This window comes from Apis laboriosa, unplaced genomic scaffold, assembly GCF_014066325.1.
Source record: "Apis laboriosa isolate Shangri-la unplaced genomic scaffold, ASM1406632v1 scaffold49_cov149, whole genome shotgun sequence".
In the NCBI taxonomy this organism is placed as follows: domain Eukaryota; kingdom Metazoa; phylum Arthropoda; class Insecta; order Hymenoptera; family Apidae; genus Apis; species Apis laboriosa.
In genome coordinates this window covers 682,473-754,561 of record NW_025223500.1, presented here as the reverse complement: position 1 = coordinate 754,561, position 72,089 = coordinate 682,473, and the positions used below count along the sequence as shown (strand labels likewise).

Below are 72,089 nucleotides of genomic sequence, written 5' to 3'. Positions count from 1 at the left end.
CATATTATAGGTATTTTATCCTACTATTTGTTTATATCACTGAATTTTATTATAACATCTTTTTTTTATAACATATCTTAATATTAAATTATATATCTTAATAGTTTTCATTCTTATAAATATTATATTAAAATAATCAAAATTATTATCATTCATTCATAAATTTCATTAATAAAAAACAAAAATAACAATAATATCAAAAATGTGCACAATACATATTTTCACTATTACAATACTATGGTTTCCAATGTACACATGTATAAAACATAAATAAACTTTTAATACCATTTCAAAGAATCGTCCTTGATTTCATCGGTGAAAGCCATTGTCACCACTATTCACGTTCAGCATAACAAATTACCAAACAATCTAATTGCATGCTCAATTCACAATATCCCGATTAACTATTTCACGAATAGCGCACTAAAATAGCCCAATGAATTATCACCCCTTGACACTTTTCGCAACAGCTAATCGTCGCTACTTTTCACAATCCAATCGAATATCCAATCGAATTGTTAAAATATATCGAATAATCGTTGCACGTGATATACATGATATACGTGACTACTTTCGCGACCTGAAATCGATCAATCGAGAGTGTAATTAGAGAAAGTACCACCATATTGACGCAACTAATTTATTCTAACAGTTTAACGAGACAGTTGCGTCGGTTTTTCGCAATTGATTAGTTTTATATGCTTCGAATGCAGTCGAAACAAGCACGTGCTCGAGTTCTTTGTGAAATTAGAAGGAAGTGTTGAAAACGCGTGTTGCAATTCACCAACGTCGTACGTTTCATCAACGAAGGATTACGTAGTTTCCAATCGCCATATTGCTTTGTAGATTTGAGAATCGGATAAATTAAAGGCAACAAGAAATGTACTTTACTTTCTTTTATACGAGGAGAATACAACGAGAGAAGAGTGCAATGGAAAATTGTAAAGTATACAGTCGGATGAACGGTTTTCGTGAATAATGTAGAACGAGTCTGTATACCTTTCTGTTCGTTTCTTTCTATTTTATCTTTCTTTTTCCCTCTTCGTTTTAAGTTCTCAAGAAATTGAATAAACGATAAAGTGGAAAGGTGTTGAAAAGTCGGTGATTTTCTTGATACATTATCCTCGCTGCTTGGTCGAATCAATGTTAAATGAAATATGAACAGAAATGAACAGAAATAAAATATTTATCAAAAATTTCGAAATCAATTTGATGAAAAATTTTGATATTCATGTTAATTTGAAAATAGTTTTCATGTGTGAATTATTTAATTTTTAGATTTATATTTAAAAAATACCTACTCTTTTACTTAAAATCGATATCGATTTATCATTGAATTAAAATATTAAATTTAATTTTTCTCCGTATTTTCTCAATATATATTTTTTATCCTTTCACTTTAATCTATTTGAAATGCATAAAAAAAATTATTTACTTTAAATTTCATAGCATTGATTATGAACTATAAAATTTAGAGATTTTTAATATTAGAACTATCGAATTGATTTAGTCTCCAAATTATTTATCGTGTAAGAATATCGTTTAAAATTAATATTAATTTTCATTCCGATAGAAACATCATTATGTAGATATCGATAAAAAATAATAAACCGAAAGTATAAATAAATTAATTGTTTATAAATTTATTTACATTTTTCTTTGAATTAAAATTAAAAATAACATAAAGAAATAATCCATGTATAAACGATAAATTTTTTTCCAATATATTTACAAGAAAAGATAAATATGAAGCTAAAAATGATTAATTTGTTTCTAAACTTTTATCAATATCTATAAATATTTGATATCTTAAAAAAGAAATATTAAAAAGCAATTAAAATTTCTATAATATATTACAATTAATATTTCTATAATAATTAAAAGAAGAAAAAAGAAATGACACCAAAAAAAGTGATAAGAGTATTATAAATATATTTATAAAATTTTCAAATTTTTAATAAATAAAAAACAATCTATTTCTAAACATGAAAAGAAATTATAAAATATTATTCTCACATTCCTTAATCCTTTTCACGATTCTCTTCTTAAGAAAACATTTTCACCAGAATCTCTCGATTTTTCCGTGTCTCGCACACAGTCGAGAACATAAATGAATGGCAATCTTGATTCGTTTGCAAATTTTATTCGAACACATTATTTTTGCTTTCCATTCTATTTTTGTCGTTCAACTTCTTCTTTCCTCCAGCTTATTTTTCCCTTTTTATGATATTCTTATTATACATGTAAAGCGGAGAACAATGGCAGGGTTATGCAAACGAAACGTCCAGAATGAGAGGCGGGATTAGAATCGAGCCGATTTGAAATAGTTTGGCAAAGGTCGCTTAATTGAAACGAATGCAAATCGAGCGGGATATCACGGAAAATCGAGATCCTACATAAGTATCGTTATCCAAGTTTCTAGTACTCGTATTCGTACCTCGAAAGCCCGTTTTGATTCTAATCCCGATTATCATTGAGCTTATAGCGTTCTTAATTCAAATGCAAATAGGATCAAGCATCAGTTCCTTTAAGATATTGCATATTATAAATTAAATTCGATGTTGATATTTTTGAAAAAAATATACAATATATATTTATAATCAAGATATTATATTTACCAAAAATCATTTTTTCAATTACATTTGTCGAAACTTTTGTTAATTTCATTAATGAAAAATTAATATCAGAAAATTCAAATGATAATTTAATTTATACTAATAAATTTTTCAAAGAAGAATATTTTAAAGTTGTGAAATTCTAATTTTAGATCTGATTGGATTATATTTTTGAATTTTTTGAACATGTTAATAATTTCAACCATACTCGATACATAATTCGAAATTTAATATATTTATTGATATATTTTTTTTATGGTATACAATATTAATGGAAATATAGATTTCTTGTGTGGATTTATATATTTTTCAAGAACATAATTACAAAAAGTTAATATTTCCTACGTAATCCATTTTAATAATACAAGTCATGTAATAATATATACAAATAATACTTCGATATCACTGCTATTACTTCGTCATTCATAAGAGTTTTTTACACAAAGAGATTAATTAATATTTTTCATTTTTTTTCTATTAACATTTTTCTATTATTCTCCTTCTTCGTTTTATATTTATTAATGAAAAGTAAATAAATAATTAAAAGTCAATCAAATATTCAAAATTATTTATCATTATTAGCATTTTCTATATTCGAATTTTTTGTTATAAAGATTTTGATGCAGAAATATTCGTAATATCGTTATTAAATTACCTTACTTGTTAAACCATTATTCTCTCGATAAAAGCGCCACATAAAATTGCTTGCACAATTATTCCAAAATTCTCTAACATTCATTCAAAACTTTTCAACGTAACGTAACAATTTTCAGTATACTCTCTTTACTCGGTGCCAAGCACCAACTCGAAAATTCCGAATCCGAGTTCACTAGCTAGCCCAGTTCGTTGACGAGTTCCCCGAAATTCCTCTACCTCTTTCCAGAAATTATATTCATATGTTTCCTCCTCGCGAGACTGAGAAAAATAATCCAACAAATCCGACAGACAGCAATAAATAACAAGTTCTTGAAAAAAGCCACAAAGAGTCCACCCTCATTTTTCTATCCTCGTGTCAGACCTTGATAAAATTCTGCAACAAGAAAGTTTGCAGAGCTTCACAGCGGAAATGCGTTTCTTTAGCGAAAGCAGGTCGTTTCCGGATTGCGTTGTCGTCTCGCAAAAGTCATCGTGATTCTCTTGTGTTCTCGATTTTAAGCAGTCCTTCCATATTATCGCGTTATCATGTCACAAGCTTCGACGTTTCCTTCCCAAGGCCACTTCAAGGAACTTTTTCTTCGTGGAGGAAAGAATAAACAGTGGCAAGGTATCGATCGAGAAATGGCTCCTTCGGTGTTGTCACGACGTTGTATCGTTGAAAAAGAAGATGAAAGTGAGAGAGAAAGAGAGAGAAGAGCTAAAAGAAAAGAGAAATAGCAAGAGAAGAAAATGGAAACGCGAGGAAAAAAAAAAAGAAAAAAGAAAAGTATCTTATAGCGTATCGAAACGATTGTTTGACTATAAAAAAAATAAAAATTTTTTTATTTATTATTTAATTTTGATTATTTAATTTTTGATATCATTGAATTTTAAATCTTTTGAAATTTTATTCAAAATTAAGAAAATATAAAAGTTTATTTAAATAAACTAATTTTTATGAGATATCTATATTTTAATGAGATATCTATAATCTGTAATCTATATTCTTTTCAAAAATATTATTTTAAAGATATTTTATCTTTTTATTTCTAAATTATTTATATTAATATTGAATTATTTTGTTTTATAGATTTTGTAGAAAAAGATTCATATTTTATTTTCATAGTAAATATATAATTTTCATAGTAAGATTTATTTTATTATTTTCATAAAATCAACAATTTCAAATAAATATATTCAAAAATAACCAATTTTTAGTACAATTTTCTTCATTTTAAAATTCATTAATTTAAAACTTGACTAAAATTTCATTATCAATTTTTCTTCTTAGTATTTTTTGTTATGTATGCATTTTATAATTTAATTTGAAATTAGCTTATAATCTGTGAACCGCTTATAAACATTTATATATAATATATATAATAATAGTAATATTATAATATGTATAATATATTATATATATAGTAATATACTCAACGTATTTGTTTCTTAAAAAAAATTGAAATGAATTACAAATATTATAAAAATTGTATTAAAAATTATTATCATATACCTATACTATCGATTATATAACGGGTCCTTTTAATGAAAATACAACATATTTTTTTGTACAGATTTCTAGGAAAGCCTATCCTTTCCTTATTGCCATGATCTTACATCGACTTTCATCCAATCCCGTTCAGCTTCCTTGTACCAAGTTGTTATGGCGGTATATAAGTTTCATGGTTTACGTTGGTCCACATTGGATTAAGCCTTCCTCGAATGTATCGACATGGCCACTCTTTGTTACCCGATCGACTACGACCTCGAGATGTAATTTTCGAAGCCGTAGGTGGCATATATGGGGGTGTCCAACGATTTTCTGGATAATTCTTGATACTATATCAGACGTAAAATACGAGTAAATTGCCAAAATAATGTCAAGCATTGTTAAGCTTTATAACGGGGGATTGGTTATGACACAAATGTTATGTGCACATATTCTCGAAATTGAATAAAATGTTTATACCATGATGTCAAAAATAAAAAGAAAAAAAAATGAATTTCGTTATGGATTTAATAATAACACCGTCTAATAGAACTGGATAATATAAAAGATTATATTAAATATTTTATAAAAGATTATAAAAAAATACGATCACAGAATACACAATTTATGAATAATCAAAAGAAATTTGATATAAATTATATTTTTAAATTATAATCTTAAAATCTTTTACTATTGACTTTAGAGAGCTGCAAAATCATTTTAATGGTTTCAAAGAAATATTTTTTGCTTGACAATTTCACTATCTTTTTTTTTTATATGTTTTCCTTAAGCTAGAATAATGATCTAATTATTGAAAATTTTCAAAATTTGATTTCATAATTATAATTAATTATGTTGTTTATAAACAATTATTTATAAACTTATTATATTTTTTGAAATTAGGATTTTTTTCTATTTCATTTTATCTGTGAGATTTCTTTCAATTAAAAATTTCAAAAAAAAAATTATTTGTTGTTTGATTAAAAATTTAAAATACAATCAAATATAAAAATTTAAAATTAAATCATAAACAAACATAAAAACAATTACAAATTACATAGATATAATTAAATTATAATAAATCACGTATAATATATTCGCATGTTCTATTTTTAAATAATTTTCATCAGCAAATTCTCAAAAATAAAACTCTCAAAAAAACATTATTACAGGATCATATTTACAGGATCATTTAATAAACAAAAAAAAAAGAAAACAATGAGTTTTAAAGACAAGGGGGAAATTCTTTTTATTGAAATTTCTATATATATATTATCCAGGATATATATCTGTAATATATCGATCTAAAATAATATAAGTTAATCAAATCTGATATCGATTTTAATCAAGTCAAAATCAAATTAAATATTTGTTTCACTTTATTGTTATTTCCTTTCATGCAATTATATCTAATCTGATTTTACAATCTCATAAAATTCTCATAGAATTCTTGATTAAAATTTTATTCTAATTAGGTTCTTTCTTGGCGTTCGAATACATTTCAAATCCATTCTAGAATTTGGATTTGGTTTTGCTTTTCTATGTAATAAAACAGTCGAGATTGCAAAGGAATCGCAAGTTGATCGCAAGAAACATTAACGCCGAGTTAAACGAAGAAAATGGAATAAAATTACAGTTGGAATTTGGTTTGGCAGAGGTGAATATTAAATCTTGGTTTCAGCCAGGATATGTTCGACTAATAAATTTCGCTTCTTTCCTACAGCTGGTATCCTTAGCACCCGTGATAGCGTCAAATCTATTGTTCTTACAATGGTGCAAGTAAAACTATCATTAATCGTGGTCTCGCCTCCTCTTTCGCATTTGTCCTCCATCCACGTTCCTCGGTCACCGTCGACGAACATTAATTATCGGAAAAAGAAGCGACAAAAACGTTGGTTCATCGACTACATCGTGCTGTGTGAGAGTGATACGCAGAGTAAACTCCGATTTAGAAAGTGTAAAAGCGATTTTTTTCTTAAAAGATACAAAAAAATGGTTTTTTTGTATTTTTATTCATTTACTTTCATTTCTTCCGTTTGATTTCAACTCAAACTTGTTATATTGTAAATTAAGTTGAATGCATTTTTATATGATTTTTATGATTAATTCTCGTTTGTATTTGATTTCCAATTAACTAATCAAATATGTCTAATCAAATATATAACTAATCAAATATATAAAATATATTTATGAATATACAAAATACGATCGTCGTAAAATTTGTTATGACTTATGATTATTATTTATTTTATTATGATAGATATAATATATCTACATGACAAGGAGATTCAAAAATCATAATCAAAATATTAATGAAATATTAATGTTGATTTTGTGAAAAAATAATGTAGAAATAAATTAATTTAATATATACAGATATTAATTAAATTATAATAAATCACTTATAATATATTCGCATGTTCTCTTTTTAAATAATTTTTAAATAACTTAGATTTTATGTAAATATTGTTGTGTTTTATTATTTATTTCTTATATTTTTTGAGACACTTTGATATTTGAAATTTTATATATATTATAATATATATTGCAATTATATATATTTTTATATTTATTTAAATAATTTATATTTTATTTTAGCAAATTTATATTCATAAAAATAATTAGATTTATATTTTCTTTAAATTTCATATAACATAAAAATATAAAATAACATTTTCATAAAATAAATTTATCATATTTATAAATTTAAAAATTAAAATTATATATTTTATTATAATCAAAAATCGACTTTTTAATCAGTTTTTCTTTTGCATTTATTATTTAATTTATTTTTAAAAGCCATTTAAAAAATAGTGTTTTAAATTAATTTTGTTTTGTTTTTTTATCATTACATATTAGAATAAAAATATATTCCATTTATTAAAAAAATTTTTTAATTATCTTAAATAATTTGGGAACTTTGATCAAAAGATATTTCCTTTAAATTATTATAGATAATAATAAAAAAAAGACTTCTATTTTTTTAATATCTAATAATTTAAGTACCAATTTATGTCTACAATTTCAAAATCTCTAAATCAATTCTTTGATCATCTCATGACGATCATCAAATGACGATCGTCTCCGTAAAATTTGTTATGGCCTATGATTATTATTTATTTTATTATGATAGATATAATATATCTGCATGACGAAGAGATTCAAAAATCATAATCGAAATATAAAAGTTTCGAGGAGAAAAGAGAACTTGAATTGGCGAGGACAGAATCTATGAAGAAAGGATCCACTTTTCCCCGAGCAACTCTGTTTTCCTTACATTCTCTGTCCCACGTCGAACACGGTTACACGGAAATACATCGCGAACCGGCATTCACCGACGTTTTTCACCGACCGTCTGCTTCCAGAGAGAGCAGACACGAGTATCTCAGTCTCGATAATAGAAAACCTCGTTACACCGAACGTCCGACCTGATATCTATTCTCGATCTCTCAGGCGCACAATTCAACCGTGTTACCGACGGACTAACGACAATTCCAGTATTCTTCCAACGTTCGACAATACGTCGTCCGCGCTTATTCAACCGTTCGTTCTCGCGGATCGATTTTCGCCACGTCCTAGAAAACTTACGAGCAAACTCTTTCCAAGCAGTGGAAAAAAGAACAAAAAGATACCAGTAACTTTCGATTCTTCCGCATCGAACGCTGTAGCGAACAACGATAAATCATTTTTTTCGAAAGTTTGCGGTACATGGGATAATTTGACTGATGGGAAAGTTTGAGGTTAACCGAAGACAAAAGTCGATTCTGCATCACTCCATCTTGTGCAATTGTATTAATCTGTTAAAAGATTATGAGATAATGAGATCAAGTTACGTCAATATTTTGCTAAATTTAACAATATAATTATTATGTAATATTAAATCATTAGCTATTGTGATTTTCATTTGAAATCGTAAAAAAAATTTAAATAAATATCATTAAGCCTGATCTTTTATTTTTACGTATTTATCTATTTCCTGATTTTATACTATATTTTGAATAAATGTATATTTGTATAAATTTTATTATTAGTTCTGATCCTCTCTTTTCTCTTTAAATACATATATATTTGTTAATAATATATTTTGATTAAATTTAATAAAATTCAATGGAAATAATATCTAAATCTATAATATATAATTATGTATTCTTGAGAAATAATAAATAAATATTTTTAATATATATCCACTTATGTTTTTTAAATTTTGAATGTTTTAAAAATTAAAAGATGTAAAAATAAAGGATATCGATAAAAAAATCTTAAACAGAATTTATTCTAGAATAATATTAATATAAATTCATTTGCTATTCTTTAATTAAGATAATTAAGATAATTAAGAACTTTAATTATTGAACAGTGTGAAATATTATATTGTTGACAAAAAAAATCAATACATACAGTTTTCTTTCATTCTTCTAATAGTTTTTAAATTTCACTTTTTCAATTATAAATTACTTCATTCCATATCAAAACTTTGGTACAACAAAATCTTCATTTTTCCTTATGATATAATTCAATTCTTTTGCAATTTTATTAAACCTTTCTCTATTCTTAATATCGTTGCATAAGTTCAGCACGTCGGAACGATCACTTACTCGCATTCGATGTCCAAGTTCAAGCGTCGTTTGATTTTAAATCGTTTCATGGAAGCTCGTAAAAAGTCTCTGGAGCTCGCGTTACACAAAGCGAAAAGATTCACAGGCTCGTTTATTGGCAACGCGTCTAGCGACGCCAAAGGTGCTTCGATTCGATGGCATTCAACTCTTAAATTATTACTCAGTTACGGGGGTTTTATTGCTCCAATAATAAAAGCAAGCGATATCGTCATCCACCTTACTCCCTTCTCTGGATCCTGTGTGTATATGACATTGCGTTATTGCGACGAAATATGATCGTTACAGTACTTACTCCAGCGCTCCCATCGGGCGTTTTTAGCACTTTTGTAGACCACGTGACTTTCTGTTTCATGCGGGTTAAGTTAGTTACCAGCATCGAAAATGGCTGACAAGTATTATCCTATCTTTTATTTCTTATCTTTTCGTGTGCAATCTTGAAACATAATGATGGATATAATAATAATATATAAATTAAATAATATATAACTTATTTAATTAATGTTTTTTAAATCATTTTAAGAATAACAATAAAATTGTGGTAAATAGTTTAACAATTTTTTAATTTTTTTTTCTTATCTATTAATAAAATAATAATCTATTATTTAATAAAAAATAATATACATACAATTTAATGTACAATGGTTTTATTTCATGATTTATCGAAATCAGTTTTAATCAAAGGAGAGTTTGAAAAATACATATCATGCTGTAATTTTATATATTTTAAAAAATTTAATCAAAATATTCTTAAAATATTAAATATATAAATATATTCTACTTTAATAAAAATTAATAAAAATACCTTCATTTGAAAAAAATTTATTTCTTAAATGAAGATAAAAGGAAAAATATAAATTTATTTGTATGATCCTCAAATAAATAACAAATAATAAATTCATTAAAGGACTTAAATTTTCATAAATTCAATATACAAATTCAATATATTACAATGATATGATTAAAGATATAAAATATAAATCTCTAAAAATAAATCAATAATCAAGATTAAAACTCCGCGAATTATACAGTGAATTGGATTCGATATATTTGTACGCTCAAAATAATGGTTCATGGAAATCGTTCTTTTATCGAATTCAATTCGTTACAAGTGACGATAAAATATACCTATACCAATATTTCTCAACATCAATCATTCGAAAGTCGCTTAATCGTTTTATCGTAAGATTGTTGTGTTTTTTAACGAACCATGATATTTCGAAAAGCAATTTAAACAATGGTTTAAACGATTAGTTGGTTTTCGACAATCGATATTCCGATTACATATATCAAAAACCACTTTTGATCGTATTGCATCAATCATCGTATTGGATATCTCGATTGCAAGATTTTCAACTGCGATATGCGAAATATCTCGTTGAAAATATTGCCTAACCAAATTGTTTGGTGTTAACTATTTCATTGCATTCATTAATTCATTAATTAGTTTGTTTTACGATTGTGGCAAAGGACATAAATTCACGAACGATGGATCGAATTTGTAATTTATGCATTATAAAGCTGCATACAGATTGCGTATATAATTACAGAAAACAGTAATAGTTTCAAAATAAAATAAGTAGTCGAAATAATGTTTCTAATGTATTCTCTATAATTTTATGTAATTATTCAGTTTATTTTTTTTCAGATAGAGACAATACTAAGGAGTAAGAAGATAATGAAATTAATGGACTTGAAACTTTATTAAATCAAAATTATTGGGGAATTTTCTGCGTTGATCTGTGATGACATCACTAAGATACTGACGTAATGGAGAATAGTAGAGAGGAAACTATTAATATGGTGGGGGACACATTGCTTGGCAACACGATACAATAATTCATCGCAGTATCCGCAGTATCCAATAATTTTTTTTCTACTACTTTCTATTACGTTAATACCGCGATGACATGACGTCACGCATAGAAAATTTTCAAGCAATTTCATTGAATCTATTACATTGTCTATTACTTGTGATTATCTGTCGCTCTATCCATTCGAATAATTGAGAATTGCTATATGAAACATATGGTTGAAAAAGAGAGTCGCTTATCACTAATTTTGGTATATTTTTTGGCAAATAGCGCATCCATATAAAATGAGAAAAATCTTTTTTGCATAAACGAATATGACAATCCAATAGATATTAATAGATAATAGACTCGAAAGAAAAATTTTTATGACATATTATTCTTATGATTAATTTCTTCGTAAGTTAATGAAATGATGATAAAAATTTGAGATAATTTGATTTTCTGATGATTACGATTATCTGTTAGAAATATATAAAACTTCGATACAAATGCAACATTGGTCTTGTATTATATTATATTGACATTCCATAACTGTAGGCAAATAATTTTTTCTCTTGAAAAATCTGATAATTTAAGATGTTATAATTCACGATATACATATATTATCATTTATTTAACGTAACCGTTATTAAATCCCTGAGATATAGAGTTTTCATGAATCGTACTTCACTTTGTACATAGCTTAATGCAAAATGACAGTCGAGTTCCGCATGAATAGATCTTTCGATTTAAATACATTAATTGCTTCCGCTTTTTTTCGCACGACGAGCATAGTATTGATGCGATAATTGATAAATGTAATTAAAAATTAAATGATAATTAAAAATTATATGAAATTTAAAAAAATAATTTGAAAATTTTCAATTTAAATGTTCTACATGAAATATCTAATAATATCCTAATTTAGTAGAAAATTTATATTAATCTAGAGATTTTTCTAATTCATTATATAAATTTCCCAGTTTTTATGAATATGTATAATAATGTTTTTATATACAAAAGATTTTTTCACAAATTATGAATTTTATTTTTTTATTTATTTATTTTTTATTAATTAATTATTTATTTATTTATTTATTAATTATTTATTTTTTATTTTTCCTTCGTATTTATACATGATTAAAGATTTTTGAACGTGAATTAAATTACATAAATTAAATTTTTTTTTTTTGGACAATTATAATTGGAAAATTATTTATCTTTATACAAAGTTTTTATTTTTTAAGTTTCTCTATGAATGAAAATTTTGATAAATTGAAACTTCTGTAACAAAAAAAAACTAACTTCATTGTTATATACATATATTATATATATATATATATAACAATGAATATATAAATGTATATATGTATATATATTATAATTTTCACCCAAGGATTGCTTTATATTTTTATATTTTGAATATGAAGAAATATTCAAATTACAATATATGGATACTGAATTTACTGGAAATCATTTCAAACTAAAACTAACTACTTATATATAAAAAGGAAAGTTACTGAAAATGATATGAGTCTTTATTTCAAGTCATCGTATCAAGTAACGAATTAATTGTATAATGGATAACATACACAATTCATGTGATCACGTTAATCAATTGAAACCGAATCTCCCTGAGCGCAATATAAATTTCGATTTCGGACTTCGTTATCGAATAAATTACATAAACGCTTCGTATTTTCCATAATATTATATTACCGCATTTATATGTCGTATTTTCATTTTGTTGCTGTCCCGCATCCATATCTAAGGAAAATTTTTCTTGTTTTTAAATTTTCAAATTCGATATTCATATATGATAAGTTTTCATTTAAATCGATTGATTTAAAAAATTAATGATATTGAAAATTTAATATTTTATACAAAAACTAAATGATTTGAATGATATATTAAGATTTTGAAGATATCAGATATTTTTTTTCTAGATAGAGAACATTTGGAAATTAATTAATCTTTTTTTCAAATTGAAGAATTATCATATTTTTGTATACTTACTATATCAATTTATATATTTAAATGTTATATTTTATTTAAAAAATCAAAATTGCAAAAATCTTTAAATATTCTTTATAATTCAATAAAAAAAATTTTCAAATATATAATTTTTAAATCATTTCTTATCTAAAATATTTTTCGACATATTCGATATATTCGAGTGGGTCGATTTAAATGAAACATTTTATATATTCACGAATAATTATTATTTAACGAAATAAATAATACGGGAAAAAACAATGCATATTGTTACTAATAGCTTTTATTCGAAAATATTTCTTATAGATGTAATAAATTTCAATTCGATCGTTGTCCCATAAACACAATATACAACCTATGCGATAATGTACGAAATAACATCGGAAACGATCTTATCGATTTACCACGATTTAAGCCTTTATCAGCTCAGGTACGCGATCTCACGAATCGATGACAAATTTCAACAAATCTGGTAAATCAAATATGTATAACTCGATCATATGTCCGTTCAAATCGAAACAATACGAATATTCCAAACGATTTCATTTCTATGGCGCTGTGTTTTATCTATTTTACAATCTTGTGGTTCGAAATGTATCAAATCAAGTTAACATTCATGCAGAATTTCATCAACAGAAAAGTTCTTTAAAGTTGGAGGAAAATGTTTACTCGAGATTATTAAAGGGAAAAGTGGATGGAAAGAGAATTGTGGATGTTTAAATTGCAAAGAAAAAAAAAGGAATAACACGTGTATTTTCAGAAACAGCAATTTCAATAGACTGTTTATCAAGCATCCCATACATCACCGTGCAATGCATCTTCGGCTCAATGGTGCTTGTTAAATGTAGCGGTACAAATTCGGAATCGATACCATTCTGAAAATGTATCGTCCTATTGTGCCTTATTCTTGTTCCAATATTTCACGTTAAAACGGTATTAAACGAAACTACGATTTATTTCAAGATATTTATAAAAAAAATAAAACAAAAAAATACTTTTGCTTCTTAAAAATTATATGAATTAAGAAATCCTATCGTTCTATTTAACATTTTTTTATTTTTTTATATTTTCCAATATTTTATAAGTTCCATATATATTTTGCTTTATACAAAATAAGAAAATTTAAAAAATAATTTAAAAAATTTAAGAACATTTTTATTTATTTATTCTGAGAAGACAAAATTTCAGATTCATTTTGACGTACTAGATAAAATATATTAATTAAAAAGAATACTATAAATATTTATAATATAATATTATTAACTACAATATATTTTCAAATAATTATATTCTATTTGATATATTCATTTGATAACCAAATGTTAAGTTTGTTGATATAGTTAATCAATTTTTTAATAATATCTGGATTAGATATTGTTTGCGTCAAGATCTCTCTTAATTTTCCTGCAAATTGTTAGTCTTATTTGCTAAGTTACATAAAATTTGCGCAATTTTTGGATTTTTTGTGACAAAATATAAAAGAAAGACCAATATGATGATAATTGCAATAACGAAGAAGATACAACACGTTATGCAATTACCTGAAAAATACGAAATTAAATGTCATTTTAATATATATTAATTAAATTCTGTATGAATTTTAGAAAATTAAATAATTCTTAATGATATGAAATTAAATGTCATTTTAATATATATTAATTAAATTTTCTATGAATTTTAGAAAATTAAGCAATTCCTAATGCTATATATTAAGATTTTGAAAATATCAGAAATTTGGTAAAATTAAATTTCATCTGAATATAAATAAAAATTTAAATAAATAAAATATTTTAGAAGATTACAAAATTTCTGATGGCAACAGAGATAAAGAAAAGATTCGAAAAATTCTATAAATTTTACAGATTTCATAATCTGAATCATCATTTTACAATTTCAAGGTCTTTAAATATAAAGGTCTACTGTCAAGATCTTAAGATTTTGAAAGATCATAAGAACATAAAAATCATATTTCTCAAAAACCTCGAGAATTCCTCGAATTTTTTAAATAATATGAAGAAATTCAAAGGACATCAAGCATTCAAGAAATTTTTAAAATTAAAAAAATTTCGAATACCATGAATAGGAAATTTAATTCACTGATTTCCATTGCATACCTAGTGTGCACTTTGTATTTCGTTTAATTCTTTTTGTAACATCTTCCTCAATAAGTTTTATTTCGTCAATGACTTTCTCGTTTGATTTGTAAAATGGATTATACGGTGGTTGTTGCATATAAGGATTATTGGTAAATTGTATCGTGGCATTAGAATCCTCCAAAGATGATCTAATTTCAGATGTTATTCCATCCTCTTGTTTTTTATCATTTTGCGAAGTAGACTGTTGATATCCTCTTAATAGATAGATATCTGTAAATTATAATTTTAATTTTTATTAATTACAATTAAATATATAATTGAATCGAATTAGTCGTCGATTATATTTCTAATTTCACAAAAAGATTTTCACAAAAAGAAGAATGAAACCATATCGCAAAAAAAAATCTTCATATTATTAAATTAAAGTAAAAATATAAAAAAGAATAAAGTTTAATTTATTAAAAAAATATTTTTTTTATAATTTTATATTCTTTTTCGCGTTCAATCTCTAGATAATTTTTCTACAAAAACAGTGTAGTTAGAAAATATTTTGTGATTACTAAAAATATATATTATAATTATATAATTACTAAAAAAATTATTAGTTATTTAATTTTTTTTTCTTTTCAATATCTGTTTACAATTCAAAATTTCTATATGAAACATGAATATCCAAAATCTTTGTTTTTAAACATGAAAATATAAGATACGTTAATAATATCCCACGTATTCCAATCATTATTAAAAAAGAAAAAAACAATATCAATCATTTCAAAACAAATAATGAACAATGATAAAAAAAAAAAGAAGACTGCAATATCGTCTATGAACATGGTTTATCACAAGCGATATATCCGAAACACGCGGGTCAGACTAGCTGGCGGTGTTTCACAGAGACATCATAGGTTTATAGATCAGTCGGAGCCAAGTGGTGTCGGTGATTCTCAATCGGGGCGGTACTAACGCGGTCACATCTCCGTGCCAAAAAGTTGGCGCGTACGCGCGTGGTGTTCAGTTGCAAAAATAGAAGGGGTAAAAGCATGGACAAGGACGAAGCGAGAGAGAAAGAAAAGAAGGAGACAAGAGAGGAACAAAGATAGAGAAATATATAGAAGCCAAGAGGAAGAGAGAGAGAGAGAGAGAGAGAGAGAGAGAGAGAGAGAGAGAGAAAGAGGCGAGGAAAAATGGGTCGGCGCCGGACTTTAATCAATGATTTCGGCGCCAACTGGACGACGGGACGCGTTTCTGCAAAAAAAAAAATGCGCGGATGGCCAACGAACATGATAATAATTTGAATCATCATTCGATTTCATCATTGATTCTGTGTTATCAGTTTAATCATGAATAGCCATAATTCGAATAGTCATACCAGAATCATTGTATCGTATTGCATTATTTCATATACTCTATTTTCCGTATTTTTTTATTCTATTCACTGTTTTCACATCAGTTTCTTTTTTTTTATATTTCCTCTCGAATTTTTTTCGCACTTCTTTCATTTTTTTTTTTTGTTTTCTCAGCGTGTATCAAGTGTTATATTCAGTGATTCGTTGCAAACGCGATAGCAAAAAAAAAAAAAGAAAAAAGTGTGATGTAGTGTCAGCGATGTCATCGCGGTTAAATCAAACTTTGCTTCGCCAAGCACGAAGGAAAAGTATGGATTGGCTGGACTGCATTTCTGTTCACGGTTCTGAAAATTCATGCGTAGAAACGCAATGAAATCTCGAAATCTCAATGATTGTAAGAGATCGAAACGATAACGCAAGTGCGAATTATATCACCAGTTGCTGCTTTTAATTCGACGTCAATATTGCGCTAGATGATTCCTTGAATGAGATCTATTTGTCATTGATTCTAATTAGTTTCTTATGCCTGATGCGTGCATTGTATTATAAAGATATCGTAAATATTTTGCAGGAAATTAATTGTTCGCAGATATAGATTAGATTAATGTAATTGCATTAGAAGGTTATTCAAATGATGTTTGCATTCTTATCGATTGAGTCCTCCAAAATGCGTTCTTATATATATACTATAAGTAATACTAATAGTACTAATAGTCTATACTAGTAGTATCTTATACTAGTAGTACTAATATCTATAAAGTCAATTTCGAGACAATTGAATTAAAATGAATTAAATATTTTTATATCATAATGATTTTTATATCAAATTTTATATCATGATGTGGCATCACATTATATATACAATTATAATAGATTAATAGATTTATAAAAACATATATATACCTATAAGAGGTACATGTATATACAATATTTTTGCTCTAAATCTATTAGTTGAGAAATTATTATTAAATGTTTTCTGAATTACTTGAGTGTATTTGCAAATATATTTATGTTTATGATATAATGCACTATAATGTATATAAACATGAATTGACCTGATATATGTATATTTTACTAAATAATGTTAAAAAAAGAATGGAAAAATATTTTAGAATGCAAAAATAGTTATTTGTAATAATATAAGTAATATCCGTAGATTATAATATAGTAAATTTTTAACTGTAATAATTTTAATTAATAAACTTAGAGCAAAAATGTATGAATACTTTTTTGTAAAAATTAAAAAATTAGATTAAGATTTTTAAGATTTCATTAAAAAAAAAAAGATTGCATATTTCAAATATATAAAACTATAATAAAATTATATCCAGATTATACTTCATTAAATATAATTTAATTTTAATTCAAATTTATTTTTATTTTTAACCTTAAAAGAGCCTTAACCTTAGCAATTCTATGGGACAGTATATATATATATACATATGTATGAAGTATATCTTATATAAAATTTTTGTTAAGATTCTAGCTAATATAAATGCTCTAAAAGTTAAAAAAAATATAAGAATGAAATATTTTAAAAACTAAAAGAAGATGAATTCCGAAGAATGTAACTGTATTAAAATCATTAAAGTTGTTGGCACGTTTAGATTATTCCAATTATTATTCCTTGATGAAAACACTTTTAATAAAAACTATTAATAGAAATCTAATAACGAATACTATAAATAATATTATGAATAATAATAAGTTGTTATATAATTAATAAATTATATATAAAATATATTATATTTATAATTTATGATGATACCTATATATAATTATAGATATATATATATAAAAACTTAACATTTTAAAAATAAATCATATTCAATTTGATATTAAAATAGTTTTTAAATGTTTATGATATTTGTTTACTGATATATCATATTATAAGTTATTTTAATGCAAGATGTAAAAAAGATTTAGTATAAACATAATATTTAATTTGTTTACGATTGAAGTTGATGATCATGCAATAATAAAAAACTACACATTAACATTAATCTATCACTCGAAGTGCAGTGCGCAATGTAAAAATTTTTCAATCGTTTGTGGTTCTTTAAAAAGAGTCATTTGTATTCTATCCATTGCTTTCTACGCTAATTCATACATTAAACATAGCTTCACGTAGACATAAATATAAAGACAAAATCATTTAATTTAAATCTACGATTTCTTGACAACGTAAACGAAAAACATCATTGAGAATACGTAAGTACATATTATATTTTTTGATATTCTTGTCGGCAAAGATTTATTTTATTGTGAAATTAATATAAATAGATGCTTATTCAAGACTTTGGCGAAACGTTCAAGGTCGACTTTTATGTTATAACGCAATAATTCCTCCACAAAAGTTTTGCGATTTATTATAATTAATCTCAAAAATGAATAAATAAATCGGTATCTTCTTACATTTCAGTATAAAAATAACAATATTATATGATTATAATAATAAAAATGTCAGTTTAATACAAAAATTTCTTAATAATTTTTCGCAATCACATTTACAGCAGCGCTTCTTTAACGACTTTAACTTCCTTAACTCTTTCAACGCCACTCGACGCGTAAAAGCAACGCGGCACGCGCATGCGCACTCCAGTAGCGTACACTGCAAGCATTTAAACGGTGGCACCAGCGCGTTCAAATCTCGCCACGGAAGCACTCGAGTGTTCATTAGACAAAGTTCAACGCGAAAGCGTTAATGGCCATCTTACTTTCGCTCTCGAGTTTCTCGTTCCCCTTATTACTTTGTAGAACACCCTGTATAACCTAAATACGGTATATACACACAGGTATGGTATATATAAGCGAGCCTGTCGTCTACAGGCCGCCACGACGGAAAGTGTACTCAGTCAAGCTGTCGAAGGGCAAGGCACTAAATTCGCGCCGTGCAATTTCCGGGAGCAAAGCCGAGAGGCTCGCGCGAGCAAAATGACGAGATCGCGTGTGGGTACTGTGCACATCGTATATGTGCAGCGCCGTGGCACACGTGCACACGCAATATCCCCACTTCAAGCGTATACGGAGCGACGATAAAGTGACGAGTGCCTCGAAGTGTTGTGAACGCTCGCGCTTTTCGCTAGAACGTTCTTAATTATGACACTCGTTTATCCTCGTTGGTTTTAACGCCGGTATCTCTTGTTTCTTGCATGCATATACTATATTTCTATATTCACTAACACATTCACACGAAAATAAATTATGTCACTAACCTCCAGGTTTCTTTGTCCATCCTGACATTCTCGTCCTTGACTAAATAAAGTTTGTTTTATACTGGGCCTCGCTTTCTCCCCCACTTTGATTCATATGTCTTGCTATGCAATTTTGCGTCACGTTTACTTTGGTGGGAATTTCAAATCCGTTTGCCAAATAAATAATATCTATATATGTGGCAATCGTATTACTATTTTATAGTTGGTAATTATTATCTTCATTCGACAAATTTTTCTGAAATCAATTGTCAAATCGAATTTTATCAATTTGATGATTTTTGATTTTTGAAATGTATTCTGTGCATTCCTAATTTTTCTAATTTATTTCTATCCTTTTTCATTCATGATCATTTAATATTATTCTTCTGGAGGAGGGAGGAGAATAGTCAATGAATATGTCGATAAAACATTTAAGTATTTTCTCTTGAGTATGTATTTTATATCTTGACCTATTAAATATTAATTTCAAAATAAATATTAAATATAAAGATTTCACTGAATATATTATTATTATATATATAAAATATTAATATTAATATATATATTAATAAATATCTTTAGTGAGACATCTTTGAATATCGATCGAATAAAAATTAAAACGAATACAAAAGTTGTTATATAAAAATCGATCAAAGCTTATTTATTAAATTATAAGTAATTTAAGTTGGTATTAGATGAAACGAGACAAAAATAAAATGCAATAACAATGTAATGGAAACAGCAATCTCGTTCTATTTTTCTCTCCTTTCATCTAACATAAATTAAAATTATATATTATTTATAATAAATAAACAACGATATTGTTATATATCAATTTTTGCATTTATTTTGACTCCTAGAATCGATTTTCTAAAAATATTCTATAAATATATTATATATTTATATAAATATATACATATAGATATTATATATATATAAAAATTATATACATATATATTATCCTTTTATTGTATATCAAGTTTCAAAATCAATTATATCGTTTACTAAACATGTTTTGAATGACTAGAATTGCATGTTCAAGCTTTCGACACCATTTTTTGAATACATTGCGCAAACTATTTTGCTACCGCGGCCGTGAACGTTGAAAATATGACAATGTTGGCCGTTATGTTTTGTGCACGCCTACTGACTGCTATAATCAGCCAGTGACTATCGATATATAAAAAGTTGATAAATGAGCAAACTATTTTGCTACCGCGAAATTCGAACAAGGATGATTTAGGTTTCGTTTGCTGGCACATAGTACGTAACGCACATAGATGTAGGAGGCGCGAGAGCGCGAGTCAACGACCTCGATGATAATCCAGACGATCAATAACTCTTCCAGGGAGTTCGAGAAGGCGAAAAGGAGCGAAGAATTAATCGAGAGAATCGTTGTGGCATCATGAGCAGCACAAGACATAAAATGCGGGCAAAAAAGGAATAATTTAGCATAATTTTCTCAAAGATGTATGCATGAGAAGCTTAACAACATAAATACACAATTGATATATTGACTTAATCATCGATTGTTTGCGATATACCATAAACACGTGATGCCATGACCTATAATACAAAAGGAAATTAATTTTAATGAGAAATAGTGGTAATGGAAAAAAATTATTATTAGAATGAACTATTATTAAAATGAACTATTACTAAAATCAAGATTTGTTTGTTTAATGAATAATGCGATTAAGATAAGAATAAAATGGAAAATGAATTATATTTACTAGAAAAAAATACTCACAAATTAGCGTGAAAAGTTGAAATTTTTATAGAAATAAAAAAAAATTTTATAAAATAAGATTTTGTAGATATAAAATTATATTAATTATCTACAATTATCTACAATATATTCTTTTGAAAATGATATATTAGATAAACAAGTATATATATAATATCTAAATATTATATTTGTATAATATCCAAATTTTATTTTAGTTCATTAGTTTTAATATATTTAATTTGAACGGTAGCGTTAATAGTTATTATCACTTATAAATCGTTTATACCATTGATTACGTCGATGGTAGCCGAAAAATAAATGTTAATGAAAAAAAATTAATATTTACTAATGTCTAATATTGGTGAATATTGATGAATATGAAATAATATATACATTATTTTTAATAAAAAATGCAATCTGTTCATAATTGCTGTATTTTTTCAAATAAATATACAATTTTTTCAATATATATAATAATATTTGTTATTTTAATATTTTTTTGATAAATTAAAAAACATTTAATTTTTATTGAAAAGAATTTTTTTATCTCTAAGTATTTTAGAATTATATCTTAAAGAACTTAGAGAATTATTCCATATTTTAAAATTGAGTTAGTAGCTAAGAAGAATAAAAAGTATCCATCTAACAAGAATATGTATTTATTTTTAGTTGTTTTTCAATTTTTAAAATTTGATTGTTTGCAATCTTTCTTATCAATACAAAAATTTAAAGAGAAGAAGTATCATCAAAAGTATCATATTTCTATATATTATAATATAATCTTACAATCATACAATCTTTTAAAATATAAATATATATTTACTCGTTTATCATTTTTCCTCTCATATTCGTTTATTGGAATTCCCAGAAAGAAGTCTTTAACTAAAGCGTGCTTCCAATCTATCACTAAATTCATCTCGCCTTCTTTTTTCACCCTAACTCCTTCATTTTTAACTCATCGTCCACGGAACCAGCGCACAACCATTACGTATTACCCGGTATATACCACTTTCATGTACAATATTTTTCGGATGAAATGCGTGTACTAGTGGCGTCGGCGTTTCCTGACGTTATCCAGAAACAAATGGACTTTTAAATTGCACTCGTGAGCCCCCACCTGTAGTCGCAGCTAGCGGGCCCTCGCAATGGCCGCCGATAACGGATGCAGCCGTGCACTCGCGACAAATTTGTACCATTATATTTCCGTATTTACTTTGCAGCGCGGACCGCGGGGCCAGTGCTTTGTTCTACGCGTAATTACGTTCCCTGGTGCTTAATTCACGACGATTAAATTGCACTCCTCCCTCCTTCCGCTCTTTCTATCCCCACGCTCGTTAATTTTCCCGAAATAAGTGCATCATGCGATCATCAGAACTTTTGGAGGCCATGCACTATTACCGTTTCATCATATTCGGTGAGACAAGGAATAATTTACTCGGGAGTAATATTTCATCTCTGTGTGTGCAACAGTGTATAATCTTCGATCTATAACATCGCTTTTTGCGAAAAGTAATGGGTCATACTTATGCTAGATGGAATTCGATTTGCCGAGTTGCGAGATAAGAGAAAACTGGTTAAGCGCGTTAAGCGCGTTTTTATGATTCTTGATAGTGGTGTTACTTGATTGCCGGTGGGAAAATGTTATTAGGTTTTAACATATAAAATATTCGTTTGAATTTCATGTTCTTCCTCTAATTATATAATAGGTAGATGATGATATCTATTACTAGCATAATTGAATGTTAGTTTATGTTTTTTCGTTTTTTTGATTTGAAATAAGATAAGAGTTTCTGATTATTTATATTTTTTTTTATGAATATGAATATATTTTTGAATTCGAATAATTTACAATTTTAAATTTATGAATTTAATTTTTGATTATGATGAATTATGAATTTAAAATAATTATTTTTTAAAGAAAAACATAGATACGTTTTATTAATAAACGTAGATATATCATTGGTTTTTTTTTAAATCTATTTAACTATAAATAATATAGTTATATATAATATATTAGTGAGACAGAAAATTCTCCTCTTCTTCGAAAATTTTAAAGATTAAAATTCAGAAGAATAATATTGTTCACAAACAATATATCTGGAAATATTTTATCATTAGAAAAATTTATTCTAACAAATAATTAATAATCATTCAAAGAAAGCAAAATCATTATATTATCTTCCAAACAAAATACCATTCCAAAACTAAAATTAAAAAAAAATGATTTACCTTAATATTTTTTGTAAATATCGAAATTTTTATGAAACCATATATGTTTCAATGCATATTTTAATTTTATTTATAATTTTATCTTTTTAAATTAAAGATTATAACACTTGAATTAGTTTTAAAATAAGGAATATAAATAATTAAAATAAAAATAAAATATTTTTTTCTACTTTTTAAGATATATTGAAAAGTTTAAAGTTCTATTTTTTATAATTTTTAAATAAAGTTCTATGTATTTTTTAGGAATCAATTCTAATTTTGTTCTTAATAAACTCGGCATAAAGAAAATGATAGAAACTTAAATTTCCATATACGTTTCGAAATATAATAAAGAATAATTTAATTAATAGATTAACAGATTATATAATTATAAATATAAATCTGCAATAAAATTTACTTACTTCTAGTATTTACATATTTAAAAGTCTAATCATGAACAATAATTAAGCTATAGCACAAATATCACTTCCATATAAAGAGAGTTCACCCATATTTATAGTCGCTAGCTAACAATAACGTTTTATGAATGCAAATTGCTTATTCAAGGCGCGTGCTCTCATCATCAGAGAGAAGTTTGCGGCTTCGGTAAAGGTGACACAATATTTCGATGACGCTTCTGTAACAAGTAGAAAAGGGAGAGAGAAACACTTACGTTAGCTGTAACCAGTAATTTAATTAAGCAACTGTCTTTAGTTGCAGACCGCGCGCGCGCGCGATCCTATTCAACGTAGAAGTTGCATTATACTGTCTTTGCAAATTAATAACAGGTATTATCTGACGGCTGGATTTCGCGGCATTAAGATACCGTCTTGCGGAGGGAGAGGGAAAATTATCTTTTCCCGTACTTTCAGACGTCGGTGAAAGCCAGACGTTGCATTACGAATTGAATTACGCTATGAAAGCGCGGAAGATGCAGTTTCGAGTCGCTATTGTTACGCAATGAACAGTATTACGCATTAAGCTGCATTCCAAATAGAATCGTTATCAGGTTGTATTTGATGCGAAACATTTTAACGGGCGAGATAAGTATGTTTTGTCAGTTTTCATGTTTTTCTGTACGATAAAAATACTCTTATATATAGAAAAAATGCATTTTAATCTGAAAAACGAATATGTGAAAGATCATGATTTTTTTTTGATAATTCGAAAAAAAATTTTTATAAATACGAGTTGATATCTAATCGAATATAGATAATGTTATCTTTATGCATTTGATTATGAATTTTATTGCATCGAAATTTTTATTTTTAAATTGTGCATAAATTGTGCAAACGAATCGATAAAATTTAATTTATATTATTTAATTTATTATTATTTAATTATATTTAATTTATATATTATTTTTAAATATATAAATATTTTTATATTATATATATTTTTTATCGGTAAAGTTTTCTTTTTTTTTTATTTTATATTAAATATTTTTTTTTAAGAAAATAATTTCAGCTTATATTTTTAAATCAAATAAACTCCAACAAATTTACGAATTTCTGACTTATGAATAATTCTTAACAACTAATTAAAACATAAAAGTAAAAATTTTTTTGTATCAATAAATATAACAAAGCAGAAGAAAAAATGTCTCAAAATTCAACTAATTAATTATTTTTATATATAATATATTTTTATTTAAATCAGAAACAAATATATAAAAGATAAAAATTATTTGAAAAAAATTTTAACGAATAATAGTTTGAAATAAAAAATTTAATGCTGTGTTATTTAATAGCTGCAATAAACGCAGTTAAGAAAAAATATCTCAAAGTCATGATTATAGAAAGAAATACGCCTTATCAATATTAAAAAATAAGTAGTAGCTATAAAATCGAAATGATTCGAACAAAATATTTGTATCGAAATATATTCATATTAAGAATAGAGAACACTACGTAATCGAATATGCTAGATACTAAAAAACAGAATTTGAAAAAAAAGATATCTTTTAAAATAGGAAAAAAAAATATATATATATAATTTATAGAATATATTTATCTCAAAAAAATGTTCTTTTCAAATAGAACAAACATTTAATCAAATCCTATAATTTAACAATTACGTGGAAAAAACGGATAAAACAAGAAATTAAAGTTAAAAAAGGAAGGTGTCTCAAAGTTCCACAACTCTTCCGACTTCTAATGAAATTCTTCGAATGCACCGGATTTCCTGGTTGGACGTCGACAAAAGAAGGGACCGACCGCGATCGAACTCATTATAAAATCGAACCGTTCTAGGAGGATGCAACGACGCGACGTTCAAGCTAAAATCATTCCTGACACGTAATCCTGTTACCGACGGAGGCAAAGGAAGCGAAGACCGAACAAAGCGTCCAATTAAAATTATGCAACGTCCATTGTGCTCGTTATCGCGTGCCTATCATCGATAGAATCAACAACGACTTCGAGAACTTGTGTCCTCCGATGAAAACGATCGAAGAACAAGAACGAGAAGAAATTTCATCGCCGAATTTCTCACCATTCGTAACTATCCTAACCGAAATCGGTGACAAATTCGTTTTCCTCGCTGCCGGGTTTCCGTATTTACTTCTGCTACGCTGCTTTGTCCTCGCGTAATTACGTTCTGCGGTGGTTTAACAGCCGACAATTACTCGCCTGCTAGTTGTTAATTTCCCTTGGAATAAAAGACGACAACGACATCGCTATACCGATGAGGCGTAATATCAGAGGGAGGAACCGTGATACCGATCTTACGATTTTGCACGAGGTATAAAGACGATCCCCTTGGTTCCATTTGGGCTCGATAAACGGGACTTACCGACAACGGAGGTTTCGCAATGGTGACGTTATCACAGTGTGCGGAGACATAACTGGCACTTTGTTGAATTGACTAAATTTTAAAGGAGACGCGTGGGTTGCAGTTAGACATGAGTTTGATATGAAGTAGGCTTGATTATGTCATTTCTATGAATTTAAAAACTGACTTTGGTTTTGAAAAATTTATATAGGTTATTAGAATTGTAAATGAATTAAGTTTTTATAATGTTTTGTGAATTTGGTTTTTAAATCATATTTGCGATCTTTGTAGTCAAAGATTTTCATGAATGTTTAATATTCTTTTCATCAATTCATAGTCCAACTTTATTTATTTATTGATTTGCAAATCAATTTAAATTTATTTTAATATCATTATTATTATTATTTAAATTAAAAGAAATTATTTTTACTCTCTTCCTAGTCAAAGATTTTCAATTTGTACATTATTTTTTTTTATCGATTGAAACTCCAAGTTTATAATTTTATTATTAAAATTTTTACGTAATTAAAATATATTTTGCAAGTCATAATCATATAATTTTTAAGTAAATTTTATTTAATTTTATATTTAACTCTAGAATTATTCCATTTGATATAAAATTATAAAATTAAATTTAAAGATAAGCTTATAACTTATAATTTATAACTTTTATTATAATTAAAATTTTGTCAAATGATTAATATTTATAATTATATGATTATTAAGTTAAACAATTATTATTAAATTATTATACAAAAGAATCCAGATTGAAATCATAAGTTGAATATTTTAAAATAGACGAAAATAACCTCATATTAATTTTTCGTATTAATTCTATTTGTCAATTGTTTAATAATTCTAGTATTCATTCTTTAATGCTTTTTGATTATATAATATTTAATTTGATTAAATAATATTTAAAATAAATAATCATAACACAAATAATATTAAAATATTTAAAATATTACTAGAAGTATCATGACATAAAAGAAAGAATTATTGAATGAAAAGAACTTTCCTTAAATTTTCATAATTACAATATGAGTTATGAGTAAATGCAATTTGAAATTCGAAAAAAAATTTTCGTTGATTTCTATTACACTGTAATATCCGGTGAATTATACGTAATGGAGATTTTCACATCGATTACGATCACCCAAACAAAAACCGGTCGTTCATAAGATTTTATTTTGTAATGTGTTACATAAAATTCTTGCGTAAGTCTTACTCTCGAATGCGTTGCCGGATTCCTTAAGATCCAGCTTCCGTAACTTGGCCACGAATCGATGAGAGAAAAGGGGAACCGGTGTTTTCAAAGGTCTACACAAGAAGTGAGTGCCATATAACTCTCGCTTTTACATTCACATTTTTCCAAATCTCAATAAAGAGTAATAGAAAAAATCAAATAAGATCACAAATGTCATTTTTTATTTTTAATATATAGTAATCTTATAACCGATAAAATTAGATATTAGATATTAAGATTTTCATGCATGTATCATTTTTAAAAATTTAATAAATTTAAAATTTAATAAATTTAAATATTAACTGAAATAGAAATTTAAATAAAAAAAAGTTGTAAATAATAAATTTTAATGTTTATAAAAGTACAAAATTGAATATCAATATATTTTAAAATAAACATATTTCAATATTATTTTTTATTATTTATTCACAATGTAAGATAGCAGATTAAAATAATAATAAATTTATTATTTTATATCAAGTATAAAAAAATTGATATATCAAAACTATATTGATTAAATTAATATATTTATCTTATATTAGAATGCTTATCATTATGTACAAGAGCCAGATAAAATGGCGTTTTTATTTACAAATTTTATTTATTTTTTATTTTATATGAAAAATAATTATAAAATAATATCAAAAATAAATCAAATTATATTAAAATATATCTACATAATATATATCATCAATCATGTGATATGTATAAATTATATGTACTATTATTAAAATACATAATAATAATACAGTAATATATTATGTATTATGTATTATATAAATTAATAATATGTTACTATTATGTTAGTAAAATACTAAAGGAAAGGATACAAATATGAGATGGAATAGAAACATGAGATATCAAGGTTTTGATCTGTATATATTGATAGTTTTGATGTATTTCAAATATTATGACGACCAAAACACTTTCCTATAGTAATTATTGTCGATAGTTATTTTTCTTTTGTTTAGTGGATATTTTATGTTTCTACTGTAATAGAAAGTTTCTATGCGTTTATTAAGGTGAAATTTACTTTAGTTTATTTCGTGATTTTTAAAGAAATAAAAAAAGTAAATTAAAATACTATAATAATTGTAGTTTTAATATATTAATGAAGATTTGAAATATTTGTATTTTTAATTGTAATATGATACCAAAAAATAAAATGATTAGTAGAAATATAAAATATTTAACTGATAGATACAAATACAATTAAAATTTTCTGAAAACATTTAAAAATAAATTATAGAGGTAGATTGTTATCAATATCATACTAATTATGAGCTTATTATGATTTTGCAAAGAGCACAATTTACACATATTATTGCAAAATAAAATAATAATTCTAATCGAGATTGTCTTATTATATCTGAGTTTCTATTATAAAATATATTAATAAAATCTTTCTAATATTTTAATATAATTTTATAACTTATTTTCCTTACAAATAATAATGTCTCATATTACTATTTAAATTTATACTAATCATACAAATTTTGTCTTTATTTAGGAAAAAAAATCAAAAATTAAAATTTCTGTAAAATTCATAACATTTATGTTTATATAGCATATGAAATTCTTCAAATTTTTTCATTTGATTTTTTTAGTTATTATGACGCTTCCAAAAAAATAAAATGGATATTCTATATTTATATTTTTTCTCCTATATTTAGTAGTATATTAAAACATGTAAATATTAGTATATAAACATGTAAAATCCTTAAAAAAAAAATATTATTTTTCTGATACAAGAAACAAATAAGTTATACGTATTTTCTTTTAATATCGCTATCTTACCTCGATCTATCCTAATTAATTATTCTCTATGATGTCAGTTATTTACTTTATATGCGGTTTTATACACGAATAAACAGCTTTAAACGGAAACGCGTTGTGGATAACCAGGCGTAGATTCAACTGCAATCCAGCTTTATGACCGACGATCTTACGAGTGCGTTTTCCCTTCTCCTCTCACGTAACACGAGCGTATGCAGGCTATCGCATGATCGCAGTGCAAGCGAGAAATTGGCCGAAAGACAGTGCCACCTTGCCGCGTTCGTTGTTTCAATAAGAGCACGCGTACTGTTCGATTGTCGAATACATATTTCATGGACCGAGTCGCCATGAGATTGATCTTTGTGAAAATATGGAAATAATAATATCTTTCACAGCTTTATTTCTAATTGTACGAGGACCAAAGTTTGCGTGGTTAACGGATGTTATACCAAAAGTAGTAAGTAAACGAAGTAGTAAGTTAAATTTTGAATGTGCTTTTCATTGTTTTTAGAATTCCAAAATTATTTATAATTATACTCTAATCTGGATATGTTTTGTATTATATGTATATATGATTTGTCATGGGTATCGAGTAATAATTTTGATTTGTTTTTGATATATGCATGCTTGGAAAATTTAAAATAAAATTAATAATGAAGTTAATAATATAAATTTTGTATAATAATATTTGATGGATTATTTATAATTAATTACTAAATTAATAATATATTTTTGTAAATTGTATGTGTGTAATATATTTTTCGAAACGTTCATTGAAATGCAATGTGAATTTGCATTTACAGATTTCAACTTAATTTTATCGGGTTAAGATATTTATTTTTTATTTAATTTTATGTATTAAAAAATATATTATTTTGTAAATTATATGCATAATTAATATTTTTCGATTTCTAAATTTCTAGTAAATTTGAAGCAATATTCTAATAAAAACTTGATCTTTATTGCATTAATTGATATTAAATTCATTTATCGATTAAAAGTATTTTTATTTCATTATTCAATATATTAATATATTAATATATTTCAATATATTATCTATAAAATTGATTGGTCTCTAATTCGTATAATAAATTGCAATGAAAAACTGTATTTATATATTATCTATATTAATTATCTAATATTAATTGAAATTTTTTTTTTGTAAAAAGTTAAAATAAAAAAATTTCTGGTTATGGAGAATTTAAGAATTAAAAAAATATGCGTATTACGATTTTTATATAACTTTACATATATTATAAAATATATAAATATTTATATATATTATAAATTATAAAATACAAGTATAGATAGATTGTATAATATATAGATAGATTGTATATTTAAAACTATATTAAATGCATTTTTAATGTTTACTCGATATAATTCATATATCGAATATCTTATATTAATTAATTATACAAAACTATTAATAAATTCTTATTTTCCTTCTATATAAACATCGATTACATAATATGATGATTGAACAAATAATTAAGTTCAGATAATATGATATTTATAAGTAATACTATTTTATTGATACTATCGGTAATACAATCATTGTAAATATATAAAACAAGTTTTCATACTATAAAAAAGCAATTTATATTATTATATTGATATTATTTTACATAATATTAAGCATTCAAAATTTGTTTTCGATAACATTATGTGCATTAGGATATTAATATATGTTTACATAATGTATGGTTTGAAGAGTCGATTCTAGAAGTTGAGACAAACACAAAAGTTGGTATATAAAAATGACAATTGAAATTTATTAACTTTTAAACAATTCTATTAATAAATAATTTATTAATTTATTTATTAAGCTATAAACAATTTTTAAGTATATATTTTTAAGTATATTAAATATATTCATATTATATGAAGTGAAATGAAAATAAAGTATGACAGATATAATGATGACAGAGCTTCACTTTCTTTTTCTCTTCTCTTTTTTTAAAGAGAAAACAAATTTCAATTGCTTCTTGCTAACTTTATAAATAAATCTTAACCAATAGTTTTATATAAAATTTGTACTTATTTTATTTAAAATTGTGTTTTTATATTTCTAAGATTGGGCTTTTAATGTTATTTTAAAGATTATATATTACGAATAACATTTTATATATATATTAGTTTTAAAATTTTTATATATTTAAAATGATATGATTTATATCATATTATTTTTTGTCATATTATTATAGAGTGGAATATTTGCATTTATTGAAAAATTGGACAAAACTATATAATTATATTATTATATTATAATTATATTATATATGTTATATTATATTATATATATAATTATATTTATCCAAAATCTGTTTCTAAACTATCATAAATTTATTTCATCTTTTTATTTTTCGATATTTTAATCAACATTTATCAAATTAAGTTTCTCCGAATTACGATTTCTTAATTATAATCTTTATTAAGCTATACATAAATAATGTTTTTTTATTTTTTAATGTATAAATTATTAGTATTTATATATAGCAATTATGTAGTTATCTGTATAGACAATTTTATAAAAAAATTAAATTTCTTATAGTTTGAAGAACAAACTCCATCAATTTGTTTCATATTTTATTATTCAATTTATATTTTATAATTGTATAACTCATATTCTATTATTTTTCATTATCTTAATATCTAAAATTTTTCGAAAATATTTTAAATATATATTCGATAAATTAACAAAATACTAAAATAACAATAATTCAATATGATTACAGATAAAACAACGTTTTTAATAAAATTTTACGAATTTTATCATTCAAAAAAAATTTTGTCCAATTCAAGAAGATTACACATTATTTCCGCGATAAGAATCTGTTCAACTTCGATCTTTCTCTATATTGCGAAAGACCTATATTATTGGTTCGCCAGTCAACTTCCGAATATATATATCACTATTCGTGGGAACGATCTGTCGTTGATGGAGCTGTTGTGTATGCTTCTGCTGTTTTCATGCTGAATTTTTCGGGTGTTCCCTCTCTTTCTCTCTTTCATCACTGATTTCGTGTAAAGTATGCCGAACACGTAATTTACGCCTACTAATGTGAATGTCCATGCATGAAGTTTCGTCGTTCGTTGGAACATATGCGAAACACGACATACACGACTGTGCGATCGAATCCGCGCAAAAATGTGATTTCACTACATTAGAAATTAAAACTATGTAACATGTATGTCTGATATTTCTGTTTGTATGGTGAATGAGAACCAGAAGTTATTCCTGTGCTTAGGAGGATATAAAAGTATATTGTTTTACATTTTCTTTTATATTTGTTTGTTATTTATATGTTAATATTTCTATCTGATATTATAATGTAGATAATTAAATTAATTATCTTGATCATTATAAAATCAGAATAATTAATAATATATGGTTCTATAATTTATTTTATGAAAAGAATATAGATATTAATATTTTCGATTTAGTTTTCGTCTATTAATTAATTTGTATTCTTTTTTATTTTAGCAATAAGTAATATTAAGATGATTCATATAAATCAAATTCGTAATTTATTCCAATTAATGATAGTACATTAAAATATATATGAGATATATGTAATAGGTATCTTAATCTTATCTATATTTGAAGCTAAAGTTAATAACATTAAAATATATATTCAAAAAGTTTTATTTTACAACATAAAGTCTCTTTTTTTTATAAATTTTAGCAAGTAAATATTGCTAGTATATTAAATGGATTCTTAACAAATTTTTCAAAATGTGACAATTTTTTAAAATTTTATAAAGGTAATTTTGAAAAGGTAATCATTTCCATCGATTTTTTCTAAATGCTTTGATGATAACGATAGAAATAAATGAGCTTAATCGAATGGGTTTCATCTTGTTCATTTTGAAGGTGAGACGAAGGAGAGACGATATTTCTAACTACATTTCATTGTATTACAGATGAAGTTTACATATCTTGCGGTTATTTGTTCAAAAGTAGCGTTACCGTAGTTGCTTGGTGATTCTTGTGTAATTGCATTTTAAACTTGAATCTTTGTTCAAAGAATTTTGCATAAGAGAAATTTTTCGTAAGTTAATAGGTTTATTGAATTCTGGGTTAATGAAAATAAATTGTTTACTTAATGGTTCTTTTGTTCAAATAAAACAATATATTTACATATTTATAGACTTATATAGATAAGAAGAGGAGAAAGATGTATGATATAAATATAATATATATTATATATATACATATATTATTTATGAATTAGATACTTTATTTTTGTTTTCATAATTAGTGATTTTTTATTATTGTACCAATTTAACAAAAATCAAATTAAATTGAGAAAATCAAATAAGAATTGAAGGATTTCAATGTTTATCCTAAAAATCTTAAAAATAGTTCAATTCAATATATTTTTAAAAATAATATATTTTTTTAGAAATAAAAATTTTAATGAAAATAAGAAATATTTCAATTTATATATTGTATTTTATAATAAGATTTCGTAATATTTTAATGAGATTTAATTTTATAAAACAAGATGTCGTTACTTTAAAAATATTTTTAAGTGAATTCTGAATAAATTAATAAATAAAAATAATTGCTGAATTCCGCGATTTTGAAATGATCAAAATTAAAAATCAGTAATTACGATGCAATAATTTAATAACATATTAAAATAATATGTTGCAAAAAATCAAATTGTCTTCCGTGAAAATAATTCATATTATGGAAATTTTCCTCTATTCTTTTTCTATATTCTTCAACTATCGTATTATACGCGCAAGTTAGAACTTCACACTGCAAACATTTTGCTTCATCAGATCAAGCGTGTACGTGTCAAATTGATCGCAGTCCATTTTCCAACGACATCCATAAATTGATACGTGTCCGAGATGTATTCCATCACATTGACATATCGGTACGGTTACATAATTCGACATTTCCTAACTGTTGTCACAGCGAAAATAGTGCATCTCATAATATCATCATAATGTACATATATCAATCATCGACAGAAAGTAATAAAACAAATAATGTCTTTAGTCAGCAAAAATTATGAGAACTTTACTTTGTTTGTCAAGTCATTTAAAATTCACTTAAAATTTTTTTCAAGATGATACGCAATAATACTCAATTTTCAGAAATAAAATATATGATGTTGTTTGGTTTGGTAATTTAGAGTTAATTATGAAAATCAATAATGACGAAGGATTTTCGAAATCTTCCTGCAATTAATAATCTTTTTTTACAAATTTTTTTGTAAGAAATTTAAAAATCAATTTGAAAATCAATTCAAACCATAAAAATTATATTACATTTAATTAGTAAATAGTTCATTGATATTTTTTATATATTAAAAAAATAACTTGTTACAATAGAGTAAAGTTTTAAATTAATTAATTGTGATTATAATGATTATAAATTGAAATAAATCAAGATTGAATAAATAAATGATATTTTTAAGAATTAAACAATAATAATATTAGAATTTTTGAATTTTATTGTAATCCTTTAAAGGTAATTTGTATTTTCATAATTATGAATATTTATGTAATTTGCATCATAGACATAAAGAAATGAAGTCTAAATGAGCTCTATTTACTTTGAATATTTGAATATATAATAATTGACTTTTATTTTACGTAATTTTGTATATTTTACATTTACTTATGTCATATTTTCAGTAATTATATATATTTAATGTTTAGTTATTTTATAATTGATAATTATAACTATATTACATACTATAAATCTGTACCTTTTTAATTCCTAATCGAAGATAATTTCTTTTAACAATGAATACAATAATGTAACGCATAATAAATAAAAAATAAAAATTAAGTTTTCAAAATGAAATATTTAAATTTAAATTATTTAAATTTATTCGTAATAAAATCCTAATATTTTAATAGGTTTCATATTAATAATCACTAGAATAATTAACGAATATCAATCATTAAAAATGCCAAAATACATAGTACTTAATGTTAAGTAAAATTTTACCATGTTTTTCATAAAGCACGAACATCCCCAATACGAGTCACAAGAGATTCTTCGAGATATCAACGTAGAAATTAGTAATTTCTAAATTTCTTTCAATATATGCTACAAAAGGCAATGTACTTGTGACCTTGCAACGTATTGGCGTCCTCGACATTCTCGCAGGATGAACACAGAGGTGGGTAGCGATAGACGCGCGATTGGCCGTGGCGAAACGCGCGATCGGCTCGATGGACTTGTCTGTGGACAGCCGCCACTGCGTTATCATCGTTTTCGAACGCTCGCGTGTATCCTATGTTTATTTACGAGTGACACTAACATTCCTCTTAGTCGCGACTCGAGTCACAAATAGAGTATATTAGCGGGTCTTCGTGTAGAGAAATGCATCGACCAAAAGGGAAAGGAAAGGTGTGTGTATATTTATCGGTGCTTTGGTGATTAAATGTTCGTTACCATTGATTAGGGAGAAATTCAATCATATTTCGATTAAGTAATTTTATAATAATATATGAAAAGTAGAATGAAGTGAAAGTGTTGTGAGAAAATTTATTTCATTACTCTATATACAAACATCTTTATAGAAAATAATAGGATTTCATGTATAATGTCGATCAAAAGTTTGTTTATATATATATATATATATATATATATATATATATATATATATATAGTCAATATATATATGCTTATTTGTTAAAATATTTTATAAATTTTAATTAATTAAATTTTAATTTATAAAAATTTATTTATTTTTATTTTAATTTAATTAATTTTTTTTATTTTAATTTATTTTTCTTTGTTTATATATATAGAAATGGGAAATTATCAAAATAATTTATTACTTATCTTTAGCTTAATTTGATTTTTTAGTTTGATTTTTTTTTTTGCGATTGCAATCTTTACTCTGATAATTAAAACTTTTATCAATATCAGAAGAAATATGTTTAAATAACAATTAATAGAAGATATAAAATTGAAACTAAATGTCCATTATAGATGTATAATATTTTAAACAATATTGATTATTTATTACACAAGAATTTTTTATATACAATTAAAAGAAAATACTGTTATTATATATTTATAATGAAAAATATTTTCAAAAATATGCAAAATTATATATTGTAATTACTATATTAAAGTTTTCAATTTGTATTTAAATTTTTCAAAATTAGTATCTAAAATCCTTTAATTATACTTATAATTGCTAGAAAAAATTCTTTTTCATCAATTATTAATAAAAAAAAAATCTTTTTATAATGTTTTTGTACAAAGAAAAAACATAGCATACACAATCTATTTATTTAATCTATTTATTTACTTATTTTATGATTGAATAAAATATATATTATTATTTATTTCACGTCTAATTAAAGTTATTATGTAACATCATGTATGAAAAATTAAATGTAGAATACAAATACAATTGATGTATGCAAATTTTTAATTATTAATGTATATATATATAAATTTAAAAAACCATAAACAATGATAATTAGTTCCTATAAATTAATTGGAATATAATATAATAAAGCATGATAACGAACATGATAAGGAACAAAACAACAATTTCGCAATCTAACGAATCCTCGATAGTCAATGTTCTTTTGCGCGGCAATCAGACCATTTCTCGTGTCGCAGTCTTGCGATTGCTACCTGTTGATCATTTCGTTGACGCTTCTCTATTACAAAATATATAAATCATCCGGTATCGTTAATTCATTTTGTTCACTATAGTCGATATAATGCAGTGATTGTTGATAAATTAAATATTATATATGTATATCTTGATAAATTTGAGACAATTATGCATAGTTTTCGCATTGGAATAAGTTGATCGTAAAAATAGAGTAGCGTTTGTGTTACTTTGAATTGAAAATTTTTATGGTGATAAATCATTGATTAGTTTTTCAGCGAAATTGTGAAAAGTTGAATAATGAAACAAATTGTGTGAAAATTTCTTTGAGATGGAGGGTTAATTGTTGACAGAGTGTAGTTCTTTTATTAATTAGAGAAAGCACCACTTTCGTTTTGGATTATTGTTTATTCAATAATATTTACATACGTGTTTGGAATGGAAACTCAGAGAAATTCGAGTACGTGGAACAGAATATTTTCCATTGAATTTTAAAATCAATAATAATTGTTCATATGATACTGTTTATTTTCAGTAGATATATACTTTTAAATGAAATTTCATCCTTGTTATTTAATATGTATTATTGTATATTTAAATATAGGTACTTAGTGATCAGAATAATTAATGATTAAGTTCATCGCTGCCACACTTTGTTTCGAAAACATTTATACAACTACTTTCACTTTTATTACATTTCGAATTAACCTTGAGTCAGTTAAATGGAATCAAAACCTATTTAGAAATAATACTGATTCATTCATTGAATGTCCTTCAAATAAGAAATTTATAAAATTATCTTTATTATTTCCTATTGCTCAAACTTTTGGGTTTATTCAACTTGTCCTTGATATTGAATTATCCAAAATCGATTCACAGAAAAGAGTTACGCAAACTGTAGAAAGAAGATCCGACTATTGGATCTCGGAATAATTTTCTTTGGAATATAAACATCTCATTATATCTCGAACCTGTTCCTCTTAACTGACCGTGAATATATTCTTTTCTTTTTTTCAAGTTCAGCATAAATTAAACTCTTATTTTTTCTCTCATTGACAAAAACTAAATTTTTTTCTTTTTCTTAGTTATGACTATTCTAGAATTTTTGTGCAAAACATATTTATCATATTATTATACATGTATATTGTATTTAGCATGTTTTACATAAGCAACATAAATACTTATATTCTGAAACAATTCTATTTCATTATAATCCAGGTTTTGAGATATAGAACGATATTTTTTTTCTTTTTTGATTTTTATATAAAAATATATTTTTATATAAAACTATTTTTTATTTATCATGCAATTTATAATAAGTAAATATAAATGTTATAATAAGTAAATATAAATTATTGATTTTTCTCAAATGTATTAATCGTATATAATTTATATTTTAAATGCGAAATATTTTAATAATTATAAGATCATTCGAGATTATTCGCGTTATTTTTTTTTTTTTTTCATAATTTGATAAGAAGATAAATCACTTATCTTGAGACAAAAGTCTGTCAATCATCTAATTCGACGTATTGTATACAAGAAAAACAGTTATTCATCTCAAGGATTACTGGTATTCGATTATTGCAACATATACATCTATGAATTATTATGGAATCAGAACAGATGAAAAAATCGGATACATATTGCGTCATGGAATTTTCAATTGCGCGATCATTGATGGATGATGCAGATAAATACCTTCTATCAAATGATTTTTTGTTGCTATATTTTTATTTTTATTATAATAATAGTATGTATGCGGATATAATTATATCTCTTTGCAATGTAATACGATAAAATATAAATAGTGCGAATTGTTTCTTTAATTTATAGATTATATATATTACTGTTTTTATAATTAATAAACATATTAATATTTGTTAAGAACGAATATTTATTTTAATATTGATTTAGTTACAGATATATTCTAATTATAAATTTAAAATTATAGTTTTTTTAAATATTGTTAATTCAAGTTATATTTGATGCTTTGATATAATTTTTTTCAATTTGCATTTTATCTACAAATTTTATTATTTATTATTTTTTATTTTTATTCCGAAATTGTTGTAAATAGAAAATGTAAATAGAATTTGACAATCAATTATATTTTAATTATTATTATAATTGATTGCGAAAAATAATCATACTTATCATAATTATTAATCAAGTAATCATCATAAAGATTAATCTAATAATTTTTAAAACAATATTTGTAATCTATAATCATTAATTATCTAATTATTATATTATCATATAATAATTATTAAAAAAGAGAAAGAAGAAATTTTTCAAACAAACAATAGAAGCTAAAATATTTTTAATTTAAAATTTATCGTATTCAAAAAGTCAATAAATTATTTCATACAATTATGAGTTTTTCGATTTTAAAAATAAACTATTCAAATTATTTTATATATTTATATGTATATTATATATGTACATTTCATTTGAATAATAATTAAATTCAAATATTCTTGATCAATATCCATCAATATCCAAGAAGTTTCTCTTTTATACAATATGCTCCTATTATCTTCAGTTTTTGTTGAAAAATTGATATCGTATAAAACAATAAAATAAAAGTACGTAGATTACTAGATAAAACATTTGAAATGAAAGTTACAGTAAATGAAAGAACATTAAAAGTAAATTATATTTGAATAATAAAATAAATAAGCAATTTATTTTATGTTTCAAATTTATGTTAATAATAAATATTTTTTAAAAAATATTTACAGTTTTAATTATTACAATAAATTAATTAATAAAATTAAATAGTTATATTATTTGTAACAATAATATTTCTTATATATACCGATATATATATATATATAATAATGTACAAATATGTTACAAATAAATTATCGATTCAATCATAATCAAAACTATAATTATTCAATCATAATCATGATTAATGATTATTGAATTAATTATAATCTTTGATTATATTATTGATTGTTTATTGATCAATAATTATGATTAATAACATGATTTTGCATTAATTATAATTTTCAATTATTATAACCAGATTATATTTTGTCCAAGTCTGACTGTAAATATTAATAATTTTAATAATTTATTCTTTTTCATAGATTTTACAAATTTATTATTTATTATTATCATTTCTAGATTTTATATTTTTTATATTAATTTTTTAAATTTTATGGATTACATTATTGATTTCATAAATTTGTAGTGTATTTTTATGATAATAAATGGAGATAAATCAATATATATATATATATATTTTTATCAATATATATTTTTAATATATGCTTGTATATAAAATACATACATATACAATATTCTCTTTCAAGTGACAGAAATTTTACTTTGCTATTTAATTATTAATTCCATTTGTTAAAAATGTTTCCTTAATGATCCGAGATATCTTTTATATAAATAAGATTTAAGATTTAAAAATTTATGATATTACTATCTTATTAAGCTGTAATAGAATTTCTCATATTAACAATTATTTTAGATTCTGTTATGCTAATTAGATTCAATTCAGATACATAATCAGTTAATAAAATATTTTCTATTTTGATATAAGATTTTAATATTTATAATGTAAAATATAATTTGATATAACATAATATGATTTCAATTATTTTTTTCAGTTAATTTTCAAACTTATCTTCGATGTTTTATCATCATATATATTCTTATTTTTTTCTATTACTTAACAGATATTGTTACGAATACAAAAAAACTTTAATAGAACTTTAATACACTAATTAAGAAATAAAATAATTGAGATAATCCAATATACATAACACATATATTCTGTTTCATATTTATAACACGTTTAAAAATCTTCAATTAACAACAATATAATTTCAAATATACATAATAATTTCTATGAATTAATCATATTATTGCTTTTGTACTTTCAAAGAAATTGCTTTTGATCTTCTAAAAGATTAAAAGTTAGTAATCGAAATGAATATCTTCATTCATTAATTATTATATGTATGATTTTTATCTATAGATGTAACATTTTAAACTAACATTTTAGAATTGTATTGAATTTATTAAAAGCAACCAATGAAATCTAATTAATGAAATCAACTCTTAAACTTTCAACAATAAAAATGATTTAGAAAAATTATTTAAACTCCGTATATACATTTTTTTTATTATTTATATACACTTTTTTTATTATTTATATTATTTATTATTTACATTAACTCTTGAACTTTCAACAATAAAAATGATATAGAAAAATTATTTAAATTCCGTATATACATTTTTTTTTACTATTTATATAAACTTTTTTTTATTATTTATGAAGTAATTAATTCAAATAAAAATATTGTGATTAATAAAAACATAATTTGATTTTATTTGTTACTCTATTACTTGTTCTACTATTATATGGAATCAAATAAAATGTAAAAATAGAAAAGAAAACTCAAAGAAACAAATATTATTAATTTATTAATATATTACATAAAAGACAGAATTCAGAATTTAAAAAAAAATTTGCTTACTTATTTTTTATCGTATATTCTTTTCCGAAAAAGCAGAACAATTAGAACAACATACATACATATAAAAAGTAACATAGTAATTTTTATTATATGCATAATTTATTATATCATAAAACATGATCTATTTATAAATATGATCCATCTATAATAATGCAATATCTATTTATTAATAATAAAAATCTTATATTAAAAATACTTTAAGAAATATAAAAAATTAAAAAATAAGAAACATATTATAACAATTCCAATTTTCTCTACATTAATTAAATCTCATTTACGAATAACAGTTTTTCTTTCAGATTACAGATATTCATATCTCAACAAAATCTCAAAACTGGTCATCTTATTCGAAGAATGATTTCAACAAACAACTTTAATCTCGTCAAAATTTTATAAAAAACATTTCTGAAAAGTTTCAAACCTAAATCATGTTACCTTTGTCAAACCTTCTCCAAAAGGATTCTACGAACGGAACCACTATTTTTAAAACGCCAACAAATACCAGAATCTCAACCAACGAATCGACCATGTTACCCTCGTCGAGGCTTCTCCACGAGTTATCAGATCCTATAAACGGAATCACTACGTCTAAGACTCTAACCAATACCAGAACCTCGACGAACGAATCAACTACGTTACCCTCAACCACCGTCGACGAAGTCGTGAGGAACGATGACGATCCCCCGCCTTACAGCCCGATCGCGCCTCCGAATCACGTCGGCTGGCCGTTCGACTTTTCGGGAAATCGGTATTCCGCGTACAACGCTACAACCTATACAACGGCTCCATTGGCCCCGTTCCAAACAAGCCTAACTTCGCCTGGCTTCGGTTTCCATACCGAGAGAGCGGAGGAACATGCATCGATTTCGATGCCTTTAATGCCTTGCAGGCTATTTATGTTCGGTTCTCGGAGATCTCTGTTTCCACACGATGGTCCGACGTTTACGGATAACATCTCGGTTAATAAGGAGGATAACCATGAAAGAACACATAGTGAGTATACATATATATGTGTGTATCGGAAATATATATAAAATATTTATTTTAATCTATCCACGCAATTATCTTCTAAATTATGCATTATTCAAACAAATGTTTCATTTGTTGTGTTTCAAGAGGAATATTTTATGACGATTATCAAATTTATTTAGATGAAGAAGTTTTCGAGATCTTAAAGTGACTTTTGTTTTTTTAAATGAAATTATATATTTTTATTTAGCCGTAATTGTCCAAAACAAATTAATTGATTAATTATATTAGTTAATCAAAGTAATACATAGTTTATGAGATAATTGCATGGATAAAGTAAATCTTGTATATTAATTCATAATTCATAAATATAACTCGTAAAAATGATCGAGAGTTAATTATTTTTATTTATGATTTATATATAATACTAAAAAAATGAAACACAAAAGTTGATTTTCAAGACTATTCGTTGAAGCTTATTTTTATAATTGATTATAATTAGGCAGAATTACTCTTATATAGTGTAAAATTAAATTATTTATAATTTGAAAAACTTCAACGAATATTAATTTTTATTTTACTTAATACTTTTAGAATCATCTTGTAAATTTTCTACCTAGTACGAATATTTTATATAGAAAGTTTTTAATGAAATTAAATTATCATATCTCGTTTATTTCAATATAGCTAACATGAAGATAAATAAAAATATACAACAAATAATGGAAAAATATTAAAAATTCATTCTATGATTGTATTAAATATTTTATATTTGCTACAATAAGTTTTTAATATTCCTTTTTAATTTTTGTTTAATTTTAATTTTAATTTACTTTTAAAAATAAAACATTATATTTAAATCTAAAATATTATATAAATATATAAATATATTCTTTTTATAAAGTATAAATGTGCAATCTTATGAAAATTGAGTTAAATAATGAAATAATTATTAAAATTAAAATTTTTTACAATTTGATTTCATTATAAAAGATCAATATTATAAAACAAATAAATGATATTATTCAAATAAGAATATTTTCTATCATAAAAAGATATGATTTCATTTTATTATTAAGAAAATTTAAACTATTGTAAACATCATACAAATATTTATGAAATATCATATACTTATTTTCAATCAATTTTTTTTAAATTTTATTCTATTCATGATTATTTGTTAAATAACATTTTTTTATATAGAATGACAATAATTAAATGCATGATTCAGAAATATGATAATTATTTTTAATTATTGAAAAATTATAGCCTTATTTTTTCCTATAATTTGTGATTCTGTAACTAAAGTTTCATACTTGAAATTGTTTCGCAACAACAGGGAATAAATTCGTTTGAATGCAAAATGAGAAGTCCGACTCTACTGCAAATTTTTCTATCGTTTGAAGTACGCATGTTGCGAATAACGAGATCTTTAATGGTATTCAGTTTCCACCGTGCATAATTCGACTTGCTGAAGATTCATTACCGTTAATTTTTTATTGTAATTGTTAAATGTAATGCGGTAAAATGCGCGCAGTTTGCTTTTATAGTATAACATCACTTCTTATTTTTCTTTTTTCTTTCCCATTTTTTTGTGAAAAACCATGGTCATTTCATCGTTACCTGCTTATTTCAACGCGAAATTAAATTTGTTTTTCAAACTTAGCCGGCACATAAATATCATTTTTACCAAGAACAAAAATGAAAATAAAGAATAAAAGTTAGCACACTCACTTGAATATGATGATTTGAAATGCAAATTTTTTCTGTTTTTTATTACTGTTTTTACATTTTTGCAAAAAAAAAAAGATTTTCTCGCGTAATCAAAACATCACAACAAACCATTTCATTTTACTTTCATGGTTTTATTTATTTAATTATGAATAAACAATTGGTTTTTTTTTCAGGATATGGCGCCATTTTAATTGGAGCGGCTGTCATTATTTTTCTTATGGTCCTTTCATTACTCGTGAGATTAATCATGGATAAAAATCTTTGGCGAAGTTAGCTAAGATCATGAAATGTCGGCAATATGTGGTATGCAGATTTCATTCATTCTCAATCTAGACTGAATCTAGAGTAACTTTATCATAGCATAATTTCTCTTGCGTTGATGTAATAACGAGTATAATTAGAGCATGGTCGTCATGCAGGAAGACTGGAATTTCGAATTTCTTATATCGTGTATGTTCTAGCTGATTTTGTTCATTAATCATTTGTGTGCAGAAGTATTTAATTACCTTTATCAATTTATTGCCAATAATTTTATAATTCAAAACATGTAAATCTATTTATATTAGTAGGTATGTTTTCGTGACAGTTCCTTTATGACAGATTAAAAGAAATAAAATATATTGTATATAAAGTAAAAAAAGTAGAAAAAATCAGGAGTGAAAAATATTCAAATTATCTAAAAATTATTTTTACTTTTTAATACATTTAATACGTGTTACGTGTATATATGTATTACGGAAAATTTCTTCACAGCAGATAACGCAAAGCCGTATCATGGATTTTCTTCAAAAAATGAAGAAAACGGAAAAAAAGTTTATTTAGATTTTATTTCGTGCAATATGAGTATTGTTGCTATTGTATATAGTTATTTTACTTTGTGCATTTTTCATTGTTTTAATTTTTGTAAAAAATTCGTCATTAGGCTTTCGGTTTTTGACAACGTATTGAAATACTTACAGAATAGATATTATTATCTTGTATTTCAATTTTTAATTGCTACAATTGAAAAATAGATACATTAATTTTCTATATTCTGAGATATAATAATAACAAGTAAAAATATAAAATTGTAAGTTACAATTTAATATATATTATATATTATATATTATATATTATATATATTATTATATATATTATATATTATAATATATATTATAATAAGTTTAATTGTATCTTGAGACTTTTGATTTAGTATTGAATTAGAAAATAATGATTGAGACTTCTCACAATAACAGTTAAGTGTTATTATTATTTTATTTTAACGCAATGTTTGTTCGTATTTCGAAAAATATCGTAGCATTTAAATTTTTTTAAGATTTTAATGTTGTTTTTTTCATTATTTTAAAAAATTAAAAGAGAGATTTTTTATATTTTTTTTTATTATCTTATATCAATATATTATTACATATTTTGTAATTCAAATTTAATATATTGAAATCATAAAGCGATATAAATTGTATACGTCATAAGTGACTGTAAATAATCGTCTTGAAATATTTATAAAAATTATAAATTATAAATTTTTTTTTTAAATATTATTTTTTATAAATACTATTAAATTTGATCTATTTTGTAATATTCAATTTATTGGAAATTTTATGATATTTATTATTATATTGCAAAATAGAAAAATTTCAAGAAATATCTTGTCTTTTCTTTTTGTTATCTGAAAAAATATATATTAAAACAACAAAAAAGAAAAAAATTTTTTTTGAAATATATTTTTATCAATGTAATAATAATTGTTCACAAGATTTAAGGAAAATAAAATAATTGCATTTTGCATTTAGATATAATATATTATTTATATGCATAAGAGAGAAAATAAATCTTATACCGTTTCATAAAAATAGAAGAATAGATTAAATTTGTAGATTCAATAGATTTCGTTCATAAAACAAATCGATGGTCAAATTAAAAGAACAAATATTTGCCTGTTGACTTTCAGTCGTTAATATTCTAACTGCGCACGTTTGTATGATCATGTTTTATATATATATATGTTTAACTTTGTTCGAAGTCCATTTTCACTTAAAATAGTAAAAAAAATATTGGCAATTAATATATTTATGTGAATATAAGAACAAAATTTTTCGAAAATCTTGAATTTAAATATATATAATTAAATATCTTAATAGAATAAATTGTTAAATGAGATTTTTAAATATCTGAGATTGCAATAAAATAATAACATAATTTTTTGAGATAAATATTTTTTACAAAGGAAAGAATTATTAACAATATATGTAGCAACATGATGAGTAGTTTCTGAAACATTACTTAACATTATTTATATTATTTAAATTAATATAATTTTAAAAGCAATAAATACATTTTTTATGTTATTAATAATGGATAATTAATAAATCATTTGACAATATTTGACAATAGAAAAATCTTAAGATTGCATCATTGGTATTTCTTCAAGATTAGTTAAAAATCACTAATACTGTTATATTGATGATACAAGATCGTATAAGTATTTTTATAGTTGCATCATTAATAATAATCAAAGTGTTTATTTAAGTATTAAAAATTATTAAAATTATTTTATACCCATTCATGATTAATGGCAAGATTATTAAAAGCAAGATTTACAGGTATATATATATATATATATATATATAATAATTCAAGATCATGTTAAAGAAAATCAAGATTATTTTCAAATTATCAGGCTATTATATTGACTTATAAGATTATTTGCAGAATATTATTTCAAGAAAGAATATTGATCAATCAATAAATAATATTATTATATATTATATTATTAAAATTACCAACGTTGCAATATTAGTTCATTAAGATTATTTTAAAATTAGATGAATATTTTTTCATAAAGATGAAGATTTAACTATTACTATTTCATCATTATCAAGATTATTTGAAAATTATTTAAGATTATAAATGCAATTAGATTTATAAAAATCATAATATAAACATTATCGAAATTATTGGAATTTAAAATCATTTGAAAATATTAACATCAATTAGAAATAATAGTATTCATAACGTTCTTTTATAAGGTAAGTTCCAAGAATCATAATTATGTATATACGTCAACATCAAGCGATTATAATTCAAATATAAAATCACATGTCCCAATACAAATAAGCATATAAAAAACACATAATAATTCTATTTTTTTCGTTAATATTACCAGTATCAAATGATGATTCGCTGTATCGTATTTCGTCATTACTTTGGTCAACGAGATCACAATCGTACATGATATTATAACTTTAATCATGATTAACAGTTTTATATAACGATTGTCAAGCCTAACTCTGATAAAGTCAGTTTGACGGGGGACGTGTTCAAACAGCCCCTCAGGCCAGCGTCCAAGCGATGCGCCACCGGGGAAATTAGCCGGCAAAATAATTCATGGACGAAGCTTTTATTTGACGTCCACGCGGAATCCCTGATATTTCGAGGGATGGAACCGTTCCGTTCGCGTAAATAAATGCGTTGCAAAATTGTTGATTCGCGCTAAGTACCCTCTAGAGCCTTTATCGTTTCGCGAACGGCACGAAGTTAACGCGGGAATTATTGTCCGTTGCCGAGTGCATCATTTCAACAAACTGACGACGATAATGGACGTGACTATGTTGAAATTATTTCACTTCTATCTCTTCTTTTTCACATCTGTTTTTCGTTTTATTTTTTCAAAGAATAAAAGTATAATTTAAAATACAAGTATAATTTTAAAACGCATGATAAAAATAATAACATAGAAACTTAATTTGTTCTTCAAGAATTCGTATATTAATTGATTTAATTTCCTTAATCGTGATATGATTTTTTTTTATGATGATTTATCTTTTATCTTTTATATTATATCTTTTATATAAAAATCTGAAATAAAAAATAAAATTTTTAATTTGAAATTTGAATTTTATAATTATAAATTTACATCTTTATTTTGAAATGTACACTTTTTTAAATTAAAAAGTTTTAATGTAGGCAATATGAAATTCTGACTTTGTATGTACAATTTATCAGATTTCTCGTGTTTTTATGTCGCCGTTTATATCATTTGATATTCATACTTGTATATTTTATGTATATCTTATTCTTTATATCACTTGATATTCATACTTATGTATATTTCATTTAGTTTTTAATCATTATAGTCTATACAGTTGTTAAATCATGTCATTTTGCAATCATAATGATAAGAATACATTTTCCTTAAATATGCAATAGTTCAATTGAAAAATTGTAGTAGAAGTGTATTATTGCAAATATCGATTGCAACAGATATATTTTTAAAAAATTATAAAAGTAAAAATAATTTAAGAAAATTTTCAGCAAAAAAAAAGATATTAACAATCAATCATATAAAATAAAAATATCTAATTATGAATATTGACATATGTAAAACTTAATCCATTGGTTTCAAGGTAAAAAAAAAAAAAAAAAAAAAAAGAATTCAATAAATTATAATCTAAAATTACATAAATTTCTTTATTTTTTTATATAGCATTGCATGCTAAAATGAATTCCATAAAATATAGTTCTATCGATTTTTCTTAAGACGGAATTTTTAAGGATAGATGAACGTATTTTTATAAATAATTTTAATCAAAATAAGGAACATGTTTGGATTACAAAAAACTTATATTTTATAAATAATCAATTAAAATGCATTAATATGATAATTTCTGTATCATATACATGCTTTTATATATATAGTCACATTTCTTTTTCATATTAAATGACATATTAAATACTGAATATTTATTGGATTTATTTAAACTGAATTAAATTTAATTAAAATTAAAAAAAAATTTTTTTCTTTATTTTTTATGATTTTTGATTTGTTACATGATATTTTACTGATTTTTAGTACTTCTCATGTGGAATGAAATGTCGCTCATTATTAAATTAACGCTTGCACTATTAAAGTTATACATCAATAACTTCAAATTCAACTAAATATCAATTTGATGTTAAATATGAAGAAAAATAATTTGGTATCCATAATTTAATATGATTGTATTCACTTGGTTTAAATATTTTTACTTGTGAATTTTTGTAAAAATTGAAATTTATAGTTTATGGAACTTTTTATTTCATAAATATAGCAAAACGAATTAAAAGGAACTATTTATATATGAATGTTGGACAAATGAATAATGGAAAATATAAAGAAACAAATAAATAAATGTTTAAAGTATAGTAGTTGAATATTTGAATATTTTATTGTAAATATTTAAAAAAAGTTACACGTTTCGAAAAGTATTGTGTTTTTTATGATTTTATCCTAATATTTTTTTGTTCAGAATGATAAATATAATAAAAAATATTAAAATTCCATTAAAAAAAGATTCAATTATATATTGCAAATGTATTTCTGTAAAAAAATTTCATAGTATGATAATTTATTAAGTAATGCAAAATTTTTCTCTATAATTTTTTCTATCTGAAAGAGAATTATAATTCAATCTAATTTCAGATTCATTTATAATTAAGACAAAATTGTATAAAACAATTAAAAATCTTTATGAAAATTTTTCTTATAATATTAATGTACTTTCTAAGTACAAATATAATAAAAAAAAAAAATAGAAATAAAGTTATTGATGTCGAAGAAATTAAAAATTATGTAAATATTAATAATATTTGTTTTATAATTATATAATATCTTTTTTTTAGAAATATAATTCATAATACAACAAATACAACAAATGATAGTAATAACAATCTTATTTTTATTGTAAAGTTTCAGTTTATCAGTACTTTCTATATTACTACTTTCTTTGTACAAATCTTTGTAGAAATAAAATATCAAAACACTAAAATTCCGAAATTCATCGACAAAAAAGTCAAAGGAAATTTTCAACAATGCGTCACTTTCCAGAAAATGTCAAGTCTATTCTAAGAAACAAACTCGGCTCCCTCTTTTGTTAAATTTCTAACGCTACGCTCCCTTCGGTCTTGAACTGTTTCTGTTTAAACTTTAAATCGCGTGAACCCAAGGGGAATAAGAGGGCGGCCGCTTGAAAAATAAATAAAAGCTGTAGCGACCGGGTTGAAGAAGGCCACTGTGAGGGGTGCATAGGCAAGAGAGTTAGGTGTTTGTCAACGGTTCTTAGTACTTAATTACCTTACATGAAAGGAGTCTGCAGTTCTTTCAGCACTCGACTCGGCTCCTGCGTGTCATCATTCCCCTATTTCTCTCTCTCTCTCTCTTTTTCTCTATCTTTCGTCTCGTTCAACAGTCTTGAGTGCTACCCAACCCCTTCGTCACCTGCGAGGGTTTACGATGCCTAATCTGATGAACGAGATATATATTCACTTCTCGACATGTACGCACTTCCTCGTGGATAGGAAAGGGAGAAACTGGGGAAAATCTGGGGATATACCGTTTACCGTTATTTGGTATATTGCACAGATCTCGAGTATTTATTTTTAAGTAAATGGAATTGAGATGGAAAAAGTTGATTTAAATTCTAGGGAGAGGAAAAATTTATTTTCTTAAGGAATTTCGAATCTTTGAGTGGTATTGATTTTCTTGGATTTTGAAAATGGAATGTATAGTAAGATGTTTCAGTTTTTTTAAGTTGTTCTTAAATTTTGACGGTATATTTTTTTTTTAATAAATAAGAAAGGGAAATTATACTTTAATCTATGAACTTGACTGATTATTGATTGGTTATTATGTATCTAATAATAATTAATAGTTTATTACTTTTATATGTAATATAGAATATTTCATATAGAATATTAAATTAAAAATTATTGTATGAAATTTGAAAATTTTAAATAAAATAAACATTATAAAATAATTCATTTTTTTTATTGTGGCTAACTTTATGTTAAGAACTAATGATTGTTAATATGTTCTTTTGTCATAATTTTGTTCATACTTTCTTTGTTATTAAATGATAAGTTTTACAAAATTCAAATTAAAATATTTCCTAAAATAATAACTTTATATTATAAATGATAAAAAATAAATAATTAACTTTCTACTATAAAAAAATTAATAATTATAGAAATATAATAATATTTAATTAAGAATTTTTTATAAGGAATAATAATTTGTATTGATTAATTTATTAAAAAATACATAATTTCATTTAAAAAAAAAATTGACCTATGTTCTTGACATATATCCTTAGAGATATTTACTAGCAATTATTTTTTTTATAAAATAAACAATTTATATTAGCAATTTAAAGTTGTTATGCTATGAAATGAATTTATCTTATATGTAATATTTTTTTTTATTATACAAAACATATTGTTAAATTAAGATAATATGGATTTCTCATATTTGTTTATTTTATGTGTATTACTATTTTGATAGGATTGCAAAAAATAGAATTCGTCTAATATCGGATTTTTCTTTCCGATTTTTTAAAGCTTCCGTGTAAAAAAAAAAAAAAAAAAAATCAAGAAGCAAACATCATACGTCGTGAAAATAGCACGAAAAACAGTGGTCCGTTCTTCTGATGATTTATCGTCGAAGTTGTACGAAGCGAAACATGAATTCCCGATTGTGTAGCAATGATTCATAGCAATATAAAGCGTGCGCAATAAAATCGTGTAAAAGTTTGTCGGAAGTAAAAAAAAAAAAAGCAAATTCAATTGTTTGATGAAACTATTGCGCAATTACAAAACCATAACATCGATTTTATATCTTTGATTTTTTTTTCGAATTTTCATAAATTATGGAATTATAGAACCAATTATGGAATAAAAAGCATAAAGACATTAAATAATTCCTTCTCGGTTGCAACCCTCCTTCTAATTTTATCCCTCTTTTCTTTTATGGCTGATTATCTTCACAAAGATGCGAAATAAAGCGAAATTACCCTTGAGAAGGAAAAAAGAAGGAATAAAGGAAATGGAAAAACGCAAGTCGGAATGTTCGTCTAAGCATTACCGTGATTACACTCGCACATCTTCTCCTCGTAAACTATTTACTGCATTTGCTCCTGACATCTGTATCGTTCCACCTTCTCAAGGTTACCATCTTCAGCTTAGCAGTCTGCCTTTCTAGGCATCTTGATAATCATCCGTATCTTCCTTGGAAATTGAACGACGGAAATTCGCGTTACGATTATTGTATCGATTTCCATTGTGAGAATGTTTATTTCAGAATTTCTTTTAACAAGGAAGTTATGATATTGATAAGTAGAATAAAATTTTCTATATAAATTTTTATGAAAACAATTAGAACAAAAATAAATATTGAAATAAAAATTTTTCCGTTAAATCTTTAAAATATTACAATATATGAAATATTATAATATTTTATATCTTTGGATATTTTATATCTTTTCATATATTATACATGTATTAGATAAATTTTTCATAAATGTACGAACATCCGCAGTCAAATAAATATAATTGAAGGAATTATGTATGGTAGAATACTAATAATATAAATATGTTGTATTATAAACATGTATTATATATTATTAATTTTTTCAAAGAATAGTGAAAAATTTTCGAATAGAAAAATGTATTACTTCTGCGTATGTCTGAAATATGACTTTTTATTTTTTATATAATAGTTACTCATTATTTTTATAAATTTTACATTTAATTTTTACAATTTTTACAATTAACAAATAAAACCATGAATTTTTATATATTATATCTTCCTTACATTTAAAAACGAAGCTTTCCTTACTGTAAAATTATTGAACACATTTAATATCTTACAGTTATTACATAACAGCGCATATAATTACATGCTAGAATCGAAGTATTAATATTTGATATGACGTCATTCCCATTTTCTTCGACTAAACTAATCCTCAACATCCTCCTCCTATCTGCATCCATAACTTATTCTCGACTTTGCGCAAACACGCAAGCTCATGCGCTTCAAACATTTACGTTCGCAATTAGAATGTATCACGTCAGTACTAAAAAAAAATATTCACATATACTAAAAAAAAAAAAATCCTTCAAGCCTCATATTCGAAAACAATTGACTGTCACGAATCGAATCTGGCTCAGACAAAAATATCTCGGCCCGTCGCGTCGTTCTCTCATTGAAAGCAATTACCCAGGTCGGTATGCAGACCGAGGACGTTCCCTATCCTGTCTGCCTTTCCCATCGCGAAACTGGGATATACACATATATGCAATATACCGTGGACAATATACGTATCCATGGTCAAACAGAGAATACATTCTCGTCTATGTACGTCTTCGTCGCTCCCTTTCTCTTCATGGATCCGTAGCCGAGCGAGAGGGCGGCAGAGATTGCAAGTAGCAGTGGTCGCGGGATACATCATTCATACATAGCCAAATCTCATATCGGTTTCTGATCCTCAGGCTATGACGGCCTTTGAAGCGTCTCTCCTTCCCTCTACCCCTCCATCTACCATCATGCACTCGTGTGCCTCCTGCCCTCTATCTCTGTTTATTGTTACGTCGCATTTATGTATGAAGCAATGCGAGATGCCATTGTCACGGACACATGACGAGGTACAGTGGCAAGGATAGAAAGGGAAGGAGGGGAGTTTGTCCTTTCCCAAGCGGAACTTGGTAACGGTGAAAATGGAGGCAGAGTTATTGGGCCAAAACGGAAATCGATGCACGACTCTCACTCCATTGTCTGAGGGGTTGCATTCTCCTTGGTTCTTGCAAATCTGCATTTATAGTTTCGATGAGAACATTGTCTTCTCATCTGGAGTCTTTAATTGATCCGGTCTTTAATTCTACCGATCGTAGAGGGAAACGATTTCGTAGTGTGGAAAAGGTTTGTACAATGTTGCGCGAGATTGCGATAATGCGGAACATTTAACGGTTTTGTTATTGTCTTTTCTATCTCTTGGCTTTATTGTATGGGGAAATAGGCAACTTATTTTATCAATAGAATATATGATTATATTATATTTGAAAAAAGAGATAATGTATAGAATGTTCTTTTTTTAAGAAAATCATATCAAATCTTCGATGATATTGAATTATAAATATTTTTTTCAATTTCGATTGAATATTTTATACTAAAAATATATAACAAGTGTTTATTATTTAATAATAAGTTCCTTTATGAAAAATAAATATTGATTTTTATATTGATATTTATATTGTTTTTTAGAATTAATAAAAGATCATATAAATTATTACGAAAATGAACTATTTTTCTATTGAATATTAGTTTATTAGTTTATTAATGTTTTTATATATCATTTATAAAACTTTTTACACTTGACACGACTTGATACGAAGATAATTCAATGTTCATGTATAATAAAAATATATATCTCTTCAATGATTCGTGAAATAATGCCTTTTTTAAATTTATTATTAAATGATTGAATAAATTATTTTAAAGAAAATCTTTGTGTATAAAATCATCTCCTTTTATTTATATAAATTATTCTTAAATGTCTTGCAGATTATTAACAATTTTTTAATAATTCTTAAATAATATTTTTTTTTTCTAAAAATCATATTTTAGAAAAATCAATTAAAAATATTAATGCAATATATGTACATATATATCATTTTAATGTAATATATGTATTTATAATATATTATCTAAATTAAGAATTTGTAAACATAATATTAAGAATTTGCTACATAATATTAAAATTATGATTGATATCAGAAATAATTTTTAAAATATCCAAATTTTTGTAATACCTTGTTTATTATAATTTTTATTTTAACGAATGATGTTCGCGAGATTTATGATCAATTTATTCGGAGAAGTTCTTCGCATGGAAATCTTTTTCCATTATTATCGGTCACTTAATCTTCATTAAGCTTAAACAATGGATAATGTTATCTGAGAAGACTTCCTTTCTTTCAAAAGAATTTAATCGACACAATTGTATATATAATATTTTTAACATAATTTCAGGCTGAAGCGGAATTCCAAGAGTGAGATATGGCAAGCAACATCATTGTAGTTTGACAAAATCTATAATAAATATATGCTGATCAATCTCTAATTATCAGCATCTTGATATTTTTGTACATTGATTATCAGCTATTTATTCAAGGAATTTTCTTTTAACTTAGGAATGTCGTGAGTCAGGCGCTGACCGCGATATTATTGGTTATTATGATGTCCCACCAGGAAACTATAAGCTTTTCAATTGCACTTGGAAAATACATGCCCTCGCTAAAAAGTAACGAGAGTCAAATTAGCGTTTATTGCGAACATATCGTATTCTAACGATCGGATACGATCAATAGATTGTTTGCAACTACGCATCGTGTTTTAACTGTACGATCACTAACTAAGATATTGTGAGAGCTCTCGTATAGACGTGTACTGCATTTGCAATACAATCCACTTATGTATGTTAAGATATATCGTAACTATGTTAAAAAAATATATCACGAGCATCAATTTTTATATATACAAATATATATCTCGAAAAAGCATTCGAGATACACATATATATCTAATAAGATTCCATCTACTACCAGCATTATCGCGAGAGTGAATAAATGATATCGAAAAAAATGATACTTAGTTGAGATTGTTTATTTCAAGAACTCCATATCTTAGAATTATTTTAGAATTTTAAATATTTTTTAAGAATTTTTATAATTTTATTTTTTAATAATATTTCAAAAAAAGAAAATATGAATATAAGTGTATTTATTTTTGATTCATTAAAGATTCCTAAAGATTTGTAATTTATCTATTCAATTTTTATTTCATGTATTAATGAAATCTTTAGTTTATCTTTAATTTTACAATAAAAAAGTTTAACAAATTTAAAAAAAAATAGAAAAATGAAATAAAAAATAAATAAAAAAGAAATAAAAAATTCATGTTTTTAATGCAATGCAAATATATTTTATTTTTTTAAAAAAACAATAATATTTTTATATAAAATTTAAATTAATTAAATATTGAAAATAATATTGAAAATAATATTGAAAATAATTATAAATATCGAAAATAAATATTGTTATTTACAAATCAATTGCTCTTATAAAAATAAAGGAATAAGTATAGAAAATATCTCTGTTTATATCTACTTTTCCAAATTTTTATAATACTTATTCTCATAAATCTTATCGTTAAAATCTATATATTTGGATGAGATTACTTCTACTATGGAAAACTTGAATACTTCAGAATTTTTATTTTTCTCATTGATCAATTCGAAGAATTCCTTTACCAGTAAAAGAATGATAATATCTTTCAAATAACCTTCGATTTCATCTGTGATCTTATGATTGAAAGAGATGAGAAGAGTTTTGATTCCACTGACAAAAGATGGAAATTCCAGAGATTCGTTGAACTTATTAAACAAGTAATAAATGTCAAGACTGTTCGTCTGTATGGAATTCATTATCTTGCATAGTATGATTTCATCACTTCGACTATTTGATCGAGCGGTATCAAGTCTAAAAATTCTTGCAATTCCTTAGCGAGGACACCAGAATTTGTAACTGGGATTTTATAAGCGTTCAAGAGACTTAACCATGAAAATAACAAATAAAATTGACAATATAAATTTTATCTGCAAAGACGATTAAACGAGCGATATTAAATGAAATCATTAAAAGAATAAATAAAAGCAATATATTAGAATTATATATATATAATGTATGTAATATATATGTAATGTATGTATATATAATATATGTAATATATATAATAAAATATATTATATATATATATCGATATATATTATGTATATATATTTTGTTGATTGATGACTATTAATAAAAAAATAAGAATGGATATAATGAATCGTAGTTTTTTAAATTTGAACATTTCTAAAACTTACATTTCATTTACCACAATTTACATAAAAATGTTTGTTTTCATTCTAATTTTGAAATAATTTATTGAAATATATTTTAATTATATTTATTTGAATTATATTTTAATTAATAAATATAAAAAAGAATAGGTATATGATATTGAATGTTATTATAAATATGATAAAACATGATAAAATTCAGCATTATTAATGATATCCTGACTAATAAATGAAGAATCTTTATAATATTGGAGATATCATGAGACGCTTGAGGAATATTAAAAATTGTGATATTATTAAAATCAAAATCTGATTGATAAAAAAATTTTTTGTGAATTTAAAGAGATAACCTGATGATTATAACCTGATGATTAAGTGTTAATAAGTTATAATATACTTAGTGTACGTCTATGCATATAGACGGTCGAATCTCTAGGGAGATTAATAATAAATTTGAGATTGAAGTAAATTATAAATTTACATGAGAATAAATAAAAAGTGATAAAATATTTCTAGCATATAAACAGTTGAGTCAGATTTATTGATTAAAAATTATTATTGTTATTGTTATATTTATGGCTTATACTTTGTTTGTAATTATTATTCAATATTATTAGTCAATAATTATTTTTATTATATTTTTCAATCTGAATTATATCTTTGAGTTGTTTTTCATTGCATTTCATATATGAATTATGAGTGCGATTTTTTTTCGATAAGATTAATTAATTTTTGTGATTATGTCGAATGTGTTATCTCATATGTGCTATTAATAAATATGTTTGCCTAGTTAATATCTTATTCATTTTCTATCGTATTGATTTGAATTGTATTGATTTCAAAAACAACTCAATTAATATCGGAAATGTACGAAAACACATATTTTTATCTGAACAATATTTTTACAAAGTAGTTATAGATTAATAGTCATGTATTAGAAAAGATACGTATATAATAGTCATAGATCATGCATTAGAAAAGATACGAATATGATATAAAATAGAAATATGAGACAAGATTTTCAATAGTAAAAAAAAAAATTCCTAATTTTCCTAATTATCCTTTCTTATCATAGGTATATACCTCGATATATTTTTTAACTATATTTATGTAAATTAATTAATATTAATAATCAATTAATATAGTATCAATAATTAATAATCAATTAATATAGTATCAGTAATTAATAATCAATTAATATAAGCATAGAATCATTATATTCTTCTTTGAATTCCTTTCTTTTATAATAATCTGAAAAAAAATATTTATAAATTTTTATTATATAAAATAAGTATAATAAAAAATGGATGGTCATTTATAAAATCACACGTCCATACATTAATCCGATTTATTATAGTATGAATTAATAAAAATAGAAAAGATAGTAAGAAGTTATATAATTTATTTTAATTTTTAATTAATTGTTAAATGTTAAACTGTTATAATAATATGTATATTATAATAATAAATGTTAATAATAATAATTAATATTTATATTTTAAAAACACTTTAAAATAAAAGAATTATATAGAATCATAAAAATAGAATAAAAAGAATAAAATAACTATGCAAGTGAAATATTATTTTTATATCAGATTAATATTATATAATAAAAAAATATTTGAAAGGTAAAATTAATCATTTATAAAATCTACAAAATATATATTTACATAATTGTACTTATTATAGCGTTAAATTCAATATTGAATTATACATAAACATTAAATTATATACAATTTATTAAGTAATATTAAAATTAATTAATAAAATAAAATATATAATAAAATAAAATTCATTAATATTAAATAATAAATTATTTATTAAAATAATATATATTAAAATTCTTATTTTTATATAATTATTAAGATTTTATATAACTATTAAGATTTTATACGAATATAAAAATTTAATAAAAATGAAAAAAATATTTTAATAAAAAAGGAATGAATGTACAAATATCTTTTATAACTATCATGCATAATATATATTATATTTTATATGATTATCATTGTATATTATACATTTTATAATTTAAAATTTCGCAATTAACCATTGATTTAAAATTAAAAAAAAAAAGGAGAAAAGTATCTTTCAAACAAAAACTCTAAAACAATTGAAGATTTCGAATAAAAAAAAAAGAAATATCAAACCAAACGTCGCGATGAAAATATCAGAATCGTCTAAAATATTCTAGGAGGAATTTTCATCTTATTCGAATTGTCGCTTGAATGCTGGTAAACTAGAAAGGCAGAGTCGACGAGTGGACCGCGATTTAGAGAAGACTAAACGGACAGGAAGCTGTTCGACGAGGTCGTTTCCGGTCGAGTCTGATGCGCGCCTTCACTCGGATCCCGACGTTATCGCGACAATTGAATGGCCTGAATCCTTGCTTTCCCGCTCTTGCTGTGCGACCACGATAAGCTTCAGAAACAGCCCCTAAAGGTTTCCCTCGCGATTACTAGTACCTGCATCCCTCTCTCTCGCTATCCTCTCTTCTTATTTGTCTCTTGATGGGGCTAGACAATCATGGAAAGAAACATTTGTTTTTTAATTGTGGTTTTTTAAGTAAAACTTCAGAACATTGCAATTAATTCTAAACGATTTCGTTTTCAAGATAAAAATATGTAAAATTTTAATTTTAAATTTAAAATATTAATTTTTTTTAACTTTTGACGTGATTAAATAAATTCTTTAATATCGGAAATTTTATTATATTTTCATAGTCAATTAAATTATTGATATTTATTATATTGATTACAAGAATTAATTAATAAAATATTGTTTATTAAATTTAAAAAAACAAAATTGATTAAAATTATTTTTACATGACATTTTGTTTTCTATATTGAAATAGAATACGATTTTTCATATCAGAATGAAAAAAAAAAAACATACAGATTTAAATAGTACAAAAATCTGTTTCAAAATTATTTTCACATATCAATTTTTCACAATTATTTATACATTTTAAAATGAATTAAAGATACTAATAAATAATCCATAAATTTTTCAAAATTTTTCAATCTATAATATTAAACAAAATTTTAACGTATATAATATTAAGTATATAATAATATTAAAAAAAAATGAATTTAAAAATATTTGTTAAAAATAATAGAAAAAAAAAGCTTATATAAATATTGCTATAAAAATTCAAACAACATAAGAATAACTATGACGCTTTTTAGAAATATTTTCGTAGATCTGTTTTTCCAAAAATTCCTATCAGCTCAAGTCTAGTTGTATAGATTGCCGGAGGGTTGAAGTTGGGCAATTGAATCGCATCTTTGACGATATAGCTGTTGCGGTAATGGCAGAGATAAGTGCGTGATCCCGGAATACAGAAAATGTTATCGCATCGATTTATCCTCAAAATGTAAAGTTCCGTCGTTTCGATCTTAATCAGATATTTCAAAGGGGTGATATCTACAATCGCAATCCTCCAACATGGCAGTCTTTCCGCATTGTTCCCTTAATATAATCGGTCGTCACAGACGCCTCGCAGAAACTTTCTACCGTCAACTAGTCCTTCAAAATCACGAGAAAATCATAGTAGATCACGAATACAAGGTGAAACTTTGCCAGAGTATTATTCGATAAGGTGTTAGAAATCATTATGAGGAAGGAAGTATCTTAATTCTGTTTCTGAGTATTAACAATTACATATTTTAAATATTTTGAGAAATTGAAAGGAGGTTGTTTGTTCTTGAAGATTATTGAGGAAAGAATGAAGAATAAAGGTGACTTTGAATATTTTAATAAATTTTAGTTAGATTTTCAATTCTCAACTTTCAAAATCTAATATATGAATATTCATTAGATAAATATTGTAGTTTATTTCATTTCTGTTTGTTTTGATTATATTGAGCATTGTTATGATAATTGTTTACGTTTTGTTTATTTTTTAGAATTAAAGTTTGAAACACAGCAATAAATTATCAGTTACGATTTTTGTCTTTTAATATAAAATTGTTGTGAATATTTAAATATTTTTTATTAAATGAAATGTTATAATTTTTCCTATTTTTAAAAGTATGTTGTTAGATTTCCTGTCAAGAACATATTATTTGCTATGTTTAATAATCATCATAGATTTGTAAACATTATTCAATCTGATGCATAACGTAATTAATTTCAATACTTCGCACTTAAGCTGTTTCGAAGTGTTATACAGAATCAACAAGTCTAATACGATCTACGTACATTTGAAATTAGGTCAATTGATATAAACTTGATAACATTTCGAACATTTCAAAATTGAAGCTTGTAATAATAACATACTAATATATTATTGTATCATATTATATTATATTATTATTTATATATTATTATTTATATAAATAATTATATATATAAAATTTATAATATACATATATAAATAATTTATATAAATTATATATTATATTATTTATATAAATATCATATTATATAAATATATATAGAATATTGAAAAAAAAATTATTTAAAAAAAATGTAAAAATTATAATGAATTATGAAATATTAAATAAAAATGTTATTTTCTAAATTCTAAAAAATATCATTTAAAATCATTTAAACAAGAAAATTATAAAATTTTAAGAGATATATGGAATTTAAAATATTTCAATATAATTTCAAAAAATAAAAAAATATTAAATAGAAAAATGGGAAAAAGTTATTGAGAATATAGTTTTTGATTACATATTTTTAAAATTGATGAATTATGTTTTTTTTTTATATAATTACTAAATTTTCTTCAATAAAGAAAAAACTTGTATATTAGAAACATATATTAATGTATTATATATATATATATTAAGTATTAAATATATTTAATTATTATATAATTAATTATATTAAGTATTAATATATATATATATATATTAAGTATTAAATTTATTTAGTAAATTTATTAGTAAAAATATTTTTTTATTCTATTACAATTAAGTGGGAAAGGAAACGATATAACAATGATATATTACAGTGAAGGTGATAATTAATTCGATTATTGCCGATAATTGTAGGATCGTGAATGTTGATTTTACTTATGAAAGAGGATGTTGATTGATTCAAGCGTTCAAATATGTCACGAGGAACATATAATGCACCGTGTATCGTATTGGGCACAATCTGCAAAATCCGATTACAGTTCGGCGCTACACAGTTCCGATCGACAAACTAAACTGAGTTAAGCCTGGTATTAGAAGCAAAGCCTCGTTTATTAATTCAAACCGAAGTTAACCCTCTGTGTTTCTCCTCGCGAACTCGAGGAAAACCATCGGGGTGTGACATTACAGTAGCTAGCCCACTACACGGTTAGATCAAAGTTAATCCGTGCAAACACATCGCTCTCCTTTCTATCGAATGTATCGTGTACATAGGATAGAGACGTAGACAATAGCATTCGGTTCTTTTCCTTTATCATTAATTCTCGATTTTGATTAATTCATTGCTTATTGAACATATTCCTATTAAGTAATATTGTTAGTTCGTACGAAGTTTAGTTTGATTCTTTCGCTATGGGTGTTTGTGCTAGGAAGCAATCATGCAATACGAAAGAAAATGCGAATTATATATATTTGGGTCGAGAACGAATTGAATTATCTAATTAACATATTTTTTTATGTGAATTTTAAGAGTTTATGAAATTATAAGTATAATATTATTCTAAATACAAATAGTTCATTTAATCTCATTATGATCTTAGACATATTTCTATGATTGCATTCAATTTATCTAAAATAATCAATTAGATCTGCATTTCTTTAAAAAAAATATCTCTTTGAGTGAAACATAATAAATGATTATCTTTATTATGATATCATTAATAATATTTAAATTTAAAGATATGAATATATTATTTGCATTTTTATTATTCAAATACTTATCTCACAACATATTCTCATTTATTTATACAAAATAAAGATCTAACCGAATCTTTTATCTCTTAAAGCCTTTTTATATTAGGACGACTTTGTCATCTAATTTTCATCATCCAATTGAAAACAATTGGCAGATTTTTGATTAATGTAATGCTTGTTTTCCACGCTCCTTATTTTTCTATTCTTTTTTTTCTTTTTTTTTCCTAATGTATTTTTGATTATATGTCATTTGATTATACACGTAGTCCGCATATAATAATGTTGTTTTAATAATATTTTATTTCTAGAAATGTCATATTCATCATGTCAAGATTCAATACAAATTAAAAAAAAATATAAAAAATCTTATATAAAATATAAATATTTAATTTTTAATATTTTTTCAACATCTGATGCAATAGTGATCATAAATCACTTTTATTCTCACATAAATACTGAAATATATAGTGATTTCACGATTTTCCTAAAAATCCAGACTCACAAATTAAGATTCTACGTGATAGATAATTTTTATCACTTATATTGTAATATGATTACATAAAAACAAACAATAATAATCCATACTTAACAAAGAATTAAACTACTATCCTACATTTAGAAATTTTTACATTCATAGATCTTCACAAAAATCTCGATCAAGAACAACTCTTGTTCTCACAAAACATTTTCAAAAATTCTCATTTCGATATACATTGAGATTCGCATTGAAACTTTTCCATTCTTTCCCACGAATAATCTTACGATTCTAAGAATCAAGAATCTTTTTTTTTTTTTTTTATACTTCCTTCACGGCATCGCAGAACCAAAGATCACACGCCGGGGGAATAGCTGGTAGCAATTTGCGAGCAACCTCGTTACCGAAAGTTCGCCATCTGAGGGACCGCGGCGGTTCTCCGCCTACTTCACGGAGGCAAAGTAACGCGACGAAGGTCGCAAGGGTGCAACCCTAACTCCGTTGATTCGTCGCTAGCGCTGAAGTCGAGTCAACAGGCTTAGCCAACCCATGACGATGGCGTGCAACGGGCGAGAGCGTTCCCAAGCGGGAAGGGAGTTTGCATAGCGGAAGTACCCTCGAATCGATTCATCGAAAACATCTAACCCTCTTGGAGGGCCGCTCGACGTGTCTCGTGGGAGGACTCGCAGAGTGGAAGGTCGGCAGAGTAGGTAGGGAATAGGTAGGGATGAAGGATACGCGGGTCGGTTCCCATGCGCATTGCGTATAGAAAATATTCTTCATCCTACCGATTCTTTTCTTCTTCGTCTACCTACCTGCATCATCTTTCCACTCTTTGGCCTTCTTCTTCGTTCTTCTGTCTACGAGATTTTTGATTGGTAAATTATACCAACCATCTTCAACGAATCGCGGCACACGATAGAAAATAGGAAAAATGAAATTCCTCCGTGTACCAGCGACCGTCTGTCTCTCCAATCTTCTTTTTTTCTTACTGGGCTACCCTCGGCGTCGCTCGGCTCGTACCGCGGCGAGTATTGAATATTCAAAACTTTCCTTCGCGGAAGAAAGTTTCGCATCTTGCACAACCTGAGGAAGAAGGAAGGAGGTTTAAGACGGAAGCGGCGAGCTCTTGTTCTCTTTTCTCTTTCTCTTTCCCTTTTGCTTGTTCCGTGGACTTTCACGTGGTTTCGCCGCAATCCCGGACTGAAGCAGACAGATTTGATTTTATGAAAGCTGTGGAATCGTCTGGAAAATGTGAATAATTGTTAGCTTCTGAATTCTTCCCGGTCGCGATTCGATACGGCAGCACGCGGCCGAGAGTTTCATCGTAAAGGGGATGGGAATCGTTTGGGATTTCTTGGAGAAAGAATTCTTTGTAACAAGGAAATTTCGACCATTCCGTTTCTTTATAATAACTTTGAAATGTTTCGTTTCATTTTATGCTTTTCTTACTTTTGTTGGTTTTATGATTAATATTAATTAAACAATAGGTTCAAAATTTCGATACATGTGGTTTCATTAAATTCTTGAAAATTTTGGATTCTTTTTGTCTTTGTACTTTAATTTGCACTCTCATAGAAGAGATATACTTTGATATGGACTACTCTTCAAAGATTCAAGTATACATATCTGCAAACTCAAAGAAGTTTTATTTATATTTCTAATTCTCCTAATATAAAATGTTTTAGATGTTTTAAATAAGAGAATTTCAAAGTTTTATTTATTAAATTAAATATTATAAAGATTTAAAAATAATAAAAATGGATCATTAAATATTTATTTTATTTTTGACTTTATTTATGAAATATAGTTATAATCGTTTTTAAGCTTATTTATAAAATATAATTAATCATTGTCTATCATTTTGTATCTAAATATATTCAGAAAAGATTCATAAATCATTATTATTTTACTAATTTTTCAATATCCTTTGATATTTCAGTCAAGCTTTATATTTTATATAAACTTATAGTTATCTTTAATATAATTTTATATAAAAAAATTTTATAATATTATATACAATGTGTAATGAATTCATTTTGATTTAATTGATTTCAATTAATTCAAATTAAATTAGAAAAAATTTTTTTTCTTATTAAAATTATTCAATATTTTCAAAAATAGATCTCTAAAAACACTCAAAATTCAAATTTCCTTAAAAATATTCATACGTAATATTAAAATATAGATATATTTACAGGAATTATATTTTTTCATTAATTTTAAATAGATATATAATTTTTAAAATATTTTTTACATATTCCGGGATATATTATATTATATGCTATCGATATACATCTTTCATATAATAATTATCAATTGAAGTAAAAGATCCAATATCTATATTTAATGCCATTCTCTAAATTAAAACTGAATTTCTTCATCAGTTCGTTTCTTCTAATAAGTATATCTATATAGCTTGAAATGCGCCGTACCGAAAAGATATTTCCATCACCAGTCATCAATTTCGGATTAAGACTTCATCCTCAACCAACACATCGAGAATTCGATATTCCGATATTTCTGATGAAATTTTTCAATACCCTTCCCTCGCTACTTATTTCTTCATACCCCTTGGCCACGCGAGCTTATTAGTTAATGGAAAAGATGAACGCGAAAAAAGAAGGACTCCAGCTCTCTGAAAATATGATTAAGCCTTTTTCACGCGAGAGAACGTAGTGTCGTACCCTCTATCACGATCTTTGCCGGTCGCTCGAGACCCGAAGAGACTGATCTAATTACGTCGAGTGAAATGGAGTCAGAATGCTGAAAGGAAGAGCAACTTGGCTAGATGGCGCGCAGGTTAAAGCACGATAATAGCTGACCAAAGAGATGATTAGGTTAGGAAAAGTGAGAATTTTCACTAGAAGTTACTTACTATTGATACAATGTTTTTTTTTAGTGGATTTATAAATAATTTAATGAGTAATTTAATTTGGGGAAATATAAAGTTATATTAAATTAAAAAAAAAGATAAACTATTTGAAATATTTCAAGTTTCTTTATTTTAATTTAAAATAATATTATGGAACACAATATATTATTTAAATAATTTCTTTTTCAATTCCTTTTTATGTGTGATTTTTTATCTAAATTACAATACATTTTCGTATAATGATCTTTATTTCATTAATAATTGTAAAATTGTTTTTCCGTTTTTATGAAATTAAGCATCCAATTCAATATATATTATAATATATATAATATATAATATTATATATATATATTTAATATAATAATAATATATAATTAATATATTATATATATATAATATATAATATAATATATATTATAGGTTTATTTTCATGTATAATACGTAATTTCGCATCATTAATTCAAAAATGATTGACAAGCTAAAAAATAATATCACAACTATTATTAATGAAATATAATCATTATTAGGCGAAAATGTAATAAAAAATTAAATAATACAAGTACATAGCATTATGAAAAAAAGAAAAAAAAATATCATTCATATTTATTTCATAATTAATATCATAAAATGAATTTTATGTTAGAAAGATTTAAAATAAACAAAATCTAAAGTATTTCAAATAGTTTAGTTAGTTAATAGTTCAGTTATTTCAGCACAAAGATGCGACATTTAATTTGAATGAACCTATGATGCGATTTTAAACCAAACAAGTTAAAATGTTCATGAAGTGCATAATTCGATTATATTAGTGCACTTTGAACAAGAATTCTCCTTAATGGCGTTTCTACAACACGATTTAATGGTGCAATCGGCGTTACGCTTTGACGTTGCTTCGCGTGTCTCGAGTTTCAAAGTAAATCTTGAATAAGATCTGCATCTTGCTTCGAGCTTAGTCTCGATCTGATGGACCTTTCCTTCGGTTCGCAAGAAATTTCGTGAACGTTTGTACGAAGGCGGTATTAAAAGAAAAGTGGACGTAACATGGAATTCAATTTCTCTGCATCGAGCTGACGTTACGTAAAGTATTTCGTGATATAGCGATATTACCTAAACGCAATGACGCGCTATATATGTTATGAGATTTAAAGGAAAATTTAAGAATAAATTTATTTTATTTTATTTGTAATTTCTTCAATAGCTATCAAATGAACACGTTCGAAATATTACGTAGTAATTGATTTGCAACGCTATAATTATACACTATATTATGTTGAATAATATGTTAAAATATTATAATATATTGCTAAATATACAATATATCTTTTAAAACATATCTTTTAAAAGTTTGCAAACAATTATATTTTTGTCTTTTATAAATAAAAGTAACTTATTGATATTGATAACTATGTAATATTTTAAGTAAAGAAAAATTAAAAAAAATTAATAATAAATAAAATGTTCAGAATTTATTTGATGATGTTTAGATATAAGGTTGTTTATTTTGATTTTAATTTATATTCATATTCATAGTAAGTTTTATTGTAGCTTTATTTCAATATATATTATATATTGTATAACAGATTTTAGTTGGGAAACTTTATAATAATCTTTAATATTTTCATATTTTTTTTAATTCTTTATTGCTTTAATATCTTTGAATAATATATGTTTAGCAATATATTATCATATTATAATTATAATGATATAGAATTCATTTTTTTAAATTATAATGACATAAATTTATTTTAATCCGAAAATACAAATTGAAATATTTTTTCATAATTTATTTAAATCAAATTATTGTTTATGCTACAAATTAAATAATTCAAATTAAACAAAATAAAAAAATTAATATTCCAAATATGTTTAATAACAAACAAGTATTTCAAATTTATTTCTCAATATTATTTATACTAATTACATTTACTAATTATTATTTATTAATTATTATTTTAAAAATGAAATATTATAAGTAGCTAAAATATGAAATTATAAGAGAATAGTGAATGTAAATCTAAATTACACCTCAACATTTTTAAAAATATCCAATTTTATTTAATTATAATTATTATTTGTATATGTAATCCTGAAAATTAAAATTTCATATTTCAAATTTTATAAATAAAAATATATTAAAAATAAATGAAAATTATCGATCTTTACTTACTACTTTACTCAATACTATAGAAGTATTGTAATATAAAATCTTAACAGAAATGTAATTTATTAAATAAAACTAAAATATTTACAGCGAATTTTATGAAATAAATAATTTTAAAAATTTATATCTCGATCAAATAAATATAAAATATTCACAGTGAAAGTTTTATGTTTCCATAAAAATAAATATTTAATTCAGCATTTCATAAGCAATGTATGCTCCTTGCATTATGTTAACATATATACAGAGACAGTATATATGCATGCAACAGCTTTTATTGTCGTATGTATTCTAATCGATTCTTAGTTATGAAATGCACTATAAAATATTTTGTAATTCATGATAATATATGTGTCTAAAAAATATGTAAAACTGTAATATATAGATCAATAATACATGGTTCAAAACAAAACAATAATCGAATATAAAATTTGAAATCATTTTTAAAAAAATGAAAAATTTATCAATCGTATGTTACAATTTTTTAGATATGATTGAATAATATAAATCTAAGAACGTTCTACATACAAAAATAAGTAAAATATATACATTAAAAAAATTTTTTTATTATATATTAAAAATTTTTTTTTAAATAATTTTATTTGATTATTTTTGTTTATTTTTACATAAATAGCGTCTTACTAATTATTCAATCTTATCGAGTTAAAAATTAGAAAAAAGTACATGTCTATTCAATTGATTTTCAAAATGCAACAATATTCTCAATGCAATTTTCATTTTTATTATATTCTGAACTAAATAAAATCAATCTGACATCACTTGTATCATGGATTATTTGTATATTGAAACTAATTGTCTAAATACGTTAATAAAGATGGAAGATTCCTTCGGATAGCTCGAGAAACAGAATGTTCCATTAACTTTCGCCTTTACAAGAGAAACCACGCCATTCTAGGATAGACCTGAAAGGCATTAGTTCACATACGGGATACCCGTTCGTCGCAATTCCAAGGTTCCCACGACGTTGAAACGCCGGCGTCGCGACGTACCCGCAGGAATCCGCCACGGTATACGCCGTCGAAGCCCAATGCCGGAAGCAGCCGCGGTCCTTCGAGGATATTTGCACGCATCCTAGCTTCGGAATTCATACTTGACATCAAAGCAACGTCTGCTCCTTGCATTATGTTAACATATATACACAGACAGATATACTTGTATATGCATGCGACAACAGTTTATATTGTTGTATATGCTCTAATCGACAATACCGTTTCGTCTTATCCTTGCGTTAAGTACCAATCTTAATTATTACGATCGGAATGCTGATTTATATACATATTTATATTATTTAATAATGTTTCAGTGATATGTCTTTTAATATATTTCATAGGTATCTTTGGAATTTGAATAAAAAAATTATAAATATCATGAATTCTTGCGATACATTTTTAATTATGATATGTAATAAGTATTTAAATAAATATTAATATAATAATTTATGGAAATAAATATAATATAGAATGATCAGGGCGAAAAGGATTCTAAGATTTCTTATTAAGTTTATAACAAATTCAATACTTGTATTTTTATCAAATCAATAAATTTTATTTATTATCAAAATCAGATATTATGAAATTATTAAAATAATTAAATTAATAAAAATTAAATTATTATTAATAATTAATTAATTATATATATATTATTATAATATAAATATATAAATAGAAAAAATATAAATACAAATAAGTATATAAAATTAATTTATTTTCTAAAATAATAATAAAAACAATAATTTTTCTCATATATAATTCTTCGTATCTTCTATTTATTTGCAATATAAACTTATTATATAAACATTATATAAACATTTTGTTAGGCATTTTAATTTTATGATTTATTAAAATTTATTATGATTTCATTTCAATTTGAATAAAAAATACAAATGACGAAATAAAGTTATGATATTTTTTACTAATTTTCACAAGTAGTAAAAGATATGCAATTATTTATGCAATGACTTTATTACAATTAATGCAACAAATTCAATTTATTTTAAATGATCTCTTACCAATTGTTATAACTTGTAAATATTTTTCATTGGTATTGCTTCAATTATCTTATCTTAAATTAAATAAATCATTTTATATATGTTAATATAATGGGTAAATTATAAAGAAAAATTATTTGTATACACAGATATTTATTTTATTGTAATATCATTTCATTACTTAATTTTTATATATCCTGAAATATATCATAATTATAATCAGATTATGATTTTTTATATGGTTAACACGAGTTCAGATATTCAATTAATATAAAAAAATATATTAATTATAAGAAATATTATTCAAAATATATATCAAACTATATAATGCAAGATATCAATAACATTATTATATAGTTTAAATAAACCTATAAACCTATATGTGTACAAATTATATTTATAGGATATTTTTAAAGAGTTGATTTTAAAAGACCTAATCAAAACAAAAGTTGCTATATAAAAATGTTAGAGATTTATTTATTAAGTTACAAGTTACAAGGAATTGAAATTTTACGAAACAAGACGGAAATAAAATGGGATTGTTCTGTTTTCGTTTTACTGTCCTCATTTATTTGGCTTTTAAAATCAATACTTCAAATTTAATTATAATTATACATAGTGTTAATATTTTCGTTATATGACAAATTTATTAACATTATATATTATATAATTGTAATATTATTTATTATATTTTATAATAAAAATTTTATTATATTTTTTTGTTAAACTATTATTGTTTATTTGAAAAAATCAAACTACAAAAAATTTTTTTCTGTAAGAAGAATTGTTGTTCTATTAGACTAACTGTTGTTATATATTATGTAATATATCATATTATTTATTCCTTTGCTTCCATAGGTAAACTAAAAATTTTTCGAGTTTTAATTTTATATTATAATCAGAAGTTTTATTTAGAATATAGTTAAATTTATTTATAATATTCAACTATATAATATATATATACATATATAATATACATATATAATATGATATAAATAAAATTAACATCGGAGGATAAATATGTAACATATCATTTATATTACTTATCCATATGTAATATAAAAAATATATATTTGCATAAAAAGCCATGTTCTAATTATAATGTATAAGTTAAACTTTGAATATATTAATAAGTAAAATATATTAACATCAATTAATAAATTTTTGCATTTAAAATTTATAATATTTAATATATAATAATTAAAATGTAATAATTTTGTACATAAGTAAATATATTATCTATAATTATATTTTAATTTAAGCAAATACATTATTTATAATTAATAATTAATATTAATAAATGTAAATAATGGTATAAATATAAATTAACATTCCTTTTATTTAGAATTAAACTTAAATTTACTGATTCAATTTTTTGTTTATTGTTAGTTAATTTTTAAAATTAATAATCTTTCTAAAAAAATTATAAATAATATAAAACATTGTAGGATGAAATAATTTTATAAAACAAAATTAAATACAATTATAATCTACAAGCTGCAATTACAAATCTTTTGAAAGAATGATTGGCATATATAGATTTATTTCTCAATTTATTTTAAATTGACGCAATAATAAAAAATAAATGTAATAGAATTGAAAACAGATTAATTTATAAATTGTATTATCGAAATTTTATACATTTATAATTAAATATTAATATCGTTTTCATTGTTTAAAACAATGTAAAAACAATGTAC

General features: G+C 24.3%; 2 protein-coding genes across 5 annotated transcripts; one reads left to right on the top strand and one right to left on the bottom strand.

Moving 5' to 3' along the window:
* Positions 1–14,244: 14,244 nt before the first annotated feature.
* On the bottom strand, positions 14,245–29,643 carry LOC122716814. Of its 4 annotated transcripts, none has more exons than XM_043940235.1 (4): positions 29,530–29,643; positions 19,799–20,033; positions 15,256–15,507; positions 14,245–14,682 (listed from the first exon to the last, which is right to left on the bottom strand). In XM_043940235.1, the coding sequence occupies exons 2-4, from the start codon at positions 19,824–19,826 to the stop codon at positions 14,537–14,539; spliced, it is 426 nt and encodes a 141-aa protein (XP_043796170.1). In that variant the 5' UTR covers positions 19,827–20,033; positions 29,530–29,643; the 3' UTR covers positions 14,245–14,536. The 4 variants fall into 4 exon arrangements, with proteins under 4 accessions (XP_043796170.1, XP_043796169.1, XP_043796168.1 ...); XM_043940234.1 differs by lacking the exon at positions 29,530–29,643 and adding an exon at positions 24,388–24,479; XM_043940233.1 differs by lacking the exon at positions 29,530–29,643 and adding an exon at positions 24,137–24,359.
* A 6,069-nt stretch (positions 29,644–35,712) lies between these two features.
* Positions 35,713–45,335, top strand: LOC122716815. Its single transcript, XM_043940238.1, is given in 5 exon segments — positions 35,713–35,841; positions 35,843–35,892; positions 36,009–36,015; positions 42,079–42,613; positions 44,497–45,335. Coding segments are annotated over 5 exon segments (822 nt in total). The 3' UTR covers positions 44,598–45,335.
* Positions 45,336–72,089: the final 26,754 nt, after the last annotated feature.

Excerpts from the sequence above, each read along its gene's own strand:
- LOC122716814 (XM_043940235.1), bottom strand. The coding sequence starts at position 19,826 with ATGTCAGGATGGACAAAGAAACCTGGAG. Across the intron at positions 15,508-19,798 it reads ATGGACAAAGAAACCTGGAG|ATATCTATCTATTAAGAGGA; the intron begins GTTAGTGACATA and ends TATAATTTACAG. Across the intron at positions 14,683-15,255 it reads AAATACAAAGTGCACACTAG|GTAATTGCATAACGTGTTGT; the intron begins GTATGCAATGGA and ends CGTATTTTTCAG.